At 46.7% G+C, this 70260-nt stretch overlaps 1 protein-coding gene across 1 annotated transcript; it reads right to left on the minus strand.

Moving 5' to 3' along the window:
* Window positions 1-24775: 24775 nt before the first annotated feature.
* PSAT1 (phosphoserine aminotransferase 1) lies at window positions 24776-55695 on the minus strand. The gene is made up of 9 exons (XM_056118763.1): window positions 55631-55695; window positions 47182-47242; window positions 44623-44692; window positions 40793-40998; window positions 38158-38330; window positions 36311-36480; window positions 31619-31747; window positions 25700-25837; window positions 24776-24906 (listed from the first exon to the last, which is right to left on the minus strand). Exons 1-9 carry the CDS (start codon window positions 55688-55690, stop codon window positions 24801-24803), a joined length of 1113 nt encoding a protein of 370 aa, XP_055974738.1. The 5' UTR covers window positions 55691-55695; the 3' UTR covers window positions 24776-24800.
* Window positions 55696-70260: the final 14565 nt, after the last annotated feature.

A 70260-nucleotide genomic window follows, 5' to 3' on the forward strand; every position in this document is an offset into this window, starting at 1 on the left:
CCCACTAGATCCCAGCACCGTGTCCCCAAGGCACTGCTGGGTGTGACCCCAGAGAGGCCTAAGCAGCAGCACATCCCCAAGTGCTCACTCCGAACTCTCTGCCTGGCTGCCCGAGAATGGCAGCACGTGCTCCCTGAACACCACTTTCAATTTTAATGGGGGAGCCCCAATTATAATAATAATTTTAAAAGTTTTTTAAAGAAAGTACCAATCCTTCTGGTTCTTTTAGTCTAACCATTACCATGCAGGCACACTGTGCTAATAACATTTTTCCCCCTCATTGCTGAAGCAATAGATAAAACAGTTTTATAGCTGTGTTCCTCTATCCCTAAAGCAGGCAGTATTAATCAGAAAATAAAGTAGTGACAGAGTGTGCATTAATGGGCTATTCATGCCTGTCCTGGGTGCCCAGCCCGGCCGGAAGCCAAGGGCCAAGTGATTTCTAACACCCAATAAGCATACTTAATAGCCAATTAAAGTCCACACAGAATCAGCGCCTTTGCCTTGGTCAGAAGGCTTTTTTCCATTTAAAAGATCATAAGATTTCCAAGTAAGTGTAGGTTTCCTTCATCGCACATTCCTCTCTCTTCCTGCCAAACATAATGGGCTGGAGGCTGCATTGTGGGGGTGCTAGGGGGTGGTGAGGGTGTAAAAACCAAAAATGGCAGACAGTGACTCCAGCCTTGCAGCAGGGGCTGGGATGGTGCTTGCTTGTTCCTCCCTGTCTTTCCTGTTTCCAAGCTGCAAGAAGGAAGAGAGCTGGCATTTTTGTAGCTTTTGTTTCCAAGGCTCTTTAGTCCTACTGAAAACAAGAGCTAAGATGCGGACCCTGGGTATTTGCTGTGTCGCAAAGGTATGCAGCCATTTCCTCATACAATCCCTTGCTTTCAGGTAATCTAAGGGGAAATGAGGAGCTGGAGAGAGAGCATTAATAGATTAAGGTGCTTCCAAATAAAGGGTGTTGGGAGGATCCTCCCAGGATGGGAGAAGCATGCTGAAAGTAGACTATAGACTGAACATGATTGCCACTCAATGCCTCTTTTGCAAACCACAACACCCAATAAGAGAGAACAAAAGGGAATGCCCTACCACAGAGGCAGGGTGGGATGTGGGGCATGGGGGGTTGGGAGGGATACTGGGATCTGTGGTGGTGGGAAATGGGCTCTGGTGGAGGGATGGGTATTTGATCATTGTATAATTGAAACCCAAGAACAAAAATTTGTAAGTCTACAACTGTACCTCATGATGTCTCACTAATAAAAATTTTTAAAAAATAATCCCTTTTCTTATTTTCTGAGAGACCTGTTTCTTGAGGGTCAATTCTTATAATTATTCCTTGGTGTACAAGATCAGAACTGTAATAAAAAGTATAAGAAATTCTCGTCAAAAAAAAAAAGATTAAGGTGCTTACCTTACACAAAGCCAACTTGGATTCTAACCCTGGCATCACATTGGTCCCCTGAGCCCTGCCAGGAGTGGACCATGAGCACAGCACCAGGAGAAAGCTCTGAGCACCACCAAGTGTGGCCCCCAAACTAAAACTAATAAATAAATAACTGAAAAACTGGCACCACAGAAGAAAATAATCTGTCCAATATGACACAACTAGAGCAAGGGTGAAAGAGTTGGTTTTGTAACCCAGGCAGTCTGTCTCGGATTCCAGAAATCCAGTATCAGCAACGGGTCGAGTTTTGATTGACCTGATAGTTGAGGTTTTGTGTTTTCGAACTGGTCAGTCTTGCTCTGCCAGAGAGCAGGAAGACAGCCAGGAACAGAGCCTTGCCATCCGGAGTGTGGCCTCTGACCCAGCAAAATCACCATCCATGGGGGACAGCTCAGATATATAATATGCAGAACTCGGCCCAACCCTATGAAGAGAATCTGTTGAACTAGAGAATCACCTGCCAACAAGCTGTCCAAGAGGTGCTCAGACATGTTAAAATCCAAGAAACTCCAGGCTGAGGTTCAAGCGGCCACCCCCAGGGTCCTACTCGGCTCTGCAACTCATTTCCTGCAGGTTCAGCTAATTCTCTGCAAAGTAGGAATCTGGTTGGGTTGGTGGGTGTAGCTCAGTGAGAAAACCCTTGCAATTGTGAAGTTCTGGAATCGATCCCCAATACCTAAAGAAGTAAACAAAAGAAGATCATATTCATTCTGTGAACCTCAACGAACCCACATAGATATCACATGAGCTTGTTTAATCCACCACCTCCCAGGACCTGGAGATCAGAATGATTAGGCACCTACGCTTCACTTTTCTTCAAAAGGTGACCAAGCACGGTGGTGGTATAGTCGCTAGCACAGCTGCATTCCAAAAGGTGACCAAGAGCTACAAGAGCCCAGAGCCATATCTAGAACCCACATCTCAACAGCCCAGGTCAGGAGAAAATGCCAGTCCCCTACTCCGTCCCCCAGCCCAGCAACACCCCCCAATGCCTACAATGAAGTGGATCAGGACAAAGAGCAAGGCAAGAATGAGAAGAGTTCCTATTTTAGAATCTCTAAATTTTCAGATTTTTTAAAAAACCTGATTTTCTGGGCTGGTTAAAACAGTACTGCAGGGAATGGGGGGAAAAAAAGTATGTCTCCAAGCCCCTTCCGGACTTAGAATTTAATGCCTATTTATTGAGAACCTTTCCGTGCATTTGCTCAGCGGTATATCAAGATGGAGGTGTTCTCTGTGCCCTAAAAGCTTAGGATCTAAAGAGGCCAAAGAAATGAGTGAGAAGTTGAAAAAATGCCAGAACAATGCAATAGTCTTAATCATACTGTCTTGGCTTTTCTTTGCTTATAAGTCACTGGCTTTAAATTTAATATCATGTCATGTCTTTATTTTTCTTGACGTTTTCTTAAAAGATCATATAAAGATTTTCTTCCATGGTAAGTCTTTTATATTGTATTTTTCTTAAAATGGAGTATGGTACATTTACCTTCATCAGATGATTGCTTATAACTCACCTTGTTTTATTAAGACCAACTGCTCAAGGCTTCTCTGCCCCAAGTAATAAAAATGTATTTTCTGCCCCATTCAAACCAATGAAAACCTGAGTTTTCAGAGCACAAGATAATGAAAACTCTCTACACCAGTGTCTTTTACTACTTTTAATCTGTTAACAGATCCTGAGAGTCTCTGCTGAAAGGCACTCTAGTGTGAATTGCTATCATTAATAGCATTTCATACAGGTAACTCTTGATTATTGCAATTTCTCACAAATTTAGACACTTTTACTGCCTCCATAACCTTAGTAAGGTGTGTGGGAAAAAAAGAGAGACCCGTACAATTTATTTCTCAAAATATACATAGAAATATAATTGCACATAGATGCAGAAGAAATATTATCAATAATGTATGAGGAGCAATCCTGTGTCACTAATAGAATGACTCATTTAGAGAAATGACACTGCACAAATTACCCCTCACCAAAATGGATTGGGAATGTTTACAGACCACCAAACCAGTGATGGAGAGTTACAGGAATCTAGGATGTATGAAAATTGGGGCGGTGGGGGGAGTTGACAAAGCCTTTGAGTAAGTAAGCATTTATCATCTACAACTATAAAAATGGGTCCAGAAGGCAGGTGAGCCGAAATCACACCCTACAGTGGCAATCACGCCCAGGACCCACCTCCACCATTGCACAAACGCTCTGCAGAAATGTCAAACTGCCAATAATTTCAGGTACCTAGGTGCCTGGGCTGGAGCTATAACACAGCGGGTAGGGCATTTGCCTTGCACACAACTGACCCGGGTTCGATTTCTCTGTCCCTCTCGGAAAACCCGGAAAGCCCGGCAAGCTACCAAGAGTATCCCGCCCACTCAGCAGAACCTGGTGAGCTCCCAGTGGCATGTTCTATATGCCAAAAACAGTAACAACAAGTCTCATAATGGAGACATTACTGGTTCCCGCTCAAGCAAATCGATGAACAATGGGAGGACAGTCCAACAGTGCTCCAACAGTGCTACAGTGTTTCCCAGCTGCCCAAGATGAGAAATCTGGAATTTTCTCAGAGTTGGGGAGGACAGGCTCCCCCACCCCATCTCTACCATACTTCAGAAAGTCCCGGCAGTCACACCCACCTCCCACCACCACCACCGTGTCAACTCATTGGCCCAGACCATGGATGCTGAAGTCTCCCGGCCTCCTAATTCTTCAATACTGAAATTCCAGTAGGAGTACACCACATTTGATGATAAAGTAACGTAGAAGCCAACTAAACACAACAAACAAACACAACAACACAGAAGGCTCAAATGGCAACAAACAGCTTAGTAAATTCTCAGATAAAAGCCTAAGAAACCTGTGATCAAATATAACAATTTTTACATTCAAAAATGGAATTTTGGGGGGCACAGTGGATAGGGAATTTGCCTTGCACGTGGCCAACCCAGGTTAGATTCCCAACATCCTATATGGTCCCCTGAGCACCGCCAGGAGTAATTCCTGAGTGCAGAGCCAGGAGTAACCCCTGTGCATCGCTGGGTGTGACCCAAAAAACAAAAAAAAAATGGAATTTTTTTTTGTTTAAACTTACCAAGTTTAATATTAGAGCTTTATTATCTAATTAATTTCAACTCTATGATTGGATCACCAGTTGTGACTTTTGTCTACTTTAAAATTTAAAAAATTAAGTAAAAATTAATAAAATTTTAAAAATAAAATAAAAATGGCCCCAGAGGTCTCATGCCCTACACCTCTCACAATGTGGCATGATGGTGTTTCCCATCCAGGGGGTTGACCCCCACTCCGTGAAGCTGGGCTCACTTTATCAATGACCTGAAGCAAGAGAATGTAGCAGAAATGAGGCTGTGCCAGGTGAGAGACAAGGTTCTAGCAGCTTCTGTTCTCTCTCAGAGTCCTGTCACCACCACAAACACACTGGAAGTCAGCTGGCTTCTGGGACACAGAGGAACCCCCAAGACTGACTATCAGCCTGTAGCTGGCCCACGGACGGAAGAGCAACCCCAACCGGACAATGCTGGATTTTGAGAAGGAACCAAGATCAGAGGACTATAAGGCACCCTGCAAACCAAGGTGGTTTTGTGATTTGAATTTTGGATTGGGGACCACTCCCAGCAGTGCTCAGGGGTTACTCCAGGCTCTGTGCTCAGGAATCAATCCTGGCCGTGCTCAGGGAACCATATTGGATGCTAGGGATAAAACCCAGGTCATCTGCAAACAAGGCAATGCCTGTCTGCTGCACTATTTCTCCAGCCTTCTGAGTGTTTGTTGTTGTTGCTGTTTCCACAGTCTTGGTTCTACTTTTATTTATTTTTTATATTTATTTATTTATTTATTTATTGAATCACCGTGGGAAAGGTTACAAAGCTTTCAGGTTTAGGTCTCAGTCATGCAAATATCAAACACATTTCCCTTTACCAATATTTTTTACCATGAAGAACCCCAATAAAACCCCACCCCCAACCCCTCCCAGTCCCTGTGAGGCAGATGAATTCTAGTTAACACTCTATCTGCTTTGATTAAATTCATTGTTTCATTAAAAGATTCACCACTATTATTTAGAGCGATAGCACAGCGGGTAGGGCGTTCGCCTTACAAGCGGCCAACATGGCCGACCCGAGTTCGATTCCTCCGCCCCTCTCGGAGAGCCCGGCAAGCTACCGAGAGTATTCGATATGCCAGACACAGTAACAACAAAGTCTCCAATGGAGACGTTACTGGGCCCACTCGAGCAAATCGACGATCAACGGGAGGGCCTTTACCTTTACCTTTACCCCCCCCCCCCCCACCAAATCAGACATGCTGAAAAAGCATTGTGAAGTGATTTGCTTTCTACAGCTGGGTTCAAGAATTAAATGTTGGTTTTGGATTTCTGCTATTTTACTTATTGACCCTGGAAGTATTTCTACTGAAAGTCAGATAGTTAAGAAATTGGTTTCTGTGCTCTGGAGTCGTGGTCATGCTGGAGAGCCGCTAGTGGGGGGCAACTGGTGGCCTTGGTAGGACGTGAAGGGCGGACCGAAACGCCCCCCCTTCCCATGAGGTTTTAGATGCCCCCACACTCCAGGCTCATACCTGCTGTCCACAAGGCTCCCATGCGGCCGCCATCTTTCTTTCCAGGGAGGAAAGGGCGAATGGGGCAACACCCTTTCCCCTCCGGCAGACATGATGGCCTGGATTAACGCATAGTCCCCACACTCCAGGCTCATACCTGCTGTCCACAAGGCTCCCATGCGGCCGCCATCTTTCTTTCCAGGAAGGAAAGGGTGAATGGGGCAACACCCTTTCCCCTCCGGCAGACATGATGGCCTGGATTAACGCATAGTCCTTTCACTTTTCTGCTCCAAGCTGCTGGGTTCTGCATTAAGTCCTTGTGCTTCTGGGGCTGTGGCCGTGCTGGAGAGCCGCTCGTGGGGGGCAACTGGTGGCCTCGGTAGGGTGTGAAGGACGGACCAAAACGCCCCCCTTCCCATGAGGTTTTAGTCGCCCCCACACCCCCGGCTCATACCTGCTGTCCACAAGGCTCCCATGTGGCCGCCATCTTTCTTTCCAGAGGGAGGAGGGCGGAAGGGAGCAACACCCTTTCCCCTCCGGGCAGACATGATGGCCTGGATTAACGCATAGTCCGTTCACTTTTCTGCTCCAATCTGCCGGGTTCTGCATTAAGTCCTTGTGCTTCTGGGGCCGTGGCCGTGCTGGAGAGCCGCTCGCGGGGGGCAACTGGTGACCTCGGTAGGGTGTGAAGGACGGACCGGAACGTCCCCCTTCTCATGAGGTTTTAGTCGCCCCCACACCCCCGGCTCATACCTGCTGTCCACAAGGCTCCCATGCGGCCGCCATCCTTCTTTCCAGAGCAGAGAGGGCGAATGGGGCAACACCCTTTCCCCTCCGGGCAGACATGATGGCCTGGATTAACGCATAGTCCGTTCACTTTTCTGCTCCAAGCTGCTGGGTTCTGCATTAAGTCCTTGTGTTTCTGGGGCTGTGGCCGTGCTCCAAACTTAACTCTGATTTTCAGGGAGAAAGGTTGGGTGGTTTACTTCCCATTGATCACTTTGTATATAGAGAGAGGTCCCGCGGCCGCATAAGCAGCCACGCGGTTTTGAGAAAAAGTCCTAGTTCCCCCATACTCGAGCTGTGCTTGTAGAGGCTTCTGGTCACCGGGGTTCCATCTGGGGGAGGTGGGATGCGGTACCTACCCCATCTGGGACTTCCCGGTGATCTCGGCTCTTTTTGGAACCTGTTTTTTTTTTCCCCCTCCGGGATCTGTGGTTCCCGCCCTCCATGTGGCCCTTCTCTTCGGCTGTATGCTGTAAAGATGGCGCTGGGGGGCGGGCTGTGGGCGTGACTTCCGGAATCAGAGGTTACCTGGGAGCTGTAGTCCCGGCGGATTTGAGAAAAAGTCCTACTTCCCACATACTCGAGCTGTGCTTGTAGAGGCTTCTGGTCACCGGGGTTCCATCTGGGGGAGGCGGGATGCGGCACCTACCCCATCTGGGACTTCCCAATGATCTCGGCTCTTTTTGGAACCTGTTTTTTTTTTTCCTTCGGGATCTGTGGATCCCGCCCTCCATGTGGCCCTTCTCTTCGGCTGTATGCTGTAAAGATGGCCTTATTTATTTTTTAAATTGAATCATCATGAGACAGAGTGTGCAAAGCTGTTCATGATTGGGTTTCAGTCTTACAGTGTTCCAACACCCATCCTTCCATCCATGTACATTTCCCAGCACCAATGTCCCCAGTTCCCCTTCCACTACCCACTATGCCTCATTTGAATCTGCCCCCACCCCACCAGCCTTCCTTTATGGCAGGCACCTCTCTCTGTGCTCTCCCTCCCTCCCTCCCTTCCTTTCTCTCTATCTCTCCTTTTGGGTATTATGGTTTGCAATACAGATACCATATATCCCTTTACCTACTTTCAACACTCAGTTCTTGTACAGAGAGATCATTTCCAACTATTGTTGTCAGACAGGTTCCTTCTCCATCTTACCTACCTTCTGCCCACATACACTTGAGGTAGATTCCAGTCACTCATCAGTCCTTCTGGCCCCTGTTTTCCCTGGCCATTGATATTAGTCTCCTTCTATTTTCTTTTTGGACCCAGTAATAGCACTATCCTGGGGGTTCAAAAACACACAGCAGGAATGCCATCTGCACTTCCATGTCCATTGCAGCAGTGTTCACAATAGCCAGAATCTGGAAACAACCCAAGTATCCAAGAAGAGATGAATGGATAAAGAAACTCTGGTACATCTACGCAATGGAATACTACACAGCTATTAGGAAAAACGAAGTCATGGAATTTGCCTATAAATGGAAGGGCATGGAGAGTATCATGCTGAGTTATATGAGTCAGAAGGAGAGGGACAGACAGTGAGATCTGAGTGATTTTTAAGAGGACAGTAGGACAAATAAGTCTGGGAACTCTGGTTTGGAATGTCATGGGTTTAGCTCATAGGTCTTCGTGTATATGACTAACCAGCCACACCCACCACCAAAAAGCTTTGCCACTCATTCCTCCCACATATTCTTTTCCTTCCTGTAAACCACCATAGTCTTTGTCCAAATCTAAGAGTTAGTTGTGTAAGATTTTGCTACTTTGTTTGCCTGAGTTTTTCATATTCCACATGAGTGAACTATCCAGTAAATTATTCTTCACTTTCTTATTTCACTTAGCAAAATCATATCACTCTCCATCCTTGTTGCCTCACCTTTTCAAATGACAGAGCTGTGTTCTCTAGGGTATATTCGCTGCAGTTGCCCAGCCCTTCATGCACACCCCCCTTCTTCCCTTTGTTACTTCTGCTGTTGTTGATGCAGCTGTTCTAATGATTGTGTGGGTCACTCCCTCGTGGTGGTGCTTGTACACTTTCTTAGCTTCACTGCTCAATGAGGATCATAAGCATTAGTGGTGGTGTATACACACACACACACACACACACACACACACACACACACATTTGGTTGCAGTGTGGGTAGGAATCACAAGTGACAAATTGTTATATGTCCAGAACTGCACTCAGCACATAGAGCAGCTCCAGGAATCAAACTAGTGACCTCATGAAGGAGAGAGATAGTACCAGGGTTAAGCTTGCCTTGCATACTGATGATTCGGCTTTTATCCCTGGCCTTGCTTATGGTCCCCTAAGTCCCGTAAGGAGTGCTCCCTGAACACAGAGCCAAGAAAAAGCCCTGAGCACTGCCAAGTGGGTAGAAAGAAAGAAACAGAGAGAAAGAAAGAAAGAAAGAAAGAAAGAAAGAAAGAAAGAAAGGAAGGAAGGAAGAAAGGAGGAAGGAAAGAAAGAAGAAAGGAGGAAGGAAGGAAGGAAGGAAGGAAGGAAGGAAGGAAGGAAGGGTGAGAGAAAAATAGAGAAAGAAAGAAAGAGAGAGAGAGAAAGAGAGATAGGGAAAGAAAGAAAGAAAGAAAGAAAGAGAGAAAGAAAGTGAGAGAAAGAGAGAGAAAGAAAGAGTGAGAGAAAGAGAGAAAGAAAGAGTGAGAGAAAGAGAGAGAAAGAAAGGATGGAAGGAAGGAAGGAAGGAAGGAAGGGAGGGAGGGAGGGAGGGAGGGAGGGAGGGAGGGAGAGAGAAAGGGAAAGAAAGAGTGAGAGAAAGAAAGAAAGAAAGAAAGAAAGAAAGAAAGAAAGAAAGAAAGAAAGAAAGCCCTTTGTTGACTTCCCTCCTCGGGTTGGCCCCCCTCCAAGAGGTTTCAGGTCCATCCCATAAACAGTCATTTGCTCCAGTTTTCCTGTTGGGTTCCCAGACTTAACAAATACATTATGCACATTGAACTGGATATCCTGTATTTGATAGGGCAAACTTGCAGGGTGGGCCCAGAGTATAACGATCGCAATTTTGCATTTAGCATCTTCACAAGTCTCTACATCCCTTGAGGATCCATGTGTTCTCCCAATTGGCTAAATGAATGAGCAAGTGCGAGTGACTTGGAGGGAGGGAAGAGTGACTTGTGGGTGGACTTTACTCAAACTCCCGGAGAACTGTTCTCAGGCCTAAAGAGGGAGAAACTCCAGAGATGGAAGGAGACTCACAAGAACAACTCACCATAGCTGGGGGTTCTGGAGAGATCCTAGGAGATTGTAAGCAAGCAGTGAGGAAGCTGAGACTAAAGGCAAATGACAAGTGTGTGTCAGTAAAGACCATCAACGAAGCCTCAAAGGGAAGGAAAGAACATGGGCTGGTTTGGGGAATTGCCCTGGCTCTGTTCTGCATGTCTTGTATACAGCTAGAATTTCTGTTCGGCTACAGCAGAAACAGCCAGAAGTGTGTTTTCAGACTTGATAAAAAATGTCTTGCTTTTGGACCCGAAAGATCTCACAGTGGGTAGGGTGCATCCCTTGCAGGCAGTCAACCGAGTTTCAATACCCAATCCCATATAGTTCATCGAGCACCATAAGGAGTAATTTCTGAGTGTGGAGCCAGGAGGAATCCCTGAGCATCACCCAATATGACCTCAAAAAAGCAAGCAAGCAATAAATAAATAAATAAATATTCCTTGCTTTTGTTTTTAACTTGAGATGGTTTTCTAAAAGAAAGCTTAAATCTCGCCTTGTGCTTGCTGGAGGAAAAGGCAGCTCAGATAGAGAAGTGAACACCAAGTAAAGGGTGATTGGAGAACCCACTTAGGATGGGAGAGGCATGCTGAAAGTAGACTATAGATCAAACACGATGGTCACTCAATACCTCTATTGCAAACCACACACCCAAAAGGAGAGAGAGAACAAAAGGGAATGCCCTGCCACAGAGGCGGGGTGGGGTGGGGAGGATGGGGTGCGGGGTGGGAGGGATACTGGGATCATGGGTGGTGGAGAATGGGCACTGGTGGAGGAATGGGTACTTGAGCATTCTATGACTGAAACACAAGCACAGAAGTTTGTAAGTCTGTAACTGTACCTCATGGTGATTCACTAATAAAAAATTTTTAAAAAAATCTTGCCTTAAACCCTCCATGACATTGAGGCTAATGGTATTTTCAAAGATGACACACCACTGGCTGAGCAAGTGAAAACAGAGATAGATAAATGGGACTATCTTAAACTAAGAAGCTTCTGTACCTCCAAAGAAACAGTGACCAAAATACAAAGACAGTCTACAGAATGGGAAAGAATATTCGCCGAATACACATCTGACAAGGGGTTGATATCAAGGATATACAAAATACTGGTTGAACTCCACAAGAAGAAAACATCCAACCCCATCCAAAAATGGGGCAATGAAATGAACAGAAACTTTCTCAAAGAAGAAATCCGAATGGCAAAAAAGCACATGAGAAAATGCTCTACATCATTAATCATCAGGGAGATGCAGATCAAAACCACAATGAGATACCATCTCACACCTCAGAGACTGGCCCACATTCAAAAGAACAAAAGCAACCGATGCTGGCGTGGATGTGGCGAGAAAGGGACACTCCTTCACTGTTGGTGGGAATGCCGACTGGTTCAGCCCTTTTGGAAAACAGTATGGACGTTCCTCAAAAAATTAGAAATTGAGCTCCCATTTGACCCAGCGATACCACTCCTGGGAATATATCCCAGAGAGGCAAAAATGTGTAGCCGAAGTGACATCTGCACTTGTTTGTTCATTGCAGCACTCTTTACAGTAGCCAGAAACTGGAAGAGACCTGAGTGCCCAAGAACAGATGACTGGTTAAAGAAACTTTGGTACATCTACACAATGGAGTACTATGTAGCTCTTAGAAAAGATGAAGTCATGAACTTTACATACAAGTGGTACAATATGGAAAGTATCATGCTAAGCGAAATGAGTCAGAAAGAGAGGGATAGACATAGAAAGATTGCATTCATCTGGGGGATATAAAGTAACAAAGTATGAGATTAATACCCAAGAATAGCTGAGATCAGCACCAGGAGGATTACTCCATAACTTAGAGGCCAGCCGGGTATCCTAGAGGAAAGGGCAGTTCAGATAGAGAAGGGAGCACCAAATAAAGGATGTTTGGAGGATCCTCCCAGGAGGGGAGATGCATGTCGAAAGTAGACTATGGACTGAACATGTTTGCCACTCAATGCCTCTTTTGCAGACCACAACACCCAAACGGAGAGAGAGAACACAGGGGATTGCCCTGCCACAGAGGCAGGGGGGGATGAGGGGATGGGGGGGAGGGATATTATCCTGGTGGTGGAAAATGGGCACTGGTGGAGGGAATGGGTATTTGATCGTGGTATGACCGAGATCCAAGCACAAAAATTTGTAAATCTACAACTGTACCTCATGGTGTTTCACTAATAATAAAAAAAAAATAAAAATAAAAAAATAAAAAAACACACACACACACAAAAAAAAAATCTTGCCTTGTGCTGACCCACTGCCCTGGAGTCAGGCAAGTGATAAATTCTGAAGAAGTGAACAAGGTAGAACAAGGCAAAGCAGAGCAAAAGTCATCTAAGACGTCTCTACTGGTACCAGATAACAACCAACACACTGGAAGGCAGGCCTGAAGTTTCCAGCCCTTCAAGAAAAAGACAAGGAACTGAGGTATTAAAATCTCATCTTGGGCTGGAGAGATTGACAGTGGGTAAGGCTAGTGCCCGGCACACTGCTGACTCGGACTCAATCCCCAGCAACCTAGATCATTCCCCAAGCACTGCCAGGAATCGTCTCTGAGCACAGAGCAGGAATAAGCTATGAACCACCTGGCATGGCCCCAAACGCAACATCATCATCATAATAATAATAATAATCTTTTAAAATTTCACCTGGGGTCAGGGGCTAGAGCGATAGCACAGCGGTAGGGCATTTGCCTTGCACGCAGCCAACATGACCGACCCGAGTTCGATTCCTCCGCCCCTCTCGGAGAGCCCGGCAAGCTACCGAGAGTGTCTCGCCCGCACGGCAGAGCCTGGCAAGCTCCCCGTGCCGTACTCGATATGCCAAACACAGTAACAAGAAGTCTCAAAATTTGTTGTGAGATGTTACTGGTGCCCGCTTGAGCAAATCGATGAACAACGGGAGGACAGTGCTACAGTGCTAGGGTCAGAGAGATAGGTCGGGGGTTAAGGTGCTTACCTTGCAAACAGACTTGGATTTTGTTTCCCAGCAACATAAATTCTCCCTGAGCACACAGCCAGGAAAGATCCTGAACATAGAGTCAGAAGTATGACCTCAGCACTTCCAGGGGTGACCCCAAATCCTGCACCCAAAAGGAGGGGGAAGCTGTGTTTTTGTTGGGGGAAGAGAGAAAGAGAGAGAGAGACAGAGAGAGAGAGAGAGAGAGAGCTTGTGCTTTCTATGCTGGCACCCCACATTCTATCTCTGGCACCTCATGGCTCCCCAAGCACCACCGAGAGAGCCCCATCTCCCAAAAAGAGATAAAGTGGAGGAAGGAAACGAAAGGAATGGTTCTTCTTCTGGCCACCTTTAATTCTGCCAGAATTTTTTTTTTCTCTCCTCAGAAGAACCTCTTTCTTATTTCTTACACTTCAACTGCAAATTTTGCTCCCATTACATTTTAGATGAGTTTGGCATTTTACCTAGCTAGAGAGAAGCCAAGATTTAATTTTTCTCTTTGGGACTATTTGCTAGATGAAAGACATCAAAGCAACTTCTAACTTTCAGTTGCTGTATGACGTCTTCAGTGTATAATCAGGCTGTGTGGTTCATAGTCTAGCTTTGAGGAAAGTTTTATTTTGGAGTAAAAATAAACTTCTGCAAATATTTAGAAACTTAGGAAAATCAACAAACTTAACTAGACATGAAAGGGAAACTCAAGTTGACAGCGATTTCTTTTTGGGGGGAAGAGCACATCCAGCAGTGCTCAGGGGTTACTCCTGCTGCTAAACTCAGGTATCACTTCTGGCAGTGCTTAGGGGATTATATAAGACGCCAGGGATCGAACCTGGGTCAATCACATGCCAGACAAGCACCTACCTGCTATACTATATCTCCAGCTTCATGGCACCTACTTCTTTTATTTTATTTTATTTTATTTCTGGGTCACACCCAGCAATGCTCAAGGGTTACTCCTGGGTCTGCACTCAGGAATTACTCCTGGCAGTGCTGGAGATCGAACCCAGGTTGGCCACATGCAAGGCAAATGCCCTACCTGCTGTACTATTGCTCTGGCCCCAACACCTACTTCTTTTTTTTTTTTTTTAATTTTTATTAGTGAGACACCATGAGGTACAGTTGCAGACTTACAAATTTTTGTGCTTGGGTTTCAGTTATACAGTGATCACATACCCATCCCTCCACCAGTGCCCATTTTCCACCACCACGGATCCCAGTATCCCTCCCACCCCTCTATCCCCCCCCATCCCACCCTGCCTCTGTGGCAGGGCACCTACTTCTTGATCGGTGATCTTTCTCTTTCCTTCTTGGCTTGCCAAATTCACACTTGCCCATCTAGTTATGTTCCTTAAATACCTGTTACTCAGAGAGTATCATGCTAACTGAAATGAGTCAGAAAGAGAGGGACAGACATAGAACGACTGCTCTCATTCATGGATTATAAAACAACATAACATGAGGCTGACACCTAAGGATAGTAAGTACACGAGACAGGTAGATTGCTCCAATGCTGGAAGCCTTCCTCATAAGCAAAAGGGAGAAGGCAGCTGGAATAGAGAAGGGATCACTAAGAAAATGATGGCTTGAGGAACCAGTCAGGATGGGAGATGTGTGCAGAAAGTAAATAATGGACAAAACATGATAACCTCTCAGTGTCTGTATTGCAAACTATAATGCCCAAAAGTAGAGAGAGAGTATGGGGAATATTGTCTGCCATGAAGGCAAGGAGAGGGTGGGAAAGGGGAGGTATACCAGGGATATTGGTGGTGGGGAATGTGCACTGGTGGAGAGATAGGTGTTTGATCATTGTGTGATTGTAACCCAAACATGAAAGCTTGTAACTATCTCACAGTGATGCAATAAAATTTAAAAAAGAAGGGGGGGCAGAGCAATAGCACAGCAGATAGGGCATTTGCCTTGCACGCAGCCAACCTGGGTTCAATCCCTGGCATCTCATATGGTCCCCCAAGCACTGCCAGGAGTAATTCCTGAGTGCAGAGCCAGGAGTAACCCCTGAGCATCGCTGGGTGTGACCCCAAAAAAGCAAAAATAAATAAATATGTTTTAAAAATACCTGTTGCTCGCAGAACCCCTGGACCAATAGTTTTTTTTAAAAGGACCTTACTGAATCAAGTGACAAAATTTGAATATGAACCACAGAAAACCAGGAGCACTGGTGCTTATTTTGTTTATTTACCTTGGAATCCACACCTATGCTTATATTTAAAAGTCTTTTCCCCCACTTTGAGGAAGAGGATAGTAGCTGTACAAATACCGTGGCAAATATAATAAATCGCTTTACTTTCTCCATCTGACAAATCCACCTGTATTATCTTTCTTGTGGAACAGACTTGCAGTTCCAAGTTCTAATAAAGCACAGGACAGTCACAGAGTCTAGAAATCTCTGTCCACAGATGTCTCACAGGACAAAGACAAAAGTGATGGATTGACAGCAGAGAAGCCCCATGGCAACACTCATCCAGAGCCCAATGAGACAGAGGGATAGAGCGCATGCGATCTGGGTTTCCATGTACCGAGAGCGACCCGAGGTCATGGCAGGAATCTCCCCACCCAACGATGCCCTGCCAGAAAACACTGTAAGGAAACAGGAACACCTAGATGGTGAGTGAGTTCACACAGCAAGCAGCTACACTCTTCATGGACTGTCTGTGCCAAAGAAAGAAGGTCTACTTCTAACTCAGTGAGAGATCGGAAGACTAAGTGCTGTGTGTGATTTTGGACTGACTTCTGAGCTAAAAAGCAATTGCTTTGTTTGTTCATTTTGTTTTTGTACCACAACTGGCAGATCTTAGGCCTGCCTCCTGGCTCTGCACTCAGCAACCACTCCTGGAAGGGCTCTGGAGACCATATATATGGTTGCTGGGAAATGAATCCAAGTCAGGCACAGACAAGGCAAGAACCCTATCTGCTGTACTATCCTTCCCAGCCTCAAAACCAAATGCTTAAAAAAAAAGAAGATAAATAAAAGGAGAGAGTGAGAAAAAAGAAAAATAGAAAAAGTGCCTGCCACAGAGGCAGGCAGGGAGATGGGAGGAAATTGAGGACCATTGGTGGTGGGAAATGTACACTGGTGAAAGAATAGGTGTTGGAACATTATATGATTAAAACCCAATCATGAACAACTTTGTAACTGTGTATCTCCCTGTGATTCAATAAAAAATTCATTAATAAACAAATGTCAATTAAGATTTCTGAACACCCCCCCAAAATTAATTAAATTAAAAATAATTTTTTTATAAAAAGGACATTACTGGATCAAATGGAAAAAATTGAACATGAACTACAGAAAACAAGGAGCACTGGTGCTTATTTTATTTGCCTTGGGGGCCACCCCAAGGATGCTCAGGGGCCACTCAGCTGACTCTGTACTCAGGAGCCGCTCCTAGCAGTGCTCGGGGAACCATGCAGTGCTGGGAATGAAACCTTGGCCTCCAATATGTAAAGCTGTGCTCTGTTTGTGGGAACAGCTATCTGGGTCCTGGTGTTAAATGTTTATATAGAGACCCTTCTGCCCTGCTAGTAAGAAAATGACTTATCAAGGAAGGAAGCACCGTGTGGAGGTCAAGCATGCAATGTTTCCAACTCACCCTTGAATGGTTGGATACAGCAGGGAGGATACAGCAGCAATGAAACAAAAGTGAGTGACAGAGAAAATAAAGCTGAATATGAATACTTGGTATAATTGGTAGGGACTGAAAAGACAGTCCCTGAAAAGAGAGGGAAGCCACCTGTCTAGCATGCAGCTCCTTGAGACTCTGGTTCAAATTCCAGCACCAATGTGCCCCCCCCCCCAAGTATCACCCACACTCAATCCCAAGCAGAGCCAGGAATAGCCCCTGAAGACTGCCAGGTGCAGTCCCCACAAAAAACAAAAATGTCATCATAAACTTGGTGCACTAAGGTAAAACCAGTCTAAAGCTTCTCTGTAGTAATCTTGCAACTTCAAACAGGAAGGAAGGAAAGAAGGAAGGAAGGAAGGAAGGAAGGAAGGAAGGAAGGAAGGAAGGAAGGAAGGAAGGAAAGAGGGAAGAAGGGAGGGAGGGAGGGACGGAGGGAGGGAGGGAGGGAGGGAGGGAGGGAGGGAGGGAGGGAGGGAGGGAAAGAAAAATTTGCTTGATTTTGTTTTTTTTTTTTAATCACCATGAATTAGAGTTAAAACGTTCATGATTGAGGTTCAGGCAAACAATGTCCCAACATCAATCTCTTCACCAATGTTCATATCCCTCCACCAGTGTCCCCAGTTTCCCTCCTGCCCCAGCCTGCCTCATGCCCCAGCCCCAGCCTGCCTCTACTAAAGACACTTTTTTCTTTTTTTTCCCCTACCCCTACTTCCAGGCACTGTGGTTTATAATACTGACATCATACATGTCACTTTACCTCCTTTCAGCACCTAGTTCTGGTCCAGAGTGGCCACTTCCCTCTGTCTTTGTCATAGTGTCCCTACTCTGACCTACCCCATTCCTCCCTCAACTCTCCCTACCCCCATGACAAGCTTCCTGTTAAGGCCCAGATCTCTTGCTCTTTGTTTCTATTGCCTTTGGGCCTTAGTTATTCCCCTCCAATGGGTCTTTATAGCCCACATATGAGTGAGACCATTCTGTGTCTATCTCTCTCCCTCTGACTCATTTCACTCACCAGGATACTCTCCAGATCCATCCATGTAGCTGAAAATTGCACGATTCCATCTTTTCTTATAGTGGAGAGTATTTTATTGTGTATGTATGTACCATAGTTTGAAAAAACTTTTAAAATTATTTTTAATAATTTTTATTGAATCACTGAGATAGACCCTTACAAAGCTGTTCATGATTATATTTCATTCATACAGTAAGTAAGTATGTCAACCTCATCCCTCCACCAGTGTCCTCAAATTCCCTCCCATCACCCTCACCCTCCCTCCACACTCTCTCTCTCTCTCTCTCTCTCTCTCTCTCTCTCTCTCTCTCTCTTTATCCTTTTGGGCATTGTAGTTTGCAACACAGATACTGAAATGTTGTCATATACATCCCTTTATCTACTGATAAAAACCTTTTTAAAGGTATAACCCAGTTCATCCACCTAAAACCTAACCTATTCCTAAGGTATTCTTGGGTTATGTGAATAGAAAGAAAGAAAGGTTAATATATCAACAGGGTTGATAGGTTCATTAACATATCAACATTTTTCTACACTTCTACTAATGGAGGCTAGCATTTGAATAAAATGTTTTGGGCTTTCTTAAACTTATGCATGTAAACCTCCCAGTACAAATCCCATACTTCTCCCAAGTGAGGCCGGAGCCATCAATATCCTCATGCCTTAACAAGTTCTGCAAGGCAAATTTTATAATCTAACTATAGAATTTTTCAGCAGGCAAACTTTTCTCTAATATGACCAATTTCCTATATTCTTAGAAAATCTAATTTACATCTCTGAGATTTCAAATGCCACAAGTTCTTGCTTTTGTCACATCAATTGAATTATTCTTTAGCTTCTGAAAAAGAAAATCAATACATCTTTGCTCCCCAGTAGCTCTCTCTCTCTCTCTCTCTCTCTCTCTCTCTCTCTCTCTCTCTCTCTGATCAAAGCTTTCCATCCACTCTGGAATAATCCAAGGGTAATTAGAACTTCTTACCTTTTTTAGCCCAAAAGGAGCCAATTTATCACAAGCTGTCATGGATTCCAATTTTAAATTACCAAGAGCCCAATTACCGGCCAAGGCAAAGAATCTTCTTTCCAATTAAAGTGATTGATTTCTTGGCCCACCCAATCGCATTTCACTTTTTAATTATGTTCATTTCGATCAAACGGGAGAAAATTCTTCCTTGTTTTATTTTCCTTCCAAAGAGCAGCATAGGACGACAAACATTCATCAAGGGGTGTCAAGAGGCTGCACCCCGCTAATGCTACAGGCAGAAACGGGGTTAGCTATGTGCTAACCTTTAGGGGTCTTGTCCACTGCATGAATCTCAGTGCACCTTCAGAGCGGGCGGGAATGACCATGTGACACCTAGTTAGGCTAAGGACTAATCAAACCTTCCCATCTCAGTTCAGCCATGATGGGACACTCTAGAGCCCAGATCCGGAGGAGCAGGAAACATGACCAAAAACTCTGTCCTGTGCAAAGAACAGACCCAGGTGTAGGAAACAACGTAGTGTGTGTGGAGTTAAATGGAGAAAGATGAGGACAAATGCACTTTTTCTGATCTGGGTGGCATTAGAAAGAAGATGAGCCTTGAAGAGAGGCCTAGGGCAAGTGACCAGAGTGAGGGTACTGTGGGTAGAGCACTTGTTTTGCACACAGCTGACCTGAATTCAATCGTGGCACCATATAGAGTCCCCCAAGCAATGCCAGGAGTGATCCCCGACACATTTGGGAGTAAGCGCTGAGTACCACCAGGTGTGCCCTTCCCCCCAGAAAAGGAGTGGGGAGATGGCCCAAGGGCAGGAATGCATGACTGGTATGCAGCAGAGGCTGCCAGTTGAGTCCCTGGCATCAGGTGGCACAAGAACCACTGGCCTGTCACTGAATCCAGCCTGCATCTGCAGATAGCTGGAGGCACTGCTGAGAGTTTCTCTCATCCCCCAAAGAAGGAATATTTTTATTTTTAAATTTTTTGGTTTGGGAGTCCACCGTGGAGATACTCGGGGAACCATACGGGGTACTGGGGATTGAGCCCAGGTTGGCCTGAGGCAAGCAAATCCCCAACCCACTGTACTGTCACTCTAGCTGTGAAAAATTCATCCCTTTACCAGTGTACCTTTCACACCTCCAATGTCCCAAGTTTACCTCCCACCACCCTGGGGTCACAGTGACAATTTTGAAACTGTGTATCTCGGGGTGATTCCATTTTTTAAAAAATAATAATTTTTTTTAAAAAGAGAAAAATTCTAACTCCATTTAGAGGAAGTACAATTAGGAGGGACTGGACCAATAGCACAGCAGTAGGGCTTTTGCCTTGCACACGGCCTGGCCTGGCCGAGCCAAGTTCGATTCCTCTGCCCCTCTTGGAGAGCCTGGCAAGCTACTGAGAGTATCTTGCCCGCACAGCAAAGCCTGGCAAGCTACCTGTGACGTATTCGATATGCCAAACACATAACAAGTCTCACAATGGAGACGTTACTGGGCCCGCTCGAGCAAATCGATAAACAACAGGAGGACAGTGCTACAGTGCGACAATTAGGAGGTCGAAGGAGCATAAGGTCAATCCTGTCCTCTAAGGCAGATTCCAAGACACCTTCTTGCTTCTTCGGCTCTTAGTCATAGAGGAATGACCCCGGCACTTGTGTCTCTGACCCCCTCCAACCCACCTCTGCATACACTCAGCGGACTGAAGCATACAAGCCTCAAGGCTTTTCCTGTACAGTCTCTACGCAAACCTCCCAGAGGCCAAACACTGACCACCTTTGGTATCAATGCAAGAACAACTGCTGATCATTTTCCCAAGTTTTCCCAAGTTTTTAAGCATGAACCCAGAGACCTTTCAAGATTTGACAACTCCGCACTCAGCCACAGCCAATAATGGATCATTTTAGTGGAAAATCAACGTGGATGGCATACTCAGCTCCTGAAAAAAAAAAAAAAAACGCCTATGTGAGAATGTATTTCTTCCTCAGAAAGATCGACTGATATCATCAGACACTCATTCATCAGACTGTTGATGAATGAATACGTGCTATGAAGTGGGAGAAAGTACCACACGCCCTGAACAGACTTGAGCTTGTCTGTTTCGGATGTCAAGCGGAGCCTGGTCGTACCTGGAAATCGAGTGGGGCTCGTACCAGTTATACTGCAGGGATGCAGGGGAGGCAGACGCCTCAACAAAGAGAATGGAGGTGATGAAATGACTGAGAAGGGTCACCCTTGTTTGAACAAGCCAAGGGGCATTGCTGTCACAGAGGAAACAGTGAAGCAGGGAGTTGGCAGGCATCTGGAAGGAAGGAGGGGCCTGCCAAGCGAAGGCAGGGTTGCCTGTTGTGGGAGGAACAAATGCATGTCACACCTCAAGAGTTGTAAACACAAGAAAGAGGTCAGGCCCGATGCCACAGAGCTGCGAGTCCTAAGAGGACTTGAGCTCACAAAACAGCAACAACAAAAAAGAATGAACAACCCTGTCAAAAGGCAGGGGTGCTTCCTCAAAGATGTATGTGGGGCTGGAGTGATAGCTTTTGCCTTATATGCAGCCAACTCAGGTTTGATCCTGGCACCCCACAGAGTCTCCCAAGCTTGCCAGGAGTGATCCCTGAGCACAGAGCCAGGAGTAAGCCCTGAGCACCACTGGATGTGATCCAAAAACAAAAAGAGAAGCAAAACGAAGATATATGGATGGCCAAGAGGCATAAGAGACAGTGCCCATGTCATCTCTGCCAGGGAAAGGGATCATCAGAAAGCTGATTATCAAAGTGCACATGAGCTGTCACTTCACACCAGCAAGTATGGCCCCAAACAAACATTCCAGAACCAACATTGCCTGCTGGGATGTAGTGAGAAGGAATCTCACTCATGGACTGACTTCTGAGTCAGGCTCTGGAAACCAGGCGGAGTTTTTATGCGGAAAATTATCAACAGAACTGCCACAGGACTCAGCAAGTCCCATTCCAAGAACATGCAAGCATTCATTTCCAAGGAGAGCCAGAGAGATAGTAGAGGGGACATATAAGGGACTTGTTCTACACAAGGCTGACCTCTATTCACACAGGTTCATACAAAGAAAACAACCCATTGTGGCCAGAGAGAGTAGATAAAGCCATCGCATAGACATAATAGAACACTATTCAGCCATAAGAGATGAAATCTTGATTTCACTACAGTTTAGGTAGAATTGCAGAATGTCATGTAAGCAAAGGAGTCAGATGGACAAATACTGGCTGATCTCATTCCTATGTGGTCTGCAAACACAGCAGGTGAACAGAACGTGTCCAGTACAAACAAATCACTGTAATCTGCGAGCAGAACTGAGTCTGCACGTCGGGGGGACTGCTGGGGGCGGGGGAGCCCATGGACAGAGGTGGGAGTCAGCATCTTGGAAGTGGCTGTGGCCTGAAGGATGATTCCCAATACTCTGATATTAAATCATGATGACACAATTGAAAAATAAGACAGCTGAGACTAGCAAGTAAAGCCTGGGCTCTTGCTTTCTGGGGACACATCTGGCAGTACTCAGGGGTTAATCTTGGCTCGGTGCTCAGGGATCACTCCAGTCTAAGCTCAGGGAAACCTGTGTGTACCAGGGATGGAACTGGGATTGGCCACGGTCAAGGCAAACACTTTATCCCCGAACTCTCTCTGGTCCAATCTGGGCTCTTTTAATGTTTCATCCAGAAGTTTGAGAAGCATAATCCAAATGACTGTACCAGGGTTTAGATGGGGGCAGACAGGTTGTAGTAAAATAAGTCACAAAGTGGAGGATTAGAACTCGGGGGCCTGTGATCTCCCCGAATGGATGGAGGCACCCCGGAAGCACTTTGGCGATTGCAGACACGGCCAGCCTTGTCTACTCACGCTTGTGATGCTCACAGTTCCTGTCCTGCTCTAGGCTCTTGGTTGACACCCACACATGCCTGAGGTTTAGTGCTGAGCTGTTTCAATCCTTTGTTTCCACCAAGTGGAACCAAGACTTGGGGGGCTTAGCCTGACACAGGAACCCACATAACCCAATGAACAGGCAGAGCCGGCGGGGGGGCGGGCAATCAGCGTGGCTCTTCCCATGTGATCCAAAGCCAGACAAAATACTGAGGTAGCTCAGGACTGTTCCAGGGACCGCGGCCACCCACAAAACCAAACTCACAGAACTTCATTCAGGGCATGACTATGGAAGGGCCTTTGCTGATAACATCCTTCCCAAGGTCAAGGCAGAGGCCACCAGAGCACTGTCTGGGAAAGTGAACGTGTTAGGATCGTCTTGCCCAAGCTTGACTCAACTCAAGAATCTTCAGTTGATGTTTTTATACACATAAGTATTCCCATCAGAGTAATTTTTTCCAAAAAAAAATTTTCTTTTAATATCTGGGACACATCTAGTGGTGCTCAGGGCTTACTCCTGGCTCTGTACTCGGGGATCACTCCTGGCAGGGCTCTGGAAGGCACGGGGTGAGGGGGAGGTCTAGGGATTAAACCTGAGTCAGTCACATCCAAGGCCAGTGCCCTACCCACTGTACTATCCCTCCAGGCCCCCCAAACACTATTTAAAAGCAAGGACGGAAACAGAGATACAGCTCAAAGGACAGTTCACATGCTTAGCATGTGCAAGGCCCTGAGTTTGGTCCCAAACACCACATGTCCATGTCAGCATCTCACTGCTGCAGACCAGGAGGCGTGACCCCAGCATCACTAGGTATCACCCTAAATAAAATGATGTTATGGGCTGAAGCGATAAAGTACAGTGGGTAAGGTTTCAGCCCCTAGGTTCGATCCCCGACATCTCATATGGTTCCCCGCTTTCCTGCCAGGAGTCATCCTGAACACTGCCTTGTGTGGCCCAAAATCAAGCAAAATAATAATAATAATAATAATCTTTAATAATAAATTTTTAAATAAGAGTTGAGAGATAATACAGCAGTCAGGCGCACCCCAGCAAGTGCCTTCCTAGGTTCAGTTCCAGCAGCACTCGCTCCCTCACCCAGCATAACTGGGGACTGTGTAGGACCCCAGCCGACCAGGGTGTGCTGCGTACCCCCAGACCAGCAGGGCCTGAGCAGCACCACATCCTCAATCCCTTGCACTGAACCACCATGGTGGGGGGGTCCTGATCACTGCTGGGGTGCCCCAAAATCAACCAATCTCTCAATTAGCAGGTAAAGAAATTCAGACAGTGCTTTGGATGTTTTAGGACTTTAATGTTTTTTACATGTGCAACATGACACACTGAAATTGATGAACAGGAGCAAAGACTCGGTACAGATTCTGCAGGAAATCCCGCCATCACTGGTCAAGGACGCTGAAGAGAACAAGCAAGTGAACACAGGGTTAAGGGCTCCATGGAGATGCTGAACAGAAAAGCATCTCTGAAAAGAAAGAAAACAACAACCAAGCAACCAACTGTCTCTTCTGCCCATTGGAATGAAAAATAAAAGTGAATCGGAGAACTTTTTAAAAATCTTATGAAACGGCTTTACAAACAGGGAGGTTAGCTGCTGCCAGTGGGGTGTATAAGCCAGAGGTTAAAGGTGAACAAATACCCAAAGTTCTTAACTAAGTTCCTACAAAGAACCGTATTATCAGCAATATAAAATGCAGAGATAGAAACTATACAGTACTAACACGGGACCGGCCATATAAAGATGCCACTCTCACCTTTATGAAAATAACCGTTCGAAGAAAGCTGCATTTGCCTTGACCCTGAACCTCCCAAACGCACACAGTGACGCTGTCCTTTGGGAGAGGGTAAGATTCAACACCTAGAGACCCCCCCCCCCCCGCCCTCCATGGCCTCTCCCTAGCTGAGTGTGTTCCTCTCCAGAAACAAACAGCACAGTCTGCATAACCCAGCCCACAGCACATTCGACTCTGAGATCGAGCTAGCAAAAAAAAAAAAAAATAGCAGCAAAGGAAAGAGAAGCAGGAGTTCGTTTTAGAAGAGCCAAAGGAAGCCTTTTCAGTTCTCCCAATACAGGTCAGCACTGATGCCCCACCAGCTTTACAGCGCTGTGGGGTCTGGCTGCTCTCTGCAAAGGGAGAGACTCTAGACTGAATACGGTCAATCGAGAGAGAGGCCGTGCGGGCGAGGATTCTGGAGCCTTCCCACGTTGCTTCTCAATTTCGGACACGGGTAGAGTAGAAAGTCGCGGGGATTGGTTTCAAAGCTGATGCATCTCCAAAAAGTTTTTCATGAACGCCGCCAGCTTCTCCACATCCTCGAGAGTGACAGCGTTATACAGAGAGGCGCGGATGCCCCCCACGGACCTATACAACAAAAACAAGGACCAGTCAGGGACAAGCTGTCAGTGGAGCCCCAAGGCAATCCTCTTCCTGCAGTGAGAGTTAAGCTCCCCAGGTGGAAAACCCCCGAGAACTTTTGAGCTCTTCTTCATGTGCTGAGGCCCCATCAGGCTCACACACAACTTAGGTAAATTCAACAGTTCATTCCAGGCAAAGAAAAATGGAAGCCGGGGTGACTGGAGCAATAGTAGAGTAGGTAGGGCATTTGCCTTGCACGCGGCCGACCCAGGTTCAATTCCCAGCAACCCATATGGTCTCCCGAGCACCGCCAGAAGTAATTCCTGCGTGCAGAGCCACGAGGAACCCCTGAGCATTGCTAGGTGTGACCCAAAAAGAAAAAACAAAAACAAAAATAAATAAATAAATAAAAGGTGGGAAACCATCTCATGATACCGGTCACTGTCTGTTTCCCTGGGGAGCAGGCAGCCCCCAACAGACAGGCAGGGGTCTCTCTCCTTGAAAGCAAGGACCCGTGCCTTCCAGTGCATTCAGACCTCTCCATGTGAAGCATGACCAGAGCAATGATTTGTCCTGACTTGAGCACAGAGTGGTCCCTCTCAGCCATGAGACATAGAACAATGAGGGAACTTTCACGAGCTGCATAAGCAAAGGCAGGAAGAATCATGACCCGTCATGTGACTGCTCCTCTCCGACCAGTTACAATACTGCCTATGCCAAGCCCTACGTCTGCCTCCCTCTACGTGGAAAACAGCACAGTCAGTTCTCTGATTAACTTCTCAGCTGGCCACCCACTTACCTGTGCCCTTTCAAAGAGATCATATGGAGTTCCTGAGCCTTATCAAGAAATCTCTTCTCTAAAGCGTCATCTCCTTTGGTGCTGCCAATGCGGAACGGAATATTCATCTTGCTTCTATTCCGGGGCTCCACGGGACATCTGGAAAATACGTTGATTATGCCCGTCACTTTTCTGCAATGAGTGAACTAAAATTCTCAGCTTGAGAAGAATCTTTTGAATGAACTACAATCCACAGCTTGAGAAGAATCTTTTTCCAAAAATCAACACTAGATGCAAGAATTAGATTTAAAAAAAATACAAATAACAATCTCTGTGAGGGTATTTATAACTGAGAGAAATCACTTTTGTGTGTCGGATAGTTAAGTGGGCGTTTTCTTCTTATAGATCTTGTTGGCACTGGACAGACCAGGTGCTTGTCTTACACGTGGTGGACCCAGGTTTGATTCCTGGCACCCCATATGATCGTAAACCCTGAGCACTGCTCGGTGTGGCCCACAAAAGAAAAAAAAAAGATCTTGCGTTTGATTTCATGAGCCTCAGTCTTCTCATTTAATTCTCAGAAATGTGCTAATAGTAATAATACCCCACTTCAGACCCGTTGTGAAGCCTCCAGCACAGGGGGCCAAACAACCAGAATTGTTTGAGTGGCCATTTCTTTACAAGGTGCAGAGAAAGCAACGGGTCCCAGCAGGGGCTGTGAGACTTTACACAGCAGTTCCCAAAGTTCACTTCACACAGACCCTCGCTGTCACTGGACCTCTCTGTGGGGCCTCCACTTCTGAGTAGCTGAGGTCATTCACGGAACTCACCCAGAGAACTGCTGTGTGGGTGGATTAAGCGAGCCCATATTTCTCAATTTCTATTTTACATTTAAATATGGCCACAAACTCTCTAGAGTCTTTTCTAGAGAAGGTAAGAGATCGTTCTGTACTTTTAGAATCAGGGATGACCTTGTGACCTGCTTTGATCAAGAGCCCACACCAATGGGACCAGAGAGACAGAGAGCAGGAATAGGGTGTTAGCCTTGCATGCAGCTGACCCAGATTTGATCCCTGGCATCCCAAATGGTCCCCTGAGCCCAGCCAGGAGCAACTTCTGAGCGCAGAGCTGGGAGCAAGTCCAGAGCACAGTTAGGTATACGGCCCAAGCCCTTCAACTCTCCACTGTCCTGTCCTGTCCTCCCGTTGTTCATCGATTTGTTCGAGCGGGCCCAGTAACGTCTCCATCGTGAGACTTGTTGTTACTGTGTTTGGCATATCGAATACGTCAGGCTTTGCCGTGTAGGCAAGATACTCTCGGTAGCTTGCCGGGCTCTCCAAAATGAGACAAAGTGCCCCCCAAAGCGATGCTGAATAACTCCCAAGACGATGCCAAAGAGGCAGGCCCCAACTCCACTGCTGCCATGTTATCAAGTCCAACTTGATACAAGAAATACAAGAAATAGCACCTGCTACTAGCCAAGAAGTAGTACCTGTCACCAAGCATATGCCTTTGGTTGGTCACTGCAGACGCCCAGGCCCAACACCACCAGATGACACTGGTGACACAGAAGACTCACATGACATGGAAGAACCACCCAGCTCAACTCAGCCCAACCTTATGAACCAAAGAACCCGGAGCCAAGAAAATGGCTGCGGCTTTAAGACACTGCCTTCAGGTGTGAGGGAGTGTGAAAGCAGATACCTGACAAGTCAGAACAATGTCTAGGACACAGGATGGAAACATCAGATGTTTCAGGAGATGGAAACAGCTACTGAATTGTTGTTGTTTGTGGGTCACACCCGGCAGTGCTCAGGGCTTCCTTCTGGCTCTGCATTCAGGGCTCACTCTTGGAGGGCTCAGGAAACCATATGCGGTGCAGGGGATGGCTTCAGTCCAATTGTTGAACTTTTAGAAGTTCATCATTTGAAAGAGAGGGAGAGATGCAGAATGATCTCCCTCGTTTGTGACCATAAAGTCACAAAATGAAGAAGCAACAAAAGCTCAAAAGCATCAGAAACTGAGAATGAGTCTTTAGCACTGTAGGGGGAGAGGATTAAGGGTAGGACTCAGGGACATGGGGGAGGGAAGGTGACACTCTGGTGGATCAGGTGGTGTTGGGATGGTGTTGGGACATCTTTTGCACGAAACTTTGTCATTATCAATATTGTTAAACCATGGTGCCTAAGATAAATTTTAATTAAAAAAAAATTTTAAAGTATATCATTTAGTCTCACCATCTCTGCATAGATACCAAAATAATTAAGTTCATGTCTAGGCAAAGTCATCAGCATTGGATTCCGATTTTCTGATATGGATAAAAGAGCAGTTAAAATTATTTCCCCCTGGCAACCAAATGGGAAACACAGAAAAAGAGCTGACTAGCTACTCGGGGGTGGAAGAATAGTTAAATATGTAATAATAACCTTCTATTTTCTCAGCACATCCTATTTTATTTCTGTAAACAAAAAAATAGTAAAATAGTGGCCTTTTTCAGTATTTCCCCGTACCCCTTTATAAATTGCTGAAGCCACAAAGCACATTTTGGGGGAGCGTAGAAGGTTAGATTCCAAATAGGCATCTGTGTGATGGTTTCATTCACCATGGGATTTCTTTACTTGCTGTATTCTCAACTTCTAATACAAGAACCAAATAGCATTTTAAAAAAATAGCATAGAGGCTGGAGCAATAGCACAGTGGGTAGGGCAATTGCCTTGCACGCAGCCGACCCAGGTTCGATTCCCAGCATCCTATATGGTCCCCTGAGCACCGCCAGGAGTAACTGAGTGCAGAGCCAGCAGTAACCCCTGTGCATCGCCGGGTGTGACCCCAAAAGCAAATATATATATATATATATATATATATATATATATATAGCATAAAAAATGGGTCTACAAGGAGAGACCCATTAAAATGAAATAGCAAACAAAAGCCACATAAAAAATTCCCTACTGGTATACTCTTCCCCAAGGGTACAAAATACCTGTCAAAGTTAACTTGAGACCCCGCACAGTTGCAGGCAAGAGGCAAGAAAGGAAAGCCAGTGAATTCCCCTGCACTTTTTTTTTTCTAAAAAGGTGCTGTATTTAACAGTTGACATTTAAATTAAAATTTTAGTAGCAACTCTCTTTTGATACTCCGCTGCCTCAGGCTCCCCAAATGAAGGTCCAATTACAGAGGCAGAACACCAAAAAAAAAAAAAAAAAAAAAAAAAAAACCCCACACATTTAATTGAAGAAAAAAAAAATCCATGAGGAGGAACCTGAGTTTCCAAGGGAGGGTCCCGTGGGGCTGGGGTGGAGGGCAGCAGGTTCAGATGCTGGGTGTGGGGTTGTTTGACGGACGGAGAAAAGCATGATTAGCAGGTCTAGCTGTAGTCCCTCTTTCTGGGATTAGGGACAGAAGAAACACTGTCAGACTTATCATCCTTTTCTTCTTCTTTTTTTTTTTTTTTTTTTTTTTTTTTTACCAAACCCAGCTGTACTCAAGGCTTACTCCTTACTCCAAGGGGATCTGTACTCAGGGATCAATTGGCAGGTGTGGTTTTCTCATGGGTAAGGAGCACAGGCCGGGAGCAGAAAGAGATGCCATTGAGGGAGTTTTTTTCCTGCAGGCTAGCAAGCTGGCCGCAGTTTGGAACAGACTCCGTCATGGACGCTACATGGCCTCGTGCCTGGCTCCTCCAACAGGTAAGACTGGCAGTAGGTGTGGTTTTCTGAGCACGTGGCTAATCTCCCCCACCATATCCCATAAACTCCAAAAATTGTCCTCTTACACGAAACTCTTTTTTTTTTTCTTTTTGGGTCATACCTGGCGATGCGCAAGGGTTACTCCTGGCTCTGCACTCAGAAATTATTCCTGGTGGTGCTCAGGAAACCATCTGGGATGCTGGGAATCGAACCCGGCTGTGTGCAAGGGAAATGCCCTACCCGCTGTGTTATCTATAGCTCCAGCCTCTCCTACATGGAACTCTCACCAGGGCAGCCTGGCCATTCCAATCACATTAGGTTCATAGTCCAATCATATCATTCTATGTCACCGCCACCATTTCTTACTGGGTGACCCTTTTCCACTAATTTGAGGGGTTTGCTTACAGCAATAGTAACCTGAATTCTCACTAATTATGGGCACTTGCCTACAGCAAGACTAACCTGCATTTTATTATATTATAAACCCTGGATGCTTTCTCGTGTCTGTCAGTTCTTTTCCTGTTTATGTCTTCAACTGTAGTAGAAAAATTTAAACTTCCATGCAACTAAGTATGGTGCCTTCTGGGATATGGGAACAGCCAACAGTAAAAGGAGCCCTTTCTAGAGGCGCTTGGGGGACCAGGCAGTGTCAGCGATCAAAGCATGCACTAGGCCTCTAAGCTCTCGCTCTCCACATGTCTCTCACGGCTTGTGTGAAGGTGATCTGCTCATCCGGTGTGGCCCAGTTCCTGCCCCCACCCCATCCCCCACTCCCTCTGGTCCCCACAGACCACAGACCCCAACCCCCAAAAAAACTTAAAAAAGTGTAATATGATAATAAAATTCACCAAAACATTTTAAATGCATAGTCATTTAATGGGGCTGGGCAAACAAATCCATATATACTTAAGAATTGCTTTTTTTTTTTTTGCACGGAAAAGGCACACCCAGCTATGCTGAGGGCTTACTCCTGACTCTGCACTCAGGGACCCCTCCTGATGGGCTTGGGGGACCATATCGGAGGCTGGGAGTTGAATGTGGGTCAGCTGTGTGCAAGCAAACACCTTACCTGCTGTACTATCTCTCCAGACCTAAGAATTAAGTTTTATTGACAGCATGTTTAAAACTGAAGTGTGAAGCACCTGTAATCCATTTAAACAGATACTACAGGGGGCTGGAACAATAGCACAGTGGGTAGGGCATTTGCCTTGCACACGGCCGACCCGGGTTCGATTCCGGATGGAACTCAGGAACTACTCCTGGCTCTGTGCTCAGGAGCGACCCCTGGTGGTGCTCAGGGGACCATGTGCAGGCAGTAATCCCTCTAGGCTTATTGCTAAAATACCAAAAATCCAAATTCGGGTGATAGCGGCCACATGACATCGGATGCTCTTCACTATCAGCAATAGAAAACGAATTATCTAATGATGTCTTTTTGGAAGGTCTGAATGTTGGGGAAAATTCCAAATAATAATGTGGGATCTCTTGTGGTAATATTGAATGTGATCAACGTAGAGCGAGAGAGAGTAAAGTGGAAGTCTGCCACACAGGTGGGGGATGGGTGGGAGGGGGGTATACTGGGGTTCTTGGTGGTGGAAAATGAGTACTAGTGAAGGGACAGGTATTTCATCATTGTATGACCGACCGAGACTTAAACTGAAAGACTCTGTAACTGGTCTCACGGTGATTCAATAAATTTAAAAAAAAAAAAGAAAGGAAAGAAAAGCTACTTGTTAGAGAAGGTGCCACAAAGACTGAGGAGGATTATATTGATGTCATCATCATCTGGGAAGCCAATAATCAAAAGAACGGAAGAGGCTGGGCCTCCCAGAAAGGAGCCATGCTGAAACCTTGATTTTAAAAGTCCTCCCTTCAGAGAGCTAAGGATAAATCCCAGTTGGTTGAAAACACCTAGTTTGTGACTTCAAACTTTGTGCCAGGAGCCCCAAACAACAAATACAAGCCCTAGGATGGAGATCCAGCAGTTAAGGCACTTGCTTTTCATGCAGCTGACCCGTGCTCAATCCCCAGCATCCCATACGGTCCCCCAAGCCCCATCACAAGTCATCCCTGAGCACAGTCATGGCTCTGAAGCTAAACAACCCCCCCCCCAACTCTGGAACACCCAGTTCACTGCCCTCTCCAATCAAAGGAGAAAGGAGAGAGCCTCCATTTTCCAAAGGTTCCCACGGCAAACACTCCTTTCCTCATTCACGAGAGGCAAGATGCAACAGAAAACCTGTGAACTTACACGTAGAAGCCTTGAGAGTTGTCGATAATATCATAGATCATTTGTGATTTGATGGAGCTCAGCTTCTCCATGGCCGCCGCACCCCCGTTGTTCTTAATCCACTCCAGGACCATGCCCATCACGTAGATGCTAAAAGGAACAAAAGGAAAATGAGGCACAAACAGGTCACATGAAGAAATTCCCTTCAGTGGTGCCTCGCCCAAGTGCCTGGACTAAGGACATTCAAGCAAAGGTTGTTATTTACATTGCTGAGAAAAGTCAAGTGAGAGATAACACTGGGTGAAAATGATGATGGTGATGATGATGATGATGACATCTATGATGTCAGAGAGAGACACAGGGGGACTCGGATTAGGGAGCAGGACCTAGGACCCTAATCACCTGCATGCAAGGCAAGTGCCTCACCCACTGTGCTAGGTATTTGCTGCTTGTGTTGCTGAAACAAAATTGTAGATCACAATGCAGCCAACTTGTTCTGTGTGTGTGTGCATGTGTGCACACCAAGAAAGCTGCCGTACATGCTTCCAGACTCACCCACCGGAACCAAAACAGCCACCAGCAGATCACAGCTGACCACTGCCCCACCAGGCAGAGTCATGCTCAGGTCTGCACATGGCCACTTTTTCCAGGGCTGAGTGAGGCGTGTTACTTGCAGCCATTATATCGGGGTTGCCAAGCCGCTGCTTCTCTAACCAAATGCAATGGCGCCCACAGGGAGAAAGGAGGGCAGTTAGGACGGAGAAGCAGAAGGGACCCCTATGACAATGACAGTTGGAAATGATCATCTGGGCAAGAACTGAGTGCTGAAAGAAGGTAAAAGGACACACATGATAACCTTTCAGTACCTATATTGCAAACTGTAATACCCAAAATTAGGAGAGAGAGAGAGAAAGAGAAAGAGAGAGAGAGAGAGAGAGAGAGAGAGAGAGAGAGAGAGAGAGAGAGAGAGAGAAGAAAAGTGCCTGCCATAGAGGTAGGCAGGAGGGAAACAGGGGACACTGATGGTAGAAAATGTACTCTGGTGAAGGGACGGGTGTTGGAACATAGTATGAATGAAACCCAATCACGAACAACTGAGTATCTCACAGTAGTAGTAGTAAGTAGTAGCACTGTCCTCCCGTTGTTCATCAATTTGCTCGAGCGGGCCCAGTGAACCAATTAAAAAACAAAAATGTATGACCATTGCTTTTCTCTCAATCTAAAAACTTTCATTAATCCAAAGAAAATAAACTGAGTTAATTATGGGAAAAGAAAAGAAAAGAAAAGAAAAGAAAAGAAAAGAAAAGAAAAGAAAAGAAAATTCAAAGGCACGCAGTCCCAGATGAACTTCCTCAGCAACCCATCCTCTGCGGGGCTACAGGGTCCAGCGCTCGCACCCACGCTTTCAGGAGTGGGCTGTGCAGACGGCCTTCCACTCTGAGTGCCACAGGGGCCAGCAGCCCTGGCTCAAGGTGGAGAAGGTTCCGAGAGAAGGCGGCTGTCCTGCAGAGGAGACAGCTCTGGCGAGCAAGGATGCCCAGCCCCTGAGGCTCTCCTGAAACTCCAATTCATTCACTCTTGCCCCAGCCACCCAATCCAAAAGCTTCCCAGCCCAAAACACAGGGGTCGGAGGATGCTAGCACCGCTGAGACTTGGTCCACATTTCCCCCTACTAAGCATAACACTGAACTGTTATTTGCACTTCCTGCTAAAATGCCGCATATGAAATACACTATTTCCATCTAAGCCAGCCTGTTAAATGACTGAGTTCAGCTTCATGGGGCGAGGCGACAGGAGAACAAATCCAGGATCCGTCCCCAGAACCCCATATAGACCCCAAGCTCACCAGGCATGATCCCTGAGAGCAGAGCCAGGAGAAAACCCTGAGCGCACCCAGTGTGGCCCAAAAGCCAAAAAATAAAATAAAGCCAACACATTCACACCATGAACCACGCAAGAATTTAAACAAAAGCCAGGGAAGGGCAGGGAATCTCAGAGTAGATGTGGTGATGTGCACTGTTCCCTGCTGGGTGCAGGGAAAGGAATTAACAGGTGTCTGCGTGGTGAACTGCTCCCACCATTAACTGGAGGTTCTGGTGGAGGTTCTGGTACCCGCAGAGGCACCATCTAGGGTACCTGACAGCTCTCAGCGGTCACCATGGCAGAGATGAAAAGTCACAGCTAAGACCTTGCTACTTTCACCACTTTCCTAAAACAAAGACTCTCTGTGCACGTGGGCCTAGAAAAGCAAGAGAGTTTCCAGAAAACTCTTCCTAGCTGTTCAAAAAAATTCCAACTCTATGGCAAAACCCTCCATGATATTGAAGCTAATGGTATCTTCAAAGATGCCACGCCACTGGCCGAGCAAGTGAAAACAGAGATAGATAAATGGGACTATCTTAAACTAAGAAGCTTCTGCACCTCCAAAGAAACAGTGACCAAAATACAAAGACAGTCTACAGAATGGGAAAGGATATTCACCGAATACACATCTGACAAGGGGTTGATATCCAGGATATACAGAATACTGGTTAAACTCCACAAGAAGAAAACATCCAACCCCATCCAAAAATGGGGCAATGAAATGAACAGAAACTTTCTCAAAGAAGAAATCCGAATGGCAAAAAAGCACATGAGAAAATGCTCTACATCATTAATCATCAGGGAGATGCAGATCAAAACCACAATGAGATTCCATGTCACACCTCAGAGACTGGCCCACATTCAAAAGAACAAAAGCAACCGATGCTGGCGTGGATGTGGCGAGAAAGGGACACTCCTTCACTGTTGGTGAGAATGTCCACTGGTTCAGCCCTTCTGGAAAACAGTATGGACGATTCTCAAAAAATTAGAAATTGAGCTCCCATTTGACCCAGCAATACCACTCCTGGGAATATATCCCAGAGAGGCAAAAATGTATAGTCGAAGTGACATCTGCACTTGTTTGTTCATTGCAGCACTCTTTACAATAGCCAGAAACTGGAAGAAACCTGAATGCCCAAGAACAGATGACTGGTTAAAGAAACTTTGGTACATCTACACAATGGAGTACTATGTAGCTCTTAGAAAAGATGAAGTCATGAAATTTACATACAAGTGGTACAATATGGAAAGTATCATGCTAAGCGAAATGAGTCAGAAAGAGAGGGATAGACATAGAAAGATTGCATTCATCTGGGGTATATAAAGTAACAATTGGGTATATTCTTAATACCCAAGAATAGCTGAGATCAGCACCAGGAGGATTACTCCATAACTTAGAGGCCAGCCGGGTATCCTAGAGGAAAGGGCAGTTCAGATAGAGAAGGGAGCACCAAATAAAGGATGTTTGGAGGATCCTCCCAGGAGGGGAGATGCATGTCGAAAGTAGACTATGGACTGAACATGTTTGCCACTCAATGCCTCTTTTGCAGACCACAACACCCAAAAGGAGAGAGAGAACACAGGGGATTGCCCTGCCACAGAGACAGGGGGGATGGGGGGATGGGGGTGGGAGGGATATTATCCATGGTGGTGGAAAATGGGCACTGGTGGAGGGATGGGTATCTGATCATTGTATAATTGAAACCAAAGCACAAAAAATTGTAAATCTACAACTTTAAAAAAAATAAAATAAAATAAAGGGAAAAAAAAATTCCAACTCTACAGATGAGCCACTAGAGTCGATGCAGTGGCACAATTCTGCCAGACACTGGTGAAAGGCAGCCCAGCCAGGCCCTGCCCCAAGGAAAATCCTAGGAACGCACAGCTGATTCCTTACACCACCATGACCCGCACTGAGCAACCCGTGCTGAGCTGACGTTCTTCTGGGTACCGCCCCTGGGTTCTAGGGCTCAGGCATCCCCGCATCCAGTAGGGGGACCCAGGTTCCCAGTTTGATGGAAACCGGCCTGGGTCGGGGAGGCTATTTTCTTTGGTATTCGTTACTTTACTGTCCACTACCGCTAAAACAGGTTTCTGCTGAAAGGTTGGTAGACGGCGAGGTCGGAAGGAAGCCGTAACTTTCCGCTTCTTTCTGCGTCCTCACTAACTAACCTGGCCTGTTCTCAAAACGGTTAAGCCAAAGGCCCACCCGCCCATTACTTCAGCTCGATGCACTGCTCTGGACTACAGTGCTCTCGGAAGCCAGTTACCCTCACAGTGCAAACAAGCTCCCCAGTCTGTGCTCACTCAGCTCAGCTCAAAAGAAAAACGTTTTTTTTTTTCAACCCTGGGACTTCTGCCCAAGCTTCTGAGGGGAAACAAAGCAGGAAGTCTTGGCTGTGCCCCCAGTGATGGGGGGTGACATATAGGCTGTTTGCTGGGAGCCCGTGTCTGTTTGGAAATGGTCTCTGCTACTAGTTTCTGACCTAGTTGTGTTTGTGTACTGCAAATGAACTCAAGTTTTTCAAGCCACAGATGGAGGATTACTGCTCAGCTACAGAGACCTATTTTTTTTTAAACTCTTTAGCAGGGAAGCGGGGAATCACAAGAATATAGAATGGGCTGGAAAGATCGTACAGCGTATTAAAGCACTTGCCTTGCACACTGCAGTGTGTTGGATCTCTGGTATCCCATATGATTCCTCAAGTCCACCCTGAGTGCAGAACCTCAGAACCCTGAGCACCACTGGGTGTGGTCGCAAAGCCAAAAAATGAAAAGGTACCTCTGCTTTGATGGCAACAGTGGGCACCCCGCCCCCCACCAAGTCCCCCAAGCTAAAGCCCACACTACCTGAAGCAGGGAGGGGTGTTGTACAAGGAGCCGTTTCCAGCCTGCACTCGGTACTCTAGGACAGATGGGCATTCCTGGAGGGCGAACCCTAGGAGGTCCTCGCGGACAATCACCACTGTGACCCCTGCTGAGCCAATGTTCTTCTGGGCACCGGCGAAAATCACCCCGAACTGCAAGAAAGAAAAACATGCCATCTGAGAACTGCCATGGGTGGAGACGCTGTCACCCTCCCAAATTCTCTCCAAAGTAGTTTTTACAGCAAAATGACTCCTTGTATGCCCATTCTGCATATGTTATAATTCTGCTCAGAGAGTAGCAAATCGGTCCTTTAGATTTTTTTTTTTTGCTTTTTGGGTCACACCTGGCGATGCATAGGGGTTACTCTTGGTTCATGCACTCAGGAATCACTCCTGGAGGTGCTCAGGGAACCAAATGGGATGCTGGGAATCAAACCCGGGTCGGCCGCGTGCAAGGCAAACGCCCTACCCACTGTGCTATTGCTCCAGCCCAGATTTTTTGAGAATTCAGAGGCTGGAGGGTTGTAGCTCAGGTAGCCAGACTGCTCTCATCAGCAAGGGCTTACCCAAGTCCATCAGTAGAAAGATTTTGCTCCAGATCAGAGGCAGTATTAAGTCACTTACTTTGCATGCCCCTGACCTGGGTTCAATCTGACCCCAAATGGTCCCCTGAGTACAGAACCAAGAGTAAGCTGTGAGAACTGACTGTGGCACAAAAAAACAAAACCAAAGGAAAAGGTTAAAATACATTCTATGTCCTGTGCTGTGCTGGAAAGCAAAACGACCATCCAATCAGCACATCAGGATGTCTTAAAGAAACTTTGGTACATCTACACAATGGAGTACTATGTAGCTGTTAGAAAAGATGAAGTCATGAAATTTACATACAAGTGGTACTACATGGAAAGTATCATGTTAAGCGAAATGAGTCAGAAAGAAAGGGACAGATATAGAAAGATTGCATTCATCTGGGGAACATAAAGTAACAAAATAGGAGACTAACACCCAAGAGTAGCTGAGATTAGTACCAGGAGGTTTGCTCCATGGTTTGGAGGCCAGCCACACATGTTGGGGGAAAAGGCAGCTCAGATAGAGAAGGGAGCACCAAATAAAGGGTGTTGGGAGGATCCTCCCAGGACAGGAGACGCATGCTGAAAGTAGTCTATAGACCCAACATGATTGCCACTCAATTCCTCTTTTGCAAAACACACCACCCAAAAGGAGAGAGAGAACAAAAGGGAATGCCCTGCCACAGAGGCAGGGTGGGATGGGGGGGATGGTGGGTGGGAGGGATACTGGGATCCGTGGTGGTGGGAAATGGGCACCAGTGGAGGGATGGGTATTTGATCATTGTATAATTGAAACCCAAGCACAAAAATTTCTAAGTTTACAACTGTACCTCATGGTGTTTCACTAATAAAAATTAATAAAAAAAAAAAAAAAAGAATGTCTTACAGATAGAGTGCCCCCATGGACCACATGCCCATCCCGGGGCTGCAGTGTCTCTGAATGCAGTGGCAGGTGGGCTTCCAGCCCTGAGCTTGCATAACCAAGATAACCATGAAAAGGGCAAGCTGCTGACCCCCGATGTGTCAGCCAAAACAGCTCTGTAAGAGCTAAAGGTGGGTCGATGCGCCTGAACAGGAAACCCTCTGAGTTGATCATTAACAGGACACCCAGAATATCAGCACCAAGCATTCCACCAAGCCCTGAGGATTAACTGTCCCCATGGGCTGGCACTTCTATGGCATATTAAAATGCCTTGAAGGAAGTTGAGACACTAGGTCCGACCCCCCCCCCCGCCCCCCCCCCCAGCCCCGAGGCTTGTACCTTGGAGACATCCACAGGCTTGGAGAGGAAGTTGGAGGACATGTCACACACCAGCTCCGTTCCCTTGACGTCGGGGATGAAGTCAAACTCCACTCCATGCACAGTCTCATTGGCGCAGTAATACACATAGGAGGCATCTGCACTGAGGTTCCAGGTGCTCGGATCTGGGATCTCTACCACAGAAGACAAGGGGAGACGTTTTTATTCCCATCCTGCATTGAGACAAGGGAGTGGCACACCTCCCCAAGCAGGGTAAGACTGAGTCCATAGTTTTCACGAGCCACATGCCCCGTCCACCCTTACACTAGCCACCCTTTAGACTTTCGCAGGAATGACCCATCTTTTTACGAATGGCGTAGCTCCCAAAGGACCCAACAACTCCACTTCTTGGTGCCTACCCCCAAGTCACAAGGACATTCATTCAAAGACAGATTCCGTTTCCTGTTCACTGCAGTGCTTAGGACAAGAGCCACACTGTGGAATCAACATCATTCAGTGACAGGTAAGTGGATAACGAGGCTGTAGTCCAGATACACGATGAGATGAGTACTACGCGGCCACAGGGAACAAAGAAATCATAACACTGCTACTGTAGCACTTGTTGTTCATCGATTTGCTCAAGTGGGCCCATCATGAGACTTGTTGTTACTGTGTTTGGCATGCCGAATACATCACGGGTAGCTTGCCAGGCTTTGCCGTGCAGGCGAGATACTCTCAATAGCTTGCTGGGCTCTCTGAGAGGGGTGGAGGAATCAAACCTGAGTCGGCCGGGTCTGCCGCATGCAAGGCAAACACCCTACCCACTGTGCTATCGCTCCAGCCCTTCTTTAATGTCAGGTTGGAGAGATAGTTAGAGGGGTTAAGTCTCTTGCCTTGCATGCAGCCAACCCCAATTTGCTACCAGATACCACATATGGCCCCCTGGGACCGCCATCCAGTAGTGACCTCTGCACACAGAGCCAGAAGGAGCCCCTAAATGCTGTCAAGTGTGACCTCAAGCACTAAATTATTAGTAATAGTAGTATTAGTGTTAGTAGTATTCCTTAGTATCAGATCTATAGATATCACATTTCTAGTCTCAAAAATGTCTTTTTTTTACAGTGTTCTTATTTGAATGAGGATGTAAATAAGGTGTACATATCACAATGGCTTGATAGGTCTCTTCATTAGAGGGAACCAGCTTATTCCCCAAAGTCTGGATTTTGACACTTGCGTTTCCATGCTGGTCCTTACCACAATGAAATCATAACGGATCGACAAAGTCATGAAATTCACTGCTACCTGGATGGAACTGGAGGGTCTCACGTTAAGTGAGGTTAGGACAACAACAAATACAGATGCCCTCTCTAACCTGCGGAATTTAGAGTAGTATGTGTAAGGACCGGAAGGTATCAGAGGTAGGGAAGCCCTCAGCCTGAGAAGGAAAGGCCAGGAAAGGAGAGAAATGAGGGGCAGGATTGGCAAGAGCTGGTCTGGACGTAACAGGGGCAAGAATCAGGGCTCTTGAGCTCATCTGGGTGGAGAGACAAAGTATCTGTATTTATTTCACCACCACACCCAACACCACTGAAACCAGGGGACCCAAAGTACAATAATTAACCCTGAAACTGTCAAGTGGGGAGAACGAGAGAACCTGGGGTCATTGGTGGAGAGGTCGGGGGTGGGGGGGTCACAGGACGGTGAGAACAGAGCCCAGAATACTGCACATCTGAAACACAATTGCTAACATTATAAATCCCAGGATCTATGTTCAAACAAAATAAGGGGGCACGGTGGTTTCACTGGACTGGGTTATCAGCTGGAATCCAGGCAGGCTACTTCCTAGACCATTTCAGAGTCTCCTTCTGGCTTCCAGGACTGCCCCACCCTCAGCCCACGGGGCTCCAGCAGAGTCCAGGCAGTAGCATTCAACTCAGGCACAGCTCAGGACTGGTCCACAAAGGGCCACGGGGGACAGGACCGGAGACAGGTGGACGTGCTTGAGCAGAGGGACTAGAAAAGGGGAGGAGGTCAGGAGTAGCGGCAGGTGGAGTAGCCGAGACCTTGAAATCACCCAGAAAGACACAGGGACCCTGGACTAGACACAACACTGCCACAGGAGCTGACCCAGGGTTAGATAAGACTGTCGGGACTGACCCGGGGCCATCCATCGGGGGAGCTGACCCGGGGCTAGACAACACTGTGAGGTAACACCATGGGAAGAGCTGACACATACCTAGGGCTTACACCCACCCTGGGCTATTCAGGCTCAGCTAAGCTGCAGTTTAAATTTTGTTTACGAATATATGAGCTGAGCTTCTGTGTACTTTCTACAGCAGCCTGCTAGCAGTCCTGACTAGTGGGGGTGTCTACTGACAACTCTGAAGGAGAAGAAAGAACTAGAACGCCTACAGATTCCTCAGGTTCTGAGGGACCAACCCCCACCCGCATCTCACTGTCTAGCATTGCCCCAGAACTTGTAGGATTTTTTTTTTCTGTTTCTTAGTTTTTTTTTTTCTGGTGATGCTCAGGGTTTACTCTTTGCTCTGCCCTCAGGGATCACTCCTGGTGGCGTTCAGGGGACCACATGGATGCCAGGGATCCAACCCAGGTTGGGTGTGTATAAGACAAGCACGCTACAGCTCTCAGCACTTACTTGTGTAACTGCCAACCTTGGGGTAGACAATGTTCACAGTCCCAAACTTCTTGGCTTCTTCGGCAGCCTTTGCGGACCAAGCCCCTGTCACCACATAGTCGGCACACCGTCCAGGTTTCAGCCCAATCAGGTTCAGAGGGACAGCACTAAACTGGCCGGTGCCACCTCCTTGTACAAAAATCACCTTGTAGTTGTCAGGAACAGCTCTGGGTCAAAGCACAGGTGACGGTAAGCACAGAGGGTCACAGATTCTCTCCCAGTGACTACCCAACCAATATGCATATACCCAAACACATGTATGAATATAACAGTGTACCCTACAGGTACATACACACAAAATCCGATACGTATATACCAGTGTATCCTACATGTATACGTACAAGCACAACATGTATATACCAGTGTATCCTATACTTACATACACACACACATAATATGTATACGCTAGTATATTCTATATGTACACATATGTATACCTATATACATATATCAGTATACATTATACATATATGTGCACATTATATAGAGACCAATATGATAAATATGCTGTAAGAAATGTGGTTGCGGGGCTGGAGTATTAGCACAGCGGGTAGAGCGTTTGCCTTGTACGCAGCCGACCTGAGTTCGATTCCCAGCATCCCATATGGTCCCCTGAGCTACCACCAGGAGTAACTCCTGAGTGCAGAGCCAGGAGCAACCCCTGTGCATCACCAGGTATCACCCAAAAAGCCAAAAAAAAAAAATGTGGTTGGGGCAGAGAGATGTACAGCAGGTAGGATGCCGGCCCTGCACACAGCTAACCCAGGTTTGATCCCGGGTAGCATAGTCGGTTCCTCAAGCACTGCCAGGAGTGGTCCCTGAAGCACAGAGCCAGAGGCGTAGCCTGATGTTATAAAGAGGAGGAAAGGGAGGGAAGGTGGGAGGGGATGAGAAAGGAGAGAGGAAGGGAGAAAAGAGGAGTGTGGTCCAGGTGGTCCCGGAGACAATGGCAAAGGGAAAGGGCACTGGGCTGTGGGAGGGGCGGTGTGGCCACAGAGGCAGGAACACTGTCACTGACAGTACTGCAAATCACAGTGCCCAAAGAAAATTTAAGCAATAATAAAAAATAACAATAAAACATTAATGTCTTGGTTAAGCCCAATTCAATGACTTATCTCCTCATTTCCAGGCAGCTGTTTATCAGGACTGTCTGGATGAGAATTCTGGATCTCTTGTCATCAACAAGGGAATCATTAGGGGCCCGCTCTCAGTCCAGTGGCCTCTGCTGCAGACGCGTGCGCACACACACACACACACACACACACACACATACACACACATACACCAAGGGTAAGAGCAATGCAGAAAGATGCAGAAAAAGCAAAAGAAAGACGCTGAGGAAACCAAGCACCAGGGGCCACCAGACACAGTCACACGGGGGCAATGCGACTAGGGTGGGCGGCTCCCTGGCCCGTGTGGCCCTCTGCACTCGTCTGAGTGAGGCAATACATTCCCAGAGCCTGATCTGTGTCAGGGCAACATCAAGTCCTATGTGCATGGACGTACTCGGAACCAACGCACAAGGATCGTCTGTTAATGCCCCAGGCCTCACTGAAGCATCATCTCCTCGTTGTGGCAGAAATTAAGAGCGAAAGGATTCGACTCCTTCATGGGAAGTGAAGAGAATGGCTGGAATGGCCCCCAGCAGCAGGAAAGACCAGTTCCAGAGACAGTCAACTGGACGTAGGCCTCTGGGGGAGCAAGAAGCTGTCAGAGTGTCCGGGACAGGGACAGAGAGAAGGTGCCAAGGGCAGAGCACTGAGAGAGGGTCCTGGGGCCAAGCTAATGTGACCTGTCTCTGCTGGCTGCTAAGCTCTGCAGGGGAGCAGTGCACACAAACCTGGTGGGTCAGGGGCCCACCAGGACACAACCCCACCACAGCCGGCACTAGGGCTGCTGTCTGTGTGGCAGGTCCCAGGAGGAGAGGCCTGGATGCAGGGATGCAAGTAAGAAACTTGGTTAGAAGAAGGAAGCTGAACCGGGAATGCCCAATTCAATGACTTAGAAGCGCACAGTCATGTGGATTCAATGCACAAACGGACCAACATTTCTCTCGAAGGCTAGGGTGGCCCTGTAAACTCACAGGGACCAGGACACTGCAGAATTCATCATTCACGGACTGCAGTGATAGTATCGCCAGTAGGATGCTTGCCTTGTATGCTCCCGACCCCGCCCCCCCCCCCGCCCGAGCACTACCAGGAGTGATCCCTGAGTGCAGAGCAAGGAGGAAGTCCTGAGCACTGTTAAATATCCACCCCTCCCCCCAAAAAAATATAGCACTACACAGTAGCACTGTCCTCCCATTGTTCATTGATTTGCTCAAGTGGGCCCAGTTATTTCTCCATCATGAGACTTGCTGTTACTGTGTTTGGCATATCGAATACCTCACGGTTAGCTTGCCAGGCTTAACTATGTGGGCAAGATACTCTCAGTAGCTTGCCGGGCTCTCCGAGAGGAGTGGAAGAATCGAACCTGGGTCAGCCAGGCCGGTCGCCTGCAAGGCAACCGCCCTACCACTGTGCTATCGCTCCAGCCCCCAAAATATAAAGGTTTATAACTGAGACTCATTCTGTGCACTCTCGAACCACAATGGGCTTCCGCTCTCCAAAGAGTTGTCACCAAGCCTGCCTCATCCAGTGAGGATTTTATCACTGGTAATAATGTCATTGTTTGTTTTAGCTTTAGGGTCATGCCTTAGTATGCTCAGGTTCTCACTTCTGGTGGGACCTAGGGGACTCAATGTGGTGTCAGGGGTCAAACCTGAGTTGCCTGCGACTTACGTGCACTGCACATTGCCCCACTGTACTATTTCTCGGGCCCTAGGCAACAATTTGAAGCAAAACGATCAGTACAATTCCAGTTTTCTGAATGCAGTTACGCAAGGATGGCCCCTAGGATGTTAACGCTGCTTACTCCTGCCTGGTGAGGGTTAGACACAAATCCACTTTGCTTTTTCTAAACTCACTACCAGGAGAGCCCGGCAAGCTACCAAGCGTATCTCGCCCTCACGGCAAAACCTGGCAAGCTCCTCATGTCGTATTCGATATGCCAAACACAGTCACAACAAGTCTCACAATGGAGACGTTACTGGGCCCGCTTGAGCAAATCGATGAACAACAGGAGGACAGTGCTACAGTGCTACTACCAGGAAAACACAGTTCTTTGTGAGCAGGTAAGCAAATGTTTTGCTTCCAATATTCCATGTGAATACGTGACTCTATAAAATAGTTAAAATCTCTCCTTTCGAGGTAAAACAATATGGGGCTGGAGCGATAGCACAGCGGGTTGGGCATTTGCCTTGCATGCGGCTGACCTGGGTTCGATTTCCAGCATCCCACATGGTCCCCTGAGCACCTCCAGGAATAATTCCTGAGTGCATGAGCCAGGAGTAACCCCGTGCATGGCCGGGTGTGACCCCACCCCCTCAAAAAAAGGTAAAACAATATCAGAAGATAGAACATGTTACGAAAACAAATAAACTGGTAAAAATCAAAATAACTTCTAACCTTTCTGAAAATTTTAGTGGTTCTGGAGGGAAAGAGGAAGGGAAATGAGAGGAAGAAGAAAAGCTTTCAGGGTACCAAGAAACATCAGTGATTGTGAGACAATTACACACTTACAGAGCTGTAAGGTAAAACCCTGGAGTCCCATACTACTGTGAACCAAAAATACATGGGAAAAAGTGTCTCCATATTTAAAAAATAACAATATTTCAATGATCTGATTAACCAGGCACATGGATCATCCACACTTAAACATATCATAACTCATCTTTAGTACTTGAGACTTACAACAATTCCCGCACAAGATTCTCCGTGTTGTTAATAATCTTGGCGAAATCTGATGACCTGTGGCTCATTTCTGTGGAGGGAAAGATAAAGAAACGCGTTCAGGTTTGAGACTAAGTGAACCAAAGCACCTTTAGATGGTATTACAAAATAACGGATATTTCTCGTCCTTTGAGATTATAAATACATTTTCCTCCACGGTGGAGCTCTAGACGAAGCTCACGTCCTTTCAGGAACAGGCTGATTTTCAACACTGCCGCTCTAGAGTCACCACAGAACTTTTCACATGGTGCATTCACTGAATAAGCCGGTGATGGACCCACCTCCGGCCTCCGACTTGTCCCATCTTTCTCCCACCTGTGAATCAGGGCCATCGATGCCTCAAGGGTAACCAGAATTCCACACTTGCTCTCAGTTCAATGACCCCAGCCCAGTCCCAAGCCCACAGGAACAAACACAGCAAACCCTCTGGTCTCATACCCAGCAGCCTTTGGAACTACCAAAAAAGAAAAAGAGGGCCTGGCCATCCTCATTAGTATAGTGATGAGTGGCCCACTGTCACGCGGAAGACAGGGTTCAATTCCCTGATGGGGAGGCTTCAGCTGCTCTTTGGGGCCAGAGCAATAGTACAGCAGGTAGGATGCTTGCCTTGCATGAGGCTGACCCAGGCTTGATCCCTGGCACCCCATATGATCCCCCAAATCTGCCAGGTGATCCCTGGAGTAAAAGCCAGAAGTGAGCCCTGAGCACAGCTGTGTGTAGCTCAAAAACAAAAATTTAAAGAGTGGAGGGCCTGAGTAATAGCACAGGGCTCTAAGGCATACAACCAATACTGGGGTACCCATCCCTCCCCCAGTGCCCATTCTCCACCACCACTGATCCCAGTAGCCCTCCCAGCCCCCTACCCCACCCCACCCCACCCCTGTGGCAGGGCATTCCCTTTCGCTCTCTCTTTCCTTTAGCAACACAAGGTCCACCCCAAACATAGTCAAAAACAATCCTGGAGGTCCCCAAGCGCCACCAGGATGACCTGGATCATCCTTCACTTGAACCACAGGTCTGGTTGGTGCAGAATCACCAGAGAGGCCCGCAGATGCCCTGAGAACTTTTTGGGAGATCTCCTCCCCACAAAAAAGGGTGGGGAGAGAAAAAGATATCAAGAGAATTTTCAGGTTCAGAGTTCTTTTCCCAAGAGGGAAGACATAAAATTAATGTAAGTATTGTCGTTCCCCAGAAGGCTTTTTACATTTCAGAAAGTCCCTGGATATAACAGGAAAAAAGTGACCATTGACTGTGAAGCAATGCTATATGCCTGGGCCAGGGCTATGCAGATTTCAAGGTTTCTGAAGAGCCAAAATCAATGAAGAGCCAGTAAACTGAGTAGCAGGAAGCCTTCCACAGCATTTATGCTGGTTTCAAAATTGCTTCCACGGGGGCCAGAGATGCCATATGGTGAGTAGAACACTTGCCTTTCTCCTAGCTGGCCCAAGTTTGATTCCCAGCATCCCATCTGGTTCCAGAAGCACCGTCAGGAGTGATTCCTGAGCGCAGAACCAGGAGTAACCCCCTGAAAACCACTGGGTGTGGCCCCAACTTGTCACCTGTCACTTGTCATCCCATTAATCATTGATTTGCTTGAGCCAGCACCAGTAATGACTTCATTCGTCCCTGTCAAATGCTAGCATAGCCCAATAGCGTATTGGGGGCTCTTTCAGGGTCAGGAGAATGAGGTCCTTTATTGTTACTGTTTTTGGCATATCGATTATGCCATGGGTAGCTTGCCAGGCTCTGCTGTGCGGCCGGGATACTCTCGGTACCTTGCCGGGCACTCTGAGTGGAGGTACATCAGTAGAGCTTTGTTTTATAGCCTCTAGATCTTGGCTGTTGATGAGATTACATGGTGCCAGGAGCAGTTAGTGTCTATAACTGCCAAGCTACTGGAAAATTGGGGTTTCTGGGTGGAGGAGGGCCAGCTCCGATTCGAGCAAACAAACAAAAATGCAGCAGGTAGGGCGTTTGCCTTGCACGCAGCCAACCGGCTGACCCAAGTTCAATTCCTCCACCCAGCTCAGAGAGCCCGGCAAGCTACCAAGAGTATCTCGTCCACAGGCAAGCAAAGCCTGGCAAGCTGCCCATGACATATTTGATATGCCAAACACAGTAACAAGTCTCACAACGGAGACATTACTGGGCCCGCTTGAGCAACTCGATAAAAAAAACGGGAGCACAGTACAGTACAGTGCAGTACATTCTTCTATGTGAAGCATGCATCTGATAATAATGTTCCTGACATTCTAGAGGCCTATACAAGATAGGCTGGCCTTGGGTGCCAAACATGACAACAATCAGTCCCTTTGAGGAACTGGGGAGGTGGCCCAGAGACTATAGTGTAACCTCTGCATGCAGGAACCCTGGTGAATCCCCAAAACAGAAGCAGACTGCAAGTACTGGGCAAGAGCAGATCAACTGTCTTCTCCAGCAACACTGGGTGTGCCCCGCCCCCACCCAGAAAAGATGTTCCTTTAAACCTAGTCATTCACAGGATCCAAAAGCAAATCTTACCAAGAACGCTAATTCCAGTTCCTCTGTACTCTAATAATTCCTTCTGCATTTCTAACAGGACCTAGAAGAAATAAAACAAGACCATTTTAATATAGAATACACAGCTCTCTGTGTGAGTTCAGGGAATAAAAAGGGCAATTTGATGAGGGAGGATGAAGTGGTTGCTTCTGACCCGACAGTTGTCTCATGAACATCATCCACATACTTGGGGGATCACGGATGGGCCATACCCAAGGGTGCTCGGGCCATTCCTATGTGGGAGTGCACCATCTATACTCCTGCCTAGTGCATGCAAATTGTCCACTCCAGCCTAAAAGCAATGAAGACTCTCAGCCGTGAAAATCAAGACACAGAAAGCCGCCTCAGTGAGTACAGGATTGGGGCTCGGCAGTAAGGTATTTGAGGTGCCTATGTGAGGTCCCCGGTTCGATTCCTGCCCCCACTAAAGAAAAGTAAAAATTCACAGGACATCAGGAGACAAGGAGCGCGGTCTCAGGTAAGGAAGAGCATCCAATTCAATCCAACGGGACTTGCACTTGAGATGATGGGAAATCACTGCTTCCCATCTTTGCACCAACGGGCTTCTCAATAACCTGCAAAAGCCCCCTCCAGAGACTTTAGAAATGGGTGCAGGTTCCCTTGTTTGTTCATTGCAGCACTGTTTACAATAGCCAGAATCTGGAAAAAAACTGAGTGCACGAGAACAGTTGACTGGTTAAAGAAACTTTGGTACATCTACTCAAAGGAGTACTATGTAACTGTTATAAAAGATGAAGTCATGAAATTTACATACAAGTGGCACTACACGGAAAGTATCATGCTAAGCAAAATGAGTCAGAAAGAGAGGAATAGACATAGAAAGATTGCATTCATCTTGGGAACATAAAGTAACAAAATAGGAGACTAACACCCAAGAATAGCCAAGATAAGTACTAGGAGGTTTACTCCATGCCTTGGAGGCCAGCCGCACATGCTAGGGGTAAAGGCAGCTCAGATAGAGAAGGGAGCACTAAATAAAGGGTGCTGGGAAGACACACCCAGGATGGGAGATGCATGCTGAAAGTAGACTATAGATTGAACATGATTGCCACCCAATGCCTCGTTTGCAAACCTCAGCACCCAAAAGGAGAGAGAGAACAGAGGGGAATGCCCTGCCACAGAGGCAGGGTGGGGGGGGGGGGATGGGGATGGGAAGGATACTGGGATCCATGGTGGTGGAGGATGGGCACTGGTGGAGGGATGGGTCTTCGATCACTGTATAACTGAAACCCAAGCACAAAAATGTGTTAAGTCTACAACTGTACCTCATGGTGTTTCACTAATAAAAATTTTTTTAAAAAAAGAAAAAAAATGGGTGCAGGTTTCAAACCTGAGGAAGCACATGTATTGCCATGAGACTGCATTTTCCAAAGCTTTCTGTTGCATTTCCCAATAAACTCATTTGTTTTATTGTGGGGGTTGGGGTTTGTTTTGAAAGGGTTGGGGATTTTTTCCCCCTTTGGTTCTTGGGCCACAGCCAGCAGTGCTTGGGACTTACTCCCAGCTCTGCACTCGGGGATCACTCCTGATGCAGCTCAGGGAAACAATACGTGGTGTTGGGGATTGAACCTGGGTGGACCATGTGTAAGACAAGTGCCCTACCACCATACTATCTCTTCAGCCCCACAAATAAACCCACTTTGGTGGTGAAATGATGAGCTGCTTATTGTTCAAGGTAAACACAACTAAAGATAACTTAGCTGTGCACCCGTAAAAGGTTTGTAGACCACCTCCTGAAAGGACCCAAGGCTCACAGCCACACAGGCCAAGCCACACAGGTGGGCTTGTCAGGGATCAATCCCATGGGGCTAGAAATCAGGGAGGGGGTGGTTGTAAGGGCCACAGCTCAACACGCCCTTGCAAAACACAGCCCACTTAGGAAGGAGCCCACTGCTTTATTTCCAAAGAAAAGTTAAGTATGGAGCCAGAGTACAGCAGGTAAGGTCCTAACCTTACATGCAGCCGACCAGGGGTTCAATCCACCGCACCCCTAGGGCGCCCCCGAGCTTCAGACGTGTCCCAAAAACCAAGGAGGGAAGAGAGGGAGAGGAGGAGGGAGAGGAGAGGGAGAAGAAAAGAAAAAACCTTCACGCAAAGAAGTAAGCCACTCCAAACTGAAAAGACAAGAGACCTACAAAAAAAGAAAAAGAAAAAGTCTGGATCCAAGATGCTGAAATGCTCACAAAGTGAAGTGAGCGTTTCACAAGTGACGTGAGTGACGATCGGCAACGAATGACCCCCAAGGCAGGAGGCAGGGCAGACAAAAATGGTTTCTAGCTGGTACGTCTAGAAATGGGCTCATGACAACTGCCTTTGAGCTTTGTGGAGGTGAACCCTGTCTGGAAATGAAAACAAAGACGGGCTCTAAAAAACACAACAGCGATGGGATGAGACATTGAAGATGCACCCAGCCACTGGCCATGGGGGATGGTTCCCTGGGAAGGTGCAGGCTAACGAGGACCTAATGAAACAGCGGGCGCTGGACAGTGACTTATTTGCAAAACGGTATTTGCACAAGACCAGGGTCCTGAGGGCAGCTCAGCTCAGAGGCAGAGCCCCTGCCCTGCATGCCTGCGGCTGAGCCTTTTTCATCCCCGGCACCAGGGTCCTTCACAGAACAGATCACAGATCACTAGAGAGCGCAGCAAAAAATGTGCAACCCCAGCTCTTTGCAACAACAAAAACGGGAGGGGAGGGAAGGGAAGGGGGTGGGTTTTAATCATCTAGAAATTTGGTAAAAAGAAAAAGTTCCCCTAACAACAGGTTCAGTGGTTTGTCATTCTATAAATTAACTGATCAAATTAAGTCTTGTGAGTTCCTTTCCTTAAAAACCAAAGAGAAACATTAAACCAGTGGCGACTGGAACCTCTCATTAAGACTCTATTGCCCAGGGTTGTCTGTAGTGATAGCATAGTGGACAGGGTGCTTGCCTTGCACGCGGCTGACCCGGTTCGATTCCCAGCATCCCATATGGTCCCCCAAGCACTGCCAGGAGTAATCCCTGAGTGCAGAGCCAGGAGTAACCCCTGAGCATCGCTGGGTGTGACCCAAAAAGCAAAAAAAAAAAAAAAAAAAAACAAAAAACTGTATTGACCAAAAAAGTATAGTTGAAGTGACATCTGCAATTGTTTGTTCATTGCAGCACTCTTTACAATAGCCAGAATCTGGAAAAAACCTGAGTGCCCAAGAGCAGATGACTGGTTAAAGAAATTTTGGTACATTTACACAATGGAGTACTATGTAGCTATTAGAAAAGAGGAAGTCATGAAATTTACATACAAGTGGTACTACACTGGAAAGTATCATGTTAAGCGAAATGACTCAGAAAGAAAGGGATAGACATAGAAAGATTGCATTCATCTGAGGAACATAAAGTAACAAAATAGGAGACTAACACCCAAGAATGGCCCAGATTAGTGATAATGACCAGGAATTTTGCTCCATGGCTTGGAGGCCAACCACACATGCTAGGGGAAAAGGGAGCTCAGATAGAGAAGGGAGCACCAAACAAAGGCTGCTGGGAGGACCCTCCTAGGATGGGAGAAACATGCTGAAAGTAGACTATAGACCAAACATGATTGCCACTCAATGCCTCTTTTGCAAACCACAGCACCCAATAAGAGAGAGAGAACAAAAGGGAAAGCCCTGCCACAGAGGCAGGGTGGGATGGGGGGGATGGTGGGTGGGAGAGATACTGGGATCCGTGGTGGTGGGAAATGGGCACTGGTGGAGGGATGGGCATTTGATCATTGTATAATTAAAACCCAAGCACAAAAATTTGTAAGTCTACAACTGTACCTCATATGTCTCACTAATAAAAATAAATAAATAAATAAATAAATAAAGATGCAACCAATCTTTAAAAAAAAAACAAAAACTGTATTGCCCAAAGGGAATGCCTTGCCACAGAGGTGGGATGAGGTGGGGGGGAGGGGTTACTGGGATCATTGGTGGTTGAGAATGGACACTGGTGGAGGGATGGATACTTGATTATTGTATAACTGAAACCCAAGCATGAAAGTTTTTAAGTCTACAACCGTACCTCATGGTGTTTTACTGAAAAAAAAAAAAAAAAGACTGTATTGCTCAGGGGTCAGAGAGCTAGAACAAGAGGTTAAGGCTGCACACAGTGGACCAGGTTCGGACCCCTGGCATCACATTTGGTCCCCCAAGTACCACCAGAAGTGAGCCCTGGACACAAAGCCTTGAGCACAGTCAGGCATGGCGCCCAAACGAAAACAAAGAAACAAAAATTGTATTGCCCAGGCCTTCTGAAGTTGCTCAAAGGGCTAAAGCATGCTTTCATGCAGGAGCAAGTTTGATTCCTGGCACTGCCTGGGCCCGAGCACTGCTAGGCGTGGCCCAAAATGGGAGGAAAAACATGCTCCCTTATGGACACTCTTGTCTGACAACACATCTATACATGTACAGTCAAATTCATTATCAAAAGTTTTTAAAAAAAAACTTACCCAAAAAGCAAATCTAAGCCAGTGACATTAACTTATTAATTTTTTTCAAACTGAAAGATTCAACTGCCCTTGTAGGCCATACATACTCTTTTTTTTTTTTTGGTTTTTGGGTCACACCCAGTGATGCTCAGGGGTTACTCCTGGCTCTGCACTCAGGAATTACTCCTGGCGGTGCTGGGGGTACCATATGGGATGCCAGGGATCGAACCTGCGTCGACTGTGTGCAAGGCAAATGCCCTACCTGCTGTACTATCGCTCTGACCCTAGGCCATCACTTAACCACTTAATCACTTAATCCCCATTATTCATCGATTTATTCGAGCGGGTGCCAGTAACGTCTCCATTCATCCCGGTTGCGTGCTAGCGTAGCCCAATGGTATCTGTTCGTTTTAGGAACATTCAGAGCCTCAAACCGATCATTTAGGGTCTTGACGAAGAAGTCTGACCATCTTATAGGTGGGCGTCCACGTGATCTTTTGATGTCTCGTGGAATCCAATCAGTAATGGCTCTAGTCCAGCGGTTGTCTGTAAACCTCATTACGTGTCCAGCCCATCCGCTCTCAACGGAACCACCATCTCCGAATGCAACAGTTATATATACCTAGGTCGAGAAATCAACATGATGAATGACCTGGCACCTGAGTTGCGCAGGAGGAAGAGAGCGGCTTGGAATGCCTTCAAGAGCATTGAAGAAATAACTAAAAGGACAAAGAACCTCCAGCTACGAGCACATCTCTTTGATTCCACTATTCTTCCTGCATTAACATATGCCTCAGAGACCTGGACCCTACGAAAACAGGATGAGAACACTATTCGGGTCTCTCAAAGAGGAATCGAAAGAACTATGCTTGGAATATCACGATTCACTCAAATGAGAGATAGAATCCGGAGTTCTGATCTTCGTCAACGCTCAAGAATCAGGGACGCTGTCTCATTTGCCAAGACATCAAAAATCAGATGGGCTGGACACGTAATGAGGTTTACAGACAACCCTAGGCCATACATACTTTAAAAAAAAAACATTTTAATTAAGTGACATTGGTTCATGGCATTATTTGGGTGGTAAATAGACAGCTCTACACTTCAACAGCTGTTTGTTCTATGATAAACCATGATCACTCCAGAAGTCCAGTCTCCACTCTCCTGTACATAGATGGCCCTTTCACCCTTTCCCGGCAGAAAAACGCCTCTGCTCAAAACCCAATGGTTTGCTTTTATTTAGCCATCTACTTTATCTTTATCTTCTACAAGTGACACCATATGATACTGTCTTTCTCCTTCTGACTTATTTCACCTAGCATACTATCCTCATGGCTCAGGAGTATGAACAAATGAAAGTAAGTTCCAAATGACAAAATTTCTCCTCCTCCTCCTCCTCTTCCTCCTCCTTCCTCTCTCACTCTTTTTTTTTCTTAAATAAACGATGGTATCCCATAGTATCTATTCTTTATCCCTTCATCTGTAGATGAGCACTTTTAAATCTTCACTACTGAAAATAAAGCTACAATGAAGTTAGAGGTGCATTTATCTTTTCCATGTGTTTTCGTATTTATCAGATAAATGGGATTTTTTTAGGCTCCCCATACTGTATTCCACGTTGGCAGCAGTGACAGTGACAGTGACAAGGTGTGGCAGAAGCAAGGCACAGGAGCAGAGCAGAACACAGACATATGTGTGCTACTACTCAGCTAAAGAATATTTCATAGGGGTTTTGCTTTCGTTAGAATTATATGCATGTCTTGTAAAACTGCGATTACAATACAAAGTTGCAAAAGCAGGCTAAGAGAGATACTACAGCTGATAAGGTTTGCACATGGCCAACCCAGATTAGATCCCCAGCACCACAAATGGCCACCTGAGCCCTGCCAGGAGTGATCTTTGAGCACAGAACCAGGAGAAAGCTCTGGGCACTTCCAGCTGTGTGTGTGTGTGTGTGTGTGTGTGTGTGTGTGTGTGTGTGTTGGGGAGGGGGGGTTAGGGGCAGGGGAGTGTCTTTGTAAAAGTTTCTCTAATCCCTATTATCTCATTAATAACACTTCTTTTAGGTGGGGGTGGGCTGGAGCGATAGAACAGCAGGTAGGGCGTTTGCCTTGCACAAGGCCAATCTGGGTTCGATTCCTCCACCCCTCTCAGAGAGCCTAGCAAGCTACCGAGAATATCCCGCCCACACGGCAAAGCCTGGCAAGCTACCCGAGACGTATTCAATATGCCAAAAACAGTAACAATTTGTTGTGAGATGTTACTGGTGCCCGCTTGAGCAAATTGATGAACATCGGGAGGGCAGTGCAGTGACAATGCTTAGGTGGGGGTGTTCGGGGCTATTCCTGCTTGGGTGCTTAGGGAACACTCCGCCTGGCTGCACTCCGAGGACCATGTAGATTCCAGGAATCCAACCGCAGTCAATATGCGGCTAGTAACGCACAAGATAAGATTGTAATCCCTGAACCATCTCTCTGACCCCAGCCTTCTGTTCTTTCTTTTCTTAAATCAATGGCAAAGAGCACACAGGTGAGGACCAAAAAAAAAAAAAAAAAAAAAATCCTCCTGGGAAAATCAGATGTATCTAAGTGGCAGTCTTACTGATGACAGTGCTATTATCAAGAGAATAACAAATCACAGGAGGCAAAAAGAACACTCCGCAGATGGAAGAGCATGGATAAGGGGAACAGAGATGGGGGGAGGGGGTGTCAAGAAACAGCCCCAGCAGCGAGGTGCCTAAAAGACTGCAAGAACTAGAAAAAATTTAAGCCCCAGGCTCCGGCCCCTGTGAGCACTCACTGCTACTCGCCAAACTCTTTTCCCTTCTATCACGCCTAAGAGTCTATTCACAACACAGAAGAGACTGTGTCAGGGAGAATTCTGCCCGGCTTAACAGTGGGGCATTGTCAAATACTTGGCGATGCCTCCTATTGGCAACAGTATATTATCAGATTCATACTGGTTGCGAAAAAACTTAGCAGCCGGGGCTCGGGCACCCAATGCAAATGACACGATGCAAGGGACTTTACCCAAGAGACCCCTGTCCAAGGCTCTAGAGACTGTCACCTTCACTGCAGGTGTCGGATAGGGCTGGGGGCATGGGAATGAGGAGGAAGGAGAGATGAAAGCTGGCTGGAGGCAGGGACCACGGGCTGCCAATTCTACTGGTGCCTGGATAAGCCTCACTGGTGGTAGCTGGGGCAGAATTCATTTACTCCTTTTGCTCCAGAACAAAGTGACCCCATCTGGGCGAAGAGCCCAGAGCCCATCAGAGTTTGAACACTCGAATGCCTTTAGTGGACAAGCCAGTTTAGGAAGAGAAAAAAAAAAAGAAAAGAAATTACCCTGAAAGAGAGCAGAGAGAGAGAGAGAGAGAGAGAGAGAGAGAGAGAGAGAGAGAGAGAGAGAGAGAGAGAGAGAGGCTTCAGGGGACAGGAAGGAAGAGGAACACCAAAGCGTTCAGAACTCACACCTGTGCAGGGTGGTGAGCTCTGCGGGTTGCAGGCAGGGCGTGCTCTGCACGCAGGAGGGATCCTCACCTCCCCCCACCAACACACACACACGCGCGCACACACACACACACACACACACACACACACACACACACACACACAGAGTCAAGGAAGTTAGCCCTGGAGCCCCCAGCAGGGGCAGGCCCTGGGTAGTAGCGCTGGCAGGCAGAGAGCTCCGGAACCTGCAGGTGCCAGGCTGCACGCGGCCACCGGCGCTCGGGAGAGAGAGCTGCCCTCGCCACGTGCACGGTCCCAGACACGGATCGATCGCAAAACTCCCCCCCTTCCCCGCCCCCCCTGGGCGAGCACGACCGTGCTGAGCATTCAAGAGAACTCGGGGTTGCAAAGGGGGGAGGGGGGAGTGCTGGGGGAGCCTTTAGCGCCGGCGGCCGGGAGATGCACTCAGGCACGAGCACGCGCGCTCCCGCCCACTCGATCGCGGGCACTTACCGAGCGCGGGAGCTTGGCGGGCCCGGCCCCGAAGTTGACCACCTGCTTCGGAGCGTCCATGGCGCGGCTGCAGCGGCGGCGGCGGGAGCGGCGACTTCAGCCGACCGGTCCCCGATCGCGTGGTCCGCGCGAGTGTGCGGCCGGCGCCAGCCGTGGGCCCGCCTCCGCCGCCGAGCGGGGCCCCGATTGGCCCGCGCTCCGCAGACGCTGCGCTGATTGGCTGGTGCTGGGGGACCCCGCTTCCTATTGGCCGCGCGCGGGGTTGGCGTGCCTGTTTCCAGCTTTCTGCTCCGTGCAAGGCCCGCGGGGGATTGCGCCAGCCGGGCGGGTTCAGCCGAGCGCCCGCCCGAAAATCGGAGGCGGTGGCAAGAGGTCGGCCCTGCCAACCTCTTCCCCCCACCCCCACCCCTTGCTGCTGTGGCCTCGATTGGGCCAGGTTTCACGTCTCCAAAATCTCCAGACCTTGTCTTTGAGGAGATGGCATGCAAATCAGTGCCCACCGCATCACCACTTCCAGCCCAGTTTGTTTCCGCCCCTCCCTTACATCGGGCTGTTTTGGGCATTTCTTGCAGAGCGAGCAGCGGTGAATTCTCTGAACTTTTTAAAAAGCACACTCCCCCACCCCCCATTTCCAGCTGCCGAGACTGGTGGCGCCCAACGGTGAAGCTAGAAGGTGGAGAAATGGGGAAGGGGTGACGGAGTCTGGTGCTTTGCACGTCGCCAGGGTCCTCGAGAAGTGGCCCGGGACGCCAGGAGCAGCTGGGACTTGCCCACCCCCAGCCCAGCCTGGTGTATTCGGCTCCTCTGCCTACTCCTAGGCGAGAGCAGCCGGCTGGAACCCCGGGCGCTCTCGGGTTGCGCCTGCGCTGAGCAGCTGTGAGTTTGGAAACGTGAGGAGGACACAGGAACCCGCGCGCAGTTCCCTTAGGGACCCTCCGCCCAGTGCAGGTCCTGCAATCGACCAGGACTGTTCACTATTTTGCAAAAGTGTCCTGGGAGAAGTCCCTGGTGTTCTCCAACAAGGAGGAGGGAGCACTTCTCTGCAAGAAATTTTTTTTTAGCTTCCATCCTCTAAACGTAAACGCGAGGGCCGGAGGAACTGCACAGCTTTCAAAGTGCCTGCCGTGCTCACAACCAGCCCTGCTTCAGTCCCTGGCATCGCAGAGGGTCCCTGAACCCCTGAATCCCTTAGTGCAGAGCCAGGAGTAATCCATGAGCACTGCCGGGCGTGGCCGCCAAACTTAATCATGATAGTAGTAATAATAAATGAACGTGTATTTTACATACTACTCCACAATTTGATTTTTGAATATCATTTTTTTCCCTAGTCTGAGCGAATTTGGTGTGCCAGGCTCCCTGGGTCTATTCACATTTCACACATAGTTTATGATCACAGATTTTATGCCAAAATACTTTCTTTTCCCAAAAAAAAGTGAGGTGTGACCATTATGTAAGGCTTAAGATTAGAAATCAATTTTTGAACTGTAGTACTGTAGCTCTGTCCTCCCCTTGTTCAGCGATTTGCTCGAGCAGGCCCAGCAACGTCTCGATTGTGACAATTGTTATTGTGTTTGGCATATCAAATATGTCACGGGTAGCTTGCCAGGCTCTCCGAGAGGGGTGGAGGAATCGAACCTGGGTCAACCGGGTGGGCCGTGTGCAAGGCAAATACCTTACCCAACTAATAAATAAATAAATAAATGCATGAGAGATGGGGTTTCTTTGCTATAGCAGCTAACCTATCCCAGTTGAAAATGGCTTGGAAGCGGTCAGAGTTCAGGCTTACTGTTTGCACTTTTCTGACAATGTGTAGCTAGAAGGGGGCTGAGAATAGAGGCATTGCTTTGAGTTGGGAGTCAGAGGTCAAAGTTTCTAGAAAAATCTGAAATGTCCTCTTCCTTGACATTCTTTAAATTGCAAAATTGGGTTGTGAATCTCCATACGTAAACTCGGATGCATAAGATTTGTCATGTATTTTTTGTTTTCTTGGGGCTTTTGGGGGGAGATTGTTTGGTTTGGTTTGGGGTCACACCCAGTGGTGCTGAGGGATCACTCCTGGCAGGGCTCAGGGAACCCTGTATGGTGCTGAGGAGAGAAGAGAGTTTGGTCAAAAGCAAAGCAAGACCAAAGCTAGTCCACTGCCCGTCCCATATTTTTATTCTGTTTTATGCCTTCGCTTGAATCTTGGAGAGGTTGCTTTCGTGTCTCCTTGCAGTTCTCTTTACTCCAGAAATGGCAGTCCCAGAGGATGGGTTGGAGATGGAACCCCACCTCCCTTTGGTCTTCTATCACCAGGAAATGTGGCTGGGTTGTCTCCACCAGTCTTGTGTATATAACTGCCCCATCAGTTAGACGCAGAAAGAAAATTTCCTTCTCTGGGCTTGTAAACTAAATGAGAACTCCTGAGGGCGTCTTTGTCCTAGTGACTGTTACCTCACTTAAAACATGGTTGGACAGGAAACATGCAGCTCAGACCTAACTGGTCCATGCTGGATGGGCAAACTAGGTTGCTGACACTGTGTTCTTGTTTTTGTTTGGGACGGTAACTGCACCCGGTGGTGATCAGGCTTACTCCTGCTGTGTGCTGAGGGATTACTCCTGGAAATGCTGGGCTATGCATCATATGTGGTGCTGGTGAACGGGCCCAAGTTGGCTGCACACAGGCAAGAACTTTATCCCCTTGGCTCTGGAGTGATAGCACAGCGGGTAGGGCGTTGGTCTTGCACGCGGCCAACCTGGATTCGATTCCCAGCATCCCGTAGGATTACACCGAGCACTGCTAGGAGTAATTCCTGAGTGAAGAGCCAGGAGTAACCCTTGTGCATCACCGAGTGTGACCCAAAAAGCAAACAACAACAACAACAACAAAACTTTTCCCCTGCCCTTACTCTCTTTGGGCCTTAGTTTAAGGGTTTTTTTGTTTTGTTTTGTTTTTTTGTTTGTTTGTTTTAGTAGTCTTTATTGTTGGACCAGGTTTAGGCTCTCAGGAACTAAGGAAGTAGAGCAATCCACCACTCCTCCGGCCACATACACACAACCTCCCCCATTATCAATACTCCCCACCAAAGGACATTTGTTACAATCAATAAAGTAACATAAACACATCATTTTCACACAAAGTCCATCAGTTACTAGGGTTCACTTGGTGTACAGCCTATGGCTTAGCCAAATATCCAGTGTACTGACCATTAGAGTATCGTACAGAATGTTCTTCTGTACAGATTTTCCATGCATGACCTAGTCGGCCTTCCTCTCTGCCCCTACCCTTTGCTTCATTTAAAAATTAAGAGGAGGGGCCAAAGTGATTGATAGTATAGCAGGTAGGGCATTTACCTTGCACTTGGCTGCCGGGGTTCGATCCCCAGCATCCCATATGGTCCCCTGAGCATCACCAGGGGTAATTTCTAAGTGTAGAGCCAGGACTAACCCCTGAGCACTGCCAGGTGTGACGTAAAAAAGACCAAAAATAAAATAAAATAAAAATGAACAGGAGAGACAGTGCTCTACCACCAGCTTGGCACAAGTAAAATTCCTAAAGAAATCATTCTAAGAGAAATAATCTCTTTGGACCAAACACAAAACCACAACCAAACTACTTTCTACTCTGTGACATCCTAAAAAGATCATTATGGGGGGAAAAGCATCAGAACTTTTTTTTATTATTATTAGTGAAACACCATGAAGTACGGTTGTAGATTTATAATTTTTTGTGCTTGGGTTTCGATTATACAATGATCAAATACCCATCCCTCCCCCACTTCCCATTTTCCACCACCATGGATAATATCCCTCCCACCCCCATCCCCCCCATCCCACCCTGCCTCTGTGGCAGGGCAATCCCTTGTGTTCTCTCTCTCCTTTTGAGTGTTGTGGTCCGCAAAAGAGGCTTTGAGTAGCAAACATGTTCAGTCCATAGTCTACTTTCAACATACATCTCCCCTCCTGGTAGGATCCTCCAAACACCCTTTATTTGGTGCTCCCTTCTCTATCTGAGCTGCCCTTTCCCCTGGAGCATCAGAACTTTTTAATATGAAAATGCACATATTTATCAAAGGTAAAGGGCTGGGTGGAAGCTGGACTATTCTCAGGGAACACTCCTGGCAGTACCCTGTGGGGCATCGGAGATCAAACGAGGGTCTGCTGTGTGCAAGACGAACATCTATATCCCAGTATTATGTGCCCAGTGCCTGGAGGGTTGGTCAGTTTACGAGTGGGGTGATGACAGACAGAGAAGCCCTGGATCACCATTTGGCAGCTGTGAGCGACTGTGATCACCGAGGCTGGTCCTCCCATGAAGCTCAGCAGCCAGCAGTTGCTTCCAGTGCGAACATGTCACTGCATGATTAGATTTCTAGGTCAGCGTTTTCCCTGGGAGCAGAGGTTTTCACAGCACGCCCTTCTAGCACTGAATCAGATCACTTCTGTCTTCACCACCATCCAAGGTGGTAACAGGCCGCGACGAGTCACGGCTGTCCAAGTCATGTTTCTTGTGAGGACGGAGTGCCAAAGAGGATTTGAGGAGCACATTTGTTTCCCGAACTCCCCGATCTGGAATGACTGTTGAAATACCATCAGAATCATCTACCCAAACGCTCAGAAAGCAGCCCTCCCAGGGTCATTTTGGGACCATGGGAAGGAAATTCTAATGCCCTAGGAATCAGCACAAAGCCATTCTGAGACGTGTCTGTGCATACAGAACTGGAAATGGGTTCGAGAAATCACCATCTCCACTATTACCCTCTTTGTGTTGAGAGTCTTGCCTCCTTCTCACTTAATCATAGGGATTATTGAAATGCCTGGGTGCCCAGGCTAGCACCAACGAGTCTCCAAGTCTTTACACCTGAGTACATTTCCTTGGGTAACAAAGGATTACTATTTATTTGGAGGTACTCCAAAGAGTGCCCAGGTTGGGTTGGGGGTGCAGGGTCCTACTGACAATTCTCAGTCAACTGGACCAGCAAGTTCTTGTAAGTTTATGGGGCTGCGTGAGCCCTGCAGTGCTGAGTTCCCAGGCCATCTCTTCAGTGCTGGGAACCCCCTGCATCTGGTGGTGCTCAGGAACCCTGCATCCTAACCATTGTGCAATCTTCCAGCCCCTAAAAATGACCAAAGAACTGTGACTTGGTATACTGATCATCCGGAGCTCAAAGGGCTTCACAAAAGAAACTGTCCATTCTGAACTCTGCAGTCACAGAGGGAAGAAATTAGTTAATCATGCTTATAAAAGTAGTAACCCCTGGGCTGGAGCTATTAGCATAGAGGATAGGGTATTTGCTTTGCACAAGGTCAACCCACGTTCTATCTGCACCATCCCATTGATCACTGATCACTGTCCTCCCGTTGTTCATCGATTTGCTCAAGCGGGCCCAGTAATGTGTCCATTGGAGATTTTGTTGTTACTGTGTTTGGCATATTAAATACATCATGGGTAGCTTGCGATCTCCCAAGCCCCAACAGGAATAATTCCTTTTAAAAATGTTTTATTAAAGAACTATGATTACAAAGTTATTGATAGTTGAGTTTTCTGCATATAATATTTCAACACCAATCCCACCACCAGTGTCAACTTCCCTCCACCAGTGTTCCCAGATTCCCTCCCAACCCCAACCCCCACCCCACCCCTACCTGTGAACTTGACAGGCACGTTACAAAGTTCACTGGTTGCCTCTTAGATCTCATGTTTTCCGTTTTGTTGAGTCTGTGTTTTGGAATATGGCTGACTGCTCACCTATGTCACCAGTGTAACTGAAGTCCTGATGACTGTTCACCCATTATTTCTTTTATTTTTCCTTTTGGGTCACACCCAGCAATGCATAAGGGGTTACTCCTGGCTTTGCACTCAGGAATTACTCCTGGCAGTGCTCAGGGGACCATATGGGATGCTGGGAATCAATCCTGGGTCGGCCATGTGCAAGGCAAATGCCCTACCCGTTGTGCTTTGGCTCCAGCCCCTGGAGAGACTTTTCATGGGGTTTAAAATTACCAGTTACATAAACTGTCTCATCCCCTTCTGCTCCACTGTGTTAGGGGTGTATATAGCTTAAGGGAATCCCAAGGATACTGAAAATCAGCTGTACCACTTGAGCTCTATCCCTTCCCCCTCCCTCCCTTTTTATTTATTTATTTATTTGAAGTTGTCAGTCAAGTCTTTTCAGTTTGTTCAACAGGGAATCTGCTTCTCTGCTGAGAACTGGATGAACATCCTGGGGCAAGAGATGGTTATCTGGGCAGTGTGGGGCAGAGCAGAGGAAGTGGAACAAGCAGGGTCATGCCTGCGTGCCCTGGTACCTTGCAGCAACCAGTCCTTCCCACATGAAGTGACTAGAGCCCACAGCTCTGCTCAGAAGTCCTGGACTGTAGGTGGTGTGCACGGTGCGCCCCCTGGAGGTGCTCTACAAGACTGTTCGAACTGGTTCAAGCAACCAACGCTCTTGACATTTTTTTTTTTTTGGTTTTACTGGGATACACCCAGTAGTGCTTAGGGATCCCTGGCTCTGTGCTCATGAATCATTCCTGGCAGTGCTGGGGGGACTCTATATGGTTCCAGGGATTGAATCCAGGCTGGCTGTGGCAAGTCAAGTGTCCTCACAGTATTATCTCTCCAATCCAATCCATGTTTTTCTAGAAGCCTGGGTCAAACATCTCCATTTTTCTCTATAGATGTATGAGCCACTCATTGTCCCAAGTGAATTCTCATTTCCTTCCCTCTGTTTATCACCAAGTTAGCTGTTGTCCTCTTTCACTGGTCTTCAACCTTGACGAGCTTGCTGAATGTGACTAGGAGTGGTATGTTTTTGTTGCTCAGGGTTTACTCTTCTGCACTCAGGGATGACTCTTGGTTGGTTCAGAACCATAGGGGATGCTGGGGATCAAATCTGGGTCAGCAGCATGCAAGGCAAGGGCTTTACCCTCAGTACTATCTCTCCAGCCCCCCACCCTCCATCCCGGGATTTATGTTACCCTCCTTGGGCATGTGGCTGCCAGGGGCTGTTTCCTACTGTGTATGTCAATATGCTTGTAGAAACCGACAGTTTCATGAAAGAACCAATGGATTCTTGCCTGGGTCTGGCTTTGCCACCTGGTGAATTTGGCATGTGGATAATTCATGGCTTTCTCACTTGGAACAATTGCACCCAAACTCCACAGGCCAAGAGCAGCCCCTTCTATCTTTGCTTCTCTCTCTCATTATTTCATCTTCTCAAGACTTGGATCTGAGCAGGGACCACCTAGTTTTTTACATGCAAGAAGTGATTCTCTTTCCTTGAGTGTTCTCTGCCCAGAACAGGACCCATAGGGCCCACTGACTAAGGCTGAAAGACAAAGGCTCTGTCTTGACTCCACTCAGTCTGGTGAGACTGACTCCACTCAGTCTGGTGATCTTATCTCAATAAACACTGTCCTCCCTTTGTTTATCGATATGCTCGAGCAGGCCCAGTAACTTCTCCATTTTGAGACTTTTTACTGTGTTTGACATATTGAATGCATCACAGGTAGTTTGCCAGGCTTTGCTGTGTGGGTGAGATGCTCTCGGTAGCTTGCCGGGCATTCTGAGAGGGGCGGAGGAATCGAACCCAGCTCGGCCAGGCTGGCTGCATGCAAGGCAAATGCCCTACTGCTGTGCTATCACTCCAGACCCAATCTTATCTCAACTGCTTCCAAAGAAGAGGACTGCAGGGACTTTGCTGCTGTTCTCATCTCAGACGTTTCCATCCATCACTTACGCAGCTTGACCACTTAGCATAAGACTTAGCCCAGCAGAGCTCTAAGTTTTGAGGGAAAATCAATGATTAACACTGTCCCCTAAACCAAAGGTCTCAGGGGGACGTGACAAAAGAGATCTAACTCCCCACTGCTACAGACTCCAGGTGACTGTCGATACCTGAGCTCGGAAAGCCTCACCTCAATGGGTAACAGTATCATGCAAAAAACACTTTATCCGGGCTACATGCAAGGCACATGCCTGCACTCTCTCTTTTACAGTCTTTAGTCAATTTAAACTTACAATTTATTGAGGAAAAGAACAGGTACAGAAAATTACATAAGACCAAGAATCCTAAAACAAACAAAAAACAGAACCCCAAGAAATTCTCACATTTGTTGTTGTAGTCATTTATCACAAAACCTGCCAACACTGTTGCTCACTTGGTGGTGGTGGTAGGAGAGAGAAGACTGATGCCTCCCAGGCCCTCTGTGTCTTGGAACAGTGAATGAAAATGTTTCCCATCTAGGACACAACAGCATTCCACTCAGGAAAGAGTTAAAAAAAAAAAAAGTCTCACCTGCTTCAAAGAAACTAGGGCTCTTGAGGAGATCAGTCTTACTTTCAAAGCCTAGTCAAATTTTATCATTGTAGGCAATGAACTGATCATCTAGTTTCAAGATTTCTATGAGTTGCTTGTGTATTTTCCCTTTGTTCTTGTTAGGGATGGCACCTGTCAATCACTGCTCTGTGCTACTCCCAGCTCCACTCTGGGGGACCATGTTGTGCTGGAGATGGAGCCCGGGTTCCCTGCACGTGAAGCCAGCATGTAGCCCTCGGATCTGTCTCTCTGGTTTTCACAGATACAAAACACGTTTTACATTTCAAGGACTCTGAGGAATTCAAAGGCAGTAAATAAGCCAACTAATCCTCGCTGGGCCCAAAGAACAAAGTCATTGACTCTGTGAGGGGGCCCTTATCTATTTTTAATTCATTTGTACAGTTTTTAAAGTCACCCTGGTTGAGAGTTGACCAACCGCACCAAGAGAATGTGGGTGTGAGGTGAAGTGTTTCAGTCCCCTGTGGTACATTCAGTGCCCTGTGAGCAGGGGACACCAAGTCATTGCCTGAAGGGAGTTAAGGGACATTTGTCTTGTTGTTTCGAGCTCTTTGACTGAACCATACTTACAAGAACTCATAAGTCAGTTTTTCAAGAATTCAGGTTTTTGGGTAGCAAAACTGCTTTTTTTTTACATGAGTGATTTAACATTAATCATCTTAAGACAATTAAAACGGTCAAGAATATTGGCCTTTGGAAGAAAACACAAACCAAGGCTCTAGGTGATAAACTAAAGCAAACACTGCACAGCAATTTGGTCAGGAAAGGCAGAGTGCACGTCTGGAAAACATTAGCCAGGGTTTTCAAACCTCAGGATGGGGCCCAACTGGTGGGTTGCAAACCCAATTCAATGGGTGGCAATTTCCTTTAAACAAATGAAATAGAACAGAACTTATCAGAGTAAGTCACCAGAATGGGAGTAACTGATGAAATTTCTCATTCATTATTGTGCACACGGTAGACTCGAGTCAAGATTATTACCTTTTACTTTACCTACTGTGTCTGTCAATGTGCCTGTAAAAACAGTTACAGGAAAGAACCGATTTTTTTCAGTTGGCTGTTGGGTCTCACCCATTAGTGCTCTAGAACTATGTGGTACCAGGTATCAAACCCAGTCCCCTTACATGCAAAATAGGCAGTTGACCCTGTGTGCTATCCAGCCTAAAACACAAGTTTTGCTGAGCATTATGACTTTTTTAAAAAAAAGAATTCTTCTGTGTAGGAATATTTCAGGTTTACAAAACCCTAAGAAGTTTACGTGGTTCAAACACATGTTTATTCAGATACCAGGACAGGTACTTTGAAAAGTAAATGGACACAGGACATGGGAATAATACATTATTTGCCTTTTCCTAGAATTTTGTAATAAAGGCCAATTTGGAAAATGGCTTGTGATCCATAAAAGCAGGGTTTTTTTTTAAATCAAACCACTGAGAAGTAAATACAGTAATATATGAAAATGTCTTTTCCTCCTGTCCTACCACCCTCAGCAGAGACTGTTGATGGTTTATTACCATATATTACTTCAGAGTTGTTCACAGGCACACACACACATACACACACAAACACTACACATATGTGAACAAAAAAATGGGGGGCACACCCAGTGGTTTTTCAGGGGTTACTCCTGACTCTGTGCTCAGGAATCACTCCTAGCAATGCTGAAGGGACCACATGGATTGTTGGGGATCAAACTCGGGTCAGTGTGCAATGCACCCTACACACTGTAATATTGCTCTGGCCCCTGTAAATGGATTTTTAGTCACATAAATGTCAACAGAAATGTGCAGTATTAATGTGCAACTTTCCTTATCAGTCTTAGAAAATTCTCTTATCTACACTATGCAGCTACTGTTTTTAGCTGCTGTAGAGGATTGGCTGCAGAAATCACTGATTCAGTGATTTCTAAATCTAGTTACGCTGTTGTTTTGTGTGTGTGTGTGTGTGTGTGTGTGTTTGTATGTGTGTGTGTGTGTTCGGTGTCAGGAACCAAACCCAATACCTCATACATGCAATGCAAGTGTTCAACCCCTGAGCTACATCCCCTGGTCACTTTTTAAAAAAATATTTTTAAAATGCTAAAATATATATATATTTTTTTGGCACACCTGGCTGTGTTCAAGGGCTTACTCTTGGCTCATGAATCTCCCCTGGCAGTGCTCAGGGAACCACAGGTAGTGTTGGAACTCAAGTCTGCTGCATGAAAGGTAAGTGCCTCACCCACTTTACTATTGCTCTGGCACCTCAATATGAATTCTAATACCTGGTCTAAGACATGTGTGAAAACTTATTTAGGGCAGTTCACTAAGAATGAGTTTCAGGAGCCAGAGCAAAGGTACAGTGAGTTTGACATTTCCTTGCATGCAGCCAACCCAAGTTCAGTTCCCTGCAGCACTGCCAGAAGTGATCTCTGAGAGCAGAGCCAGGAGGAAGCCTTGAGCACTGCCGACTGTGACCTAAAACAAAAAACAGCAGATGAATTATTTGTTAAATCCGAAACACATCGAAGTATTGATCTACACTGCCAAACTTTCCACTCCAAAGACCTTAGACTTACACTTCCTTCAACAATAAGATACTCACCTCTCATTTTGCCACACTATTTTATATCTGTCATCCCAAGAGGTTAGTAAACAGTTCTAATTTATTAGCAAATAGTCCTGATTGTTTATGAAGAGGAATCACAATCACAATCACAACCATCCTGTTATTCGTCGATTGCCTCGAGCAGGCCCCAGTAATGTCTCCTTCGTCCTAGCCCTGAGATTTTTTTTAAAAAGTGCCATATTCAAGGCTCTTTCAGAGGTAAGAGAATGAGACCCTTCATTGTTACTGGTGTTTGGCATATTGGTACGCCACGGGGAGTTTGCCAGACTCTGCCATGTGGGCAGGTTACATTCGGTAGCCTGCCAGTTTGTCCAAAGTAGAAATGAGATAATAAGATGTCACGCGGTCGCATTCGCTTCCGGGAGCTGGGTTTTATAGTCTCTGAGTCTTGGCCGTTGATGGAATTACACGGCGCCAGGGGGCCAGTTGGTGGGTGTGACCCCCGCGTACTGGAATTTGGAGGATCTGGGTGGAGGATGCTCAGCCCCAATCTGAGCAGGCTTGGAGATCTCAGCCCCGGGACCCGCGTGCCTTTGCTCCTCTGCTGGTACCTTCATGCATGTGGAGAGTGGTCTCAGCATGGTGGTGGCTGGTTCTGGAGGTCTTTGGCTGCCAGGGCCCTGGTCGGGTCAGGGAGGAAAACTCCACCCGCTCCCCTCCAAGGGACCCTGGCGAGGACAGCCAGGCATGGGGGCAGGAATGTTTAAACATATTTATATCACTTTACTAAAACTCCATTTTTTGATGGGGTTGGTTGTTTTCTTCTTGTGGAGTTCAACCAGTGCTTTGTATATTCTTGATATCAACCCCTTATTGAATGGGTATTGGGTGAATATCCTTTCCCATTCTGTAGATTGTCTTTGTATATCTTTTGCGGTGCAGAAGCTTCTTAGTTTAATATAGTCCCATCTGTTTATCTCTGTTTCCACTTGGTTGGTCAGTGGCATGTCGTCTTTGAAGATACTGTTAACCTCAATATTGTGGAGGGTTTTGCCGACCTTGTCTTCAGTGTACCTTGTGGAGTCTGATCTGATGTTGAGGTCTTTAATCCATTTTGATCTGACTTTTGTGCATGGTGTTAAGTCGAGGTCGAAGCCCATTTTTTTGCATGTGGTTGTCCAGTTATGCCAAAACCATTTGTTAAAGAGGCTTTCCTTACTCCACTTCACATTTCTTGATCCCTTATCAAAGATTAGTTGTTCATACTTTTGGGGTTTTGTGTAGGGATATTCCATCCTGTTCCACTGGTCTGCAGCTCTACTTTTGTTCCAAAACTACTTTTGTATTCTTTATTCTTTTAAACTTATAGTTGCAGTGAAATCTTTGACCTTGTAATATTTTCCACATTTTATCATTCCTGTTTTATTCACACTCCCACCACCACAATCAGAAAAAACAACACTAATAAATTAGTACTCTTCGTAATCAAATTCTGTCACCAGACCAGCATCTGGCAAACACTGATTCTATCTTAATCACTAATGCTTTGCCTTTTTGAGTGTCCTGTGAATAGAATAAAAAAGAAAGTTAACCTGTTGAGACTACAGAAAGACGCACTGTTGACTTCTTTTTCTAAGCATAACTATGAGATTCAAACAAGTTGTTATCACTTGTCACCTGTATCATTTGTCATCTCGATTTGCTTGAGCGGGCACCAGTAACATCTCCATTTGTCCCTGTCATGTGCTAGTGTAGCCCCAATGGCATCTGCTCGCTCCAGGAACACAAAGAGCCTCAAACCGTTTGTTCAGGGTTTTGACAAAGAAGACTGACCATCCCGTAGGTGAGCAGCAACGCATCCTTTTGACATCCCATGGAATCCAGTCGGTAACAGCTCTAGTCCAGTGATAGTCTCTAAATCACATTACTTGTCCGGTCCATCTGATTTTCGATGCCTTGGCAAATGAGGCAGCGTCCCTGATTCTTGATCGTTGACAGAGGTTGGAACTCCAGATTCCTTCTCTCACTTGAGTGAAATGTGGTATTCCAAGCACAGCTCTTTTGATTCCTCTTTGGGATACCCGAATAGCATTCTCATCCTGTTTTCTTAGGGCCCAGGTCTCTGAGGCGTATGTTAGTGCAGGAAGAACGGTGGAGTCGAAAAGATGTGCCTGGAGCCGGAGTTTCTTCATCCTCTTAACAACTTCTTCCATGGACTTGAAGGCATTCCACATCACTCTCTTCCTCCTGTGCAGTTCTGGCACCAAGTCATTCCTGAGTTCTCAACCCAGGTATACATAGCTGCTGCATTCAGAGATGTTCGTTCTGTTGAGAGCAAATGGAACGTAGGGACTCGTTCGTTTGACCTTGAGATTCAAACAAGTTGTTAAAGTATTAATAATTCATTCTTTTTTTTAATTGCTGAGTAGTGTTCCATTGCATGCTACAGATTTTATTTCTTGATGTCTCTGAAGCCATTTTGGTGATAATGAGTTGTCATAAACATCCACATACAGGTTTTTGTGAGATCAGTTTTAATCTCTTTAGGGAAAATATTCAGAAATGGCTACATAGCCTGTTTGTTATTAACAGACATGGTTTTGAGCAAGTTCTTTAGCATTCCTCCCTGCAATCTATGCAAATCCCAGTTCTGCAGTCTCACCATACTTGGCACTGCATTTCATTACTGCGTCTTAGTAAGATGAGCATTAATGGTTCTCAAGAGAGGTATGAAAGTTTCTTCAATCCCTATGTCCCCATATCCCCTTCTATTTTCTCAAGTTTGGGAGTATCAGAGATTTCCCCTGTAATCCAAAGAAGAATATCTTTTTTTTTGGCAAATTATATTTTTGGATCTGAGAATATAAATTAATTTAGATGGAAAAAAATTTTTTTCTCTTTTTTGCTTTTTGGGTCATGCCTAGCAATGCTCAGGGGTTATTTCTGGCTTTGCACTCAGGAATTATTCCTGACAGTGCTTGGGGGACCATATGGGATGCTGGGGATCAAACCCAGGTCAGCCGCATGCAAAGCAACCCCCAACAAACCCTGACCCCCCAACAAACACTGTCCTCCCATTGTTCATCGATTTGCTCAAGTGGGCCCAGTTACGTCTCCATTTTGAGACTTGTTACTGTATTTGGCATATTGAATATGTTGAATATGTCACGGGTAGCTTGCCAGGCTTTGCCGTGTGGGTGAGATACTCTCGGTAGCTTGCCGGGCTCTCTGAGAGAGGCGGAGGAATCAAACCCGGCTTGGCTGGGCTGGCTGCAGGCAAGGCAAACGCCCTACCACTATGCTATCTCCAGGGCTAGAGCCATAGCACAGGGGTAACGCGTTTGCCTTACAAGTGGCCAACATGGCCGACCCGAGTTCGATTCCTCCACTCCTCTCGGAGAGCCCGGCAAGCTACCAAGATTATCTCGCCTGCATGGCAGAGCCTGGCAAGCTACCCGTGACATATTCGATATGCCAAGAACAGTAACTAACGACAAAGTCTCCAATGGAGACATTACTGGGCCCACTCGAGCAAATCGATGAACAACGGGAGGAGAGTGACAGTGACTAGACCCCCCAAATCAACCTATCATATCATGCTAAATAGGATTATTTGTGTTTGTGGTGTCAGAAGCTGAACCTTAGGCCCCACACATGTAAAAAAGAATGCTCTGCCACTGAGCTTTACTCCCTGAATAGAACATTCTACTTGGGGATAACAAGAAATACTCTACTATATGTTTGCAAACTTAAGTTTAAAACTGT

This window comes from Sorex fumeus, unplaced genomic scaffold, assembly GCF_029834395.1.
Source record: "Sorex fumeus unplaced genomic scaffold, SorFum_2.1 ptg000038l, whole genome shotgun sequence".
NCBI classification, from domain to species: domain Eukaryota; kingdom Metazoa; phylum Chordata; class Mammalia; order Eulipotyphla; family Soricidae; genus Sorex; species Sorex fumeus.

Excerpts from the sequence above, each read along its gene's own strand:
- PSAT1 (XM_056118763.1), bottom strand. The coding sequence starts at position 55,690 with ATGGACGCTCCGAAGCAGGTGGTCAACTTCGGGGCCGGGCCCGCCAAG. Across the intron at positions 47,243-55,630 it reads CCGCCAAGCTCCCGCGCTCG|GTCCTGTTAGAAATGCAGAA; the intron begins GTAAGTGCCCGC and ends TATTTCTTCTAG. Across the intron at positions 44,693-47,181 it reads AACTGGAATTAGCGTTCTTG|AAATGAGCCACAGGTCATCA; the intron begins GTAAGATTTGCT and ends TTCCCTCCACAG.